Source organism: Papaver somniferum, chromosome 9 (genome assembly GCF_003573695.1).
Source record: "Papaver somniferum cultivar HN1 chromosome 9, ASM357369v1, whole genome shotgun sequence".
NCBI lineage: Eukaryota > Viridiplantae > Streptophyta > Magnoliopsida > Ranunculales > Papaveraceae > Papaver > Papaver somniferum.
The window spans coordinates 17,162,353-17,223,300 of NC_039366.1; the positions used below are offsets into that span (position 1 = coordinate 17,162,353).

Genomic DNA, 60,948 nt, shown 5'->3' on the forward strand with positions numbered 1-60,948 from the left:
TATTGATTGATCCTTGGACATTGGTCTTTGGTAAAGACTCGCAGATTTCTATTTCCTTGAGTAAAGATCAAATCGAGAGATTGAGATAATAACTCCTTGAGATACTTTTTATCTGGATTGAGTCTGACTGTCTAGTTGATTCTTTAGCAAAGTATTTCGGAGTTGGTCCATACAAATTTTTAATCGAAATATTGGGTGGTGTTGTTAGGCCCCCGCTTTTTCAATTGGTATCAGAGCAGGCAAACACGTTAAAGACCTTATAAGTCTGTGTTTGTAGCGATCTGATTATGGACGAGTGTATCTCTAATAACGCACCTGTCCAGAAATTGCCAGATGATTCTGAAAGCTCGAATTCACCTGAGAAAACTGTCACATCTAAATCAATATCTAAACATTCCCTGGATGTAAAAACTGTTGATTGGGAAACACTCCTAGAAGAATAGTTGGATGAACTTTCTGATGAAGGTGATTCAGATATTGATAGAGATGTTGATGAGGAAGTCTCAGAGTATGTTAAGTTTTTAGATTCGTGGAAAACGACGAATATTATAACTTCTCATGTCATACCTCTTCTGACTCCTCTCTTTCGAGAAAACAAGAAATTGAAAAGGATTTACGGAGGTCTTTATGGTCCGAATCACTCTTGTGAATCGATCCTCAAAGATACCGAGGAAAACCTGAGTAGAAAATCACTTGAATGTGATCGTGTTTATCAAAAATACTTCTTGTTAGAAGAGACACTTGCAGAAATTGAAACTAGGATTAACTCCCAGCAAGCAAGTTTTGATGACAGAGAAAGCGCTTATCTCGCTCGAGAAAAGCGCCTTGAGGCTGATTTAGCTGCTTCTCTTGATAAAATCAATATGTTGGAAGATGACTTGAAAAAGTTCAATACTAGTTATAGCAAATTAACCACTATGCTAGGAGCAAGTAAAAATCATCGTGATACACGAGGATTGGGCTATAATAGATTCTCCAAGTACTAGCAAAGAGGTAAAATTTGTCAAGGCTAGTGATTCTTCTCAACAAAAGGTTTCCACTGATGGCAAAAGTGAAATAACTTCACCGACAGTTAAGGTTCAAAAGAGCAAAGTTTACCAACCTCCAAAGTTAGCACATAGAGATCGAGGTAAGAACATTCCTTATGTTTGCCACTATTGCAGAAATAAAGGTCACCTGGAAAGGAGATGTCATTTCCGTATAAGGAATGAGAAACTTCATGATGTTCTTGTTTGGGCATCACAAGAAGTTGTGAAACCAAGATCATACGTTAAGAATGATCCTCTTAACGTTACAGGTTGTAATTGTCCAACCTTTAGGCAAAGGAATTAGTGCTATGACAGACCTAGATTTGCCTATAAACGTCGTACGAATCTTTTTCACAATCGTAATGGTTATCAAAAGGATAACTTCGTAAATACGAAGAAAAGATCCTATGCTCCCAATTGGAGAAAGACTAACTTGCAAAAGAATAGTCAATCCAATTCTCTTCCAAGAATTCTAGAAGAGAGTGATGGGAAGAAGGTTCCGACTGTTCCTAAACGCACTCAGAAGTGGATACCGAAGAAAGACAATGATGTTTTGAGTGTGAAAAGGAATGATCTTTCAGAAAACTCCATGACTATGGAAAAGGCAGTATCCATGAGGTTGAAACTTAACAAGTTTTTTAGAAAAATGGATTTGGATGTGAAAGGTTCTAAAAGTGATATCTTTCATGATAATCCAAAGGTCACTTGTGGTGAGCAAGACTTTGTTCACCCCAACGCAACTTGATTGTGTTGGAAGTGCATCCTCACCAAGGAATGCCCTGCTTTGTATACGGTGAGGGAAGCACAAGAATTGGGGCACACAAATTATGTTCGGTAAGGCGGTAGAATTCGATTAGATTCATATAAAAAGGTATGTCTATAAACTTGAGAAATATTTGTACTTTTATTTTCTTAGAATACTTATAATAATCTTGCTTATCGTTCATTTCTACCTAACTTGATCTGTGTTTAAGGTTCTTATATGTGTAGGTTTGAAAATAATAGTTCGGGATGTTTGGACTTCATGGTAGACATATCAAGTATGCATAATATCTTTAAAAATCAAAATAAAGGGGTTTAAGTCCGCAAACCCAGTTTTCAAACTGCTCAAAGTCTTGAAAATTCGTTTGCGAACCCGTATGCATACTTGCCTGTAGACGTCGATATTCGGTAAACTTGTTTTGGCTGTAACTTCTTCGTCCGAACTCGGATCGACCTCATTATTTTTGAAATCTCTTCCTCTTTGAATTCTCTTCAAAATGGAGATGAGAAACCTTGAATTTGTATGAGTTAAGATTGGTATTTGTCTTGTCTCTTGTTTTAGAGTGTTTTGCTCCGTTTCGTCACTTGTTCCACTTCTCTTGGAATTGGGAACTTGAATTCTTGGAGTACTACTCTTATAAGATAATTTGTAGCTTTTACAAGAATGTTGTTGGTGAATCACAAAGAAGGGAGTTCAAGAATGGGCAGTAGTACGCATTATTACGGAATTATTGAATGTTCACAATCATTTTATGTGAACTATGGTGCATGGTCGTTAATGACATTGTATGATCTTCTTTGTTAATAAAACCTTTTTATACGTCTTTGGTAGCTATTATTGGTATAAATCCGGGCGAAAAAGATTGATTCTACCCTCTAAGGACAAATCATCTTATATGTGCATTACGAGTTTGTCTTGATGCCTAGGAAACTTCTTATGAGAATTTATTCTTGTTTTTGAGAAGGATTACTAGAGTTTGGAATAGCTCTTATTGCGATTACGCATAGCTATGTCCAATATTTTCATCTTCATGTTTTAGATTTATTGGATTTAAATTCTAAAAATATTTGGAGGATGATGTTATTGCAGTATTGTTCTTTACAATTTTGTGATATTGCAATATTTTTATGGGATATGTATTGTTTGTGTCCGTGAACTTGAATGTCTCATGTACGGTCAAAAGTAAAGTCGGTCATGATTTAATATTCGTATTGATGAAAGGACGAATAGACTTTTGACAATTACAAAAAGTTATGCCTATGCAGTCATGTATTTGATGGAAAATAGGATAAAATCTTTTGTTTGACAAGGATAAAGTCTATTATATCGTTATGATGGAAAATAGAATAGATCCTTGTATATTATCCACGATATTGATCTTCATTGATACATCTTGCTATGTTTTACCGTGAAGGATCCATTGTGTATCTTATGTTGAGCACGATACAACTAAGTCGATTTTTCTTATTGGGTTTGTTGGTTGTTCCATAAGATACTATATGTTGAGCATTAGGAACTAAATTAATCAACCAGTTTGGTTATTTAGTTTGTATTCCATAAGTTTTCTTTCTTATGTCGAGTACATGTACGGTTAAGGTCGTCATATTCCATGATGAACTTAGTCGGGGTTCCATAAGTTCTCTTATGTTGAGCCCAAAAATAATTAAATTGATTACTTCGGTGATTAGTTTGATTGTTAGTATTCCAATTAGATTAATTATGAGTTCTCTTGTAATTAATATAGTTGAGTTTTCATATATTCCACAAATTCTTGTGTTGAGTATATGAACGGCTATACTAATCATGTTCTATTGGTTAATGTAGTCGTATATTCCGTAAGGTTTTCCTTATGTTGAGTATGTGAACGATTAAGTTAGTCATCTCCGTATGATTATCTTAGTCAAAGCTCCGTAAGTTTACTTATGTTGAGCACTTTCAATTAAATTGATCACTTTTGTGGTTTGACTTAGTTGCGTATTCCAATTGAATTAATCATGAGTTTACTTGTGATTAATTTGGTTGAGTTTTGGATATAGAAAATTAGTTCTATGGTTTTTGGTGTCCAAATTAAAAATTCCTTATTTTCGTTCGAAGTTAAGGTCGCTCTTGTTGTTCTTTCGGGAATGACATCAAATGTCGGAGAGTTCTTTTGAACTTGTGATTAATGGTAATATCTTGTGGGGTGTGCGACTGTGGAATTTTATAGGGGTTATCTTGTATCTTAAAACTCCTTGATGAATGCATTTAGCTTTGGCTTTATGATTGCATCTAAATTAAGTTGGTATGTATTTTTCTTTTAGGCTATGAAATGTCTCTTATGGAAATTCATTATGATCCCGTTGTTGTACCTTTGCCAATTTTATTGACAAAAAGGGGGAGAAATATTGTAGTTCACACTACAAATACATATGGTTATCGGATCATTGTGTAAGGGGGAGTGGTTTCCATGATCGAGATGGAGTATTGACGAAGGGGGAGTGATACATATCACCATAGTATTATTGTTAAAGTCGTGATACAATTGGACGTTGATGCTACATAATAATACTATGACACTGTATAATGATGATCGAGAATCTCGATTTCTCTCATTGTTATAGCTACGGATCTTCAACAACGGTGGTGCTAAACTTACAACCTTTGGGATCGTTGGAGTACTTGGAAGGACGAAGATTTCAAAGAACGTTGAAGATTAGACTATGGAATAGGAGCCACTAAAGTTTATCTTTTTTTGTATTCCATATGTATTAATAGTTTTGTCACTAAAATTGACAAAGGGGGAGATTGTTAGATCATAGCTCGGTCAACCTCGCATGCGTTGCTATCTCAAGAATGTTTGTCAATGTTAGTGATCAAAACTATGAGTCTTGATTTCTAGCCTACATAGCTAAGTCTCGGACTAGGATAGAAAAGTTTAGTTGAGATCAAGGACTTCATGGAGATTCATCATACAACGACGAAGATCTATAAAAGGAACCGTGGAACTTCATCAACAAAAGGTATGTGGAGACTTGAACTTATCTATCACTCAAAAGTCTATCTATTTTATATCCTACTTCTTATGAGACAAAAGTCGTATGCTATATAGGCTAGATCATACACACTTGACATTTCGAGCTGAGCATTCATTGTTTATCTTTTATCTCGAAATCGTGTGTTGGTAAAGCGTTTCGCTTTGATCAAGTTTATCTTCACCTAGTGACGAAAGTCATGAAAAGTTTTAATCACTTTGAGAATTGCTCTGACGTGAATCGGTCTGTGAATAACGGATACATAGCGTCCTCTGAGAATGTCTCAATGATTGAAATGAGAGTTTAGATTACATAACCATGTAGTCCTTGAACCGAAGTTTTCGAACTTTGTTGATCAAGAGAAATCGGGACGATTGTGGAATTGGCTTGCCAAGTATGTGAAACCAGTCCGCAGACTCAGTCCGCAAACAGGCGGAAGTTCTCGACCGAGAATATCTGCTGGATTTTCCAACACTCGTTTGTGTGCTAAGTCCGCGAACCCAGTCCGCGAACTGGCGGAAGTTCTCTTTCCGAGAATTTATGCTGAGTTTGGAAAACTCAACCGATTAACTTAAGTCCGCGAACTTGTTTGTGAACTTAAGAGGTTATGATCTAAACATGTGCTCTGAACGTGAAACATTAAATTACTAAGGAATGTTTTATGCAAACAGTGGCTATAATGTTCATGAGCCGATTAAATCGAATCGAATCATCTTTGTTTCAATTGTGTCTTGTGTAGTTACATAAGATCTCATAGAAATTGAACAACTCTTTAACTAGTTCATTTGAGTCAATTGAACTAGTTATGGTGAAGAGGAACAAGGTTAATATGAAATGCTCATATGGTTAACCTTTTGGGTTACTATGTTGAACCAACATACACGTACACGTTTGGGCATGGTTTTCACGAACCTAGTAAACGTATACCCAAGTGTGTGTGACAAGCTAAGTTTTCGATCTAACGGTTGAGAAATATTGCTTTGTAACTAAGGCAAAACCCTGATTTGAAGCCTATATAAAGGAGACATCTAGCATTGGGAAAAACTAATCCCCACACGTCTGTGTGATACTAGTGCACTCGCTAGAGTCGATTGTCCTTTAACCTTTGGTTTTATTCTCTAAAACCAGGTTAACGACTTAAAGACTTCATTGGGATTGTGAAGCCAGACCGATACTACTTTTATCGTAGTTGGGTGATCTGATCTTGCATCTTCTATCATACGAGTACAATCGATTGATTGGCTTGAGATCGTGAGAGTTCTTCGATAGGCAAGATAAATAAGTCACAAACATCTTCGTCTCACTGTTTGTGATTCCTCGACAAACCTCCTGTGTAGTCAGGAAGGATTGTAGAGAGGTGATTGATTAATCTACGCTGTTCTTCGGGAATATAAGACCGGATTATCAATTGGTTCCTTTTCACCTTGATTTTATATCTTATGACGGAACAAAACCTAGGGTTTATCTATGGGAGACAAATTTATCCTTCGATAGACTTTTCTGTGTGAGACAGATCTGTTTATTATCAAGTCTGTGATTTTGGGTTACAACAACTCTTGGTTGTGGGTGAGATCAGTTAAGGGAATCAAGTGTGTAGTATCCTGCTGGGATCAGAGGCGTAGGAGTACAACTGTACCTTGGATCGGTGGGAGACTGATTGGGGTTCAACTATAGTCCAGTCCGAAGTTATCTTGTAGTAGGCTAGTGTTTGTAGCGGCTTAATACAGTGTGTATTAAATCTGGACTAGGTCCCGGGGTTTTTCTGCATCTGCGGTTTCCTCATTAACAAATTTTCTGGTGTTTGTGTTATTTCTTTTCCGCATTATATTTTATATAATTTAAATAATACAGGTTGTGCGTTCGTGATCATCAATTGGAAATCCAACCTTTGGTTGTTGATTGATATTGATTGGTCTTTGGTACCGTCCAAGTTATCTCTCTTTGATAAAGACTCGCAGATTTATATTTGTTTGAGTAAAGATCAAATCGAGAGATTAAGATAATAACTCATTGAGATACTTTTTATCTAGATTGAGTCTGACTGTCTAGTTGATTCTCTAGCAAAGTATTTCAGAGTTAGTCCATACAAATTGTTAATCGAAATATTGGGTGGTGTTGTTAGACCCCCGCTTTTTCAACAACCACACCCAATATTCGCTTAGCAATCTGTATGGACAAACTCCAATATACTTTCCAGAAAGTCAACTAGACAGTCAGACTCAATCTAGACAAAAAGTATATCAAAGAGTTTATATCTCAATCTCCTGATTTGATATATACTCAACCAAATAGAAATCTGCGATTCTTTATCAAATACTATAGACATAACTTGGATGGTAGCAAAGACCAATATCCAAGTGTCAATCAATTTAAATCAACAACCAAAAGGTCGGATATTCTAATTTATTGAACAACGCACAACCTGTGATATTTAAATTATATAACAAAATATAATGCGGAAAAGAAATAACAAAGACCCCAAAATTTTGTTAAACGAGGAAACCGCAAATGCAGAAAAACCTCGGGCCCTAGTTCAGATTGAACACACACTGTATTAAGCCGCTACAGACACTAGCCTACTCCAAATTAACTTCGGTATGGACTGTGGTTGAACCCCAATCAATCTCACACTGATCCAAGGTACAGTTATGCTCATACGTATCTAATCCCAGCAGGATACTACGTACTTGATTCCCTTAGCTGATCTCACCCACAACTAAGAGTTGCTACGACCCAAAGTCGAAGACTTTAATAAGAAAATCTGTATCACACAGAAAAATCTACGGTAATAGATAAATCCGTCTCCCACGAATATACCTACGAGTTTTGTTCTGTCTTTTGTTAAATCAAGGTGAACAGAAACCAATTGATAAACCGGACTTATATTCTCGAAGAACAGCCTAGTATTATCAATCACCTCACAATAATCTTAATCGACGCAACGAAAAAGATATTGTGGAATTACAAACGATGAGACGAAGTGTTTGTGATTACTTTTATATCTATCCTATCGGAGATATCAATCTCAAGTCAATTATTATAATTTTACTCGTACGATAGAAACAACAAGATCAGATCACACAACTACGAGAAAGTAGTATCGGTCTGGATTCACAATCCTAATGAAGTCTTTAAGTCATTAACCTGGTTTAGAAGAAGAAACCAAAGGTTAAAGGAGAATTAACTCTGGATTAGCACAACTAGTATCACACAGAAGGTGTGGAGATTAGGTTTCCCAGTTGCTAGAGTTCTCCCTTATATAGTCTTTCAAATCAGGGTTTGCAATCAATGTTATCTTGGTAACAAAGCACTTAGTATTCACCATTAGATGAAAACCTGATTTAGATTTGAGTTAATATCTTTCAACCGTTAGATCGAAAACTAGCTTGTTACACACAAATGAAATGCACGTTTCTAGGCTTGTGTAACCGTACCCAAACTTTTACATTTGTTGGCTCAACAATGGTCAACCAAATGGTTAGCCATATGATCACTTTCATATAAACCATATTCTTCTTCACCATAACTAGTTCAAGTGACTCAAATGAACTAGTTAGAGAGTTGTTCAATTGCAAGGAAATCTTATGTAACTACACAAGACACAATCAAAGCAAAAACGATTTGATTCACTCGAATCAGTTCATGAACTATATAGCCACAGTTTGTATTTAACATTCCTTAGTTAATATGAATAAGTTCACAAACATCGTTTTTAGATATAACCTACTCAAGTTCGCGGACTTAAGTTCCCGGACGGAGTTCACAAACTCCAGCAGAATTTCTCGGGACGAGAACTTCCGCCAGTTCGCGGACTTGGCTCACGCCACCATGCCGGTTCTCTTGATCAACAAAGTTCGCAAACTGCGGTTCAAGGAATAAGGACTTATACATATATGTATTTCCACAACAATGCTTATATCCTCCAATGGTTATCTAATCTACACTCTCATTTCAATCATTGAAACATTCTTAGAGGACGTTGATATTCTATAGTTGTTATTCACAAACTATTTTTCGTCAAAGTAAGGAATTTTCAAAGTAATTGAAACTTGTAATGACTTTCTTCACTAGGTAAATATGAACTTGGTTAAAGCGAAAGCTTACCAACAAATATTTCGAGAAATAAATAGGCGAAATAAACTCGGCTCGAAATATCAAATGTGTATAATCTAAGTCTATATAGCAAAATGACTTTTGTCTCAAGATAGGAGTTAAATAGACTTTTGAGTGATAGATAAGTTGAAGTCTCCACATACCTTTTAGTCAATGAAGATCCACCGGTTCCTTGAGTACTCCTTCGTCTTGTTTGATGATTTCCATGGAGTTCTTGAGCTCAACTACACTTTCTATCCTAGTCCGAGACCTTAGCTATAGTATACTAGAAATCAAGACTTATAGTTTTGATCACTAACATTGACAAACATGCTTGAGATAGCAATGCATGCGAGTTCGAACGACCAATGCTCTAAAAATCTCCCCCTTTGTCAATTTTAGTGACAAAACTATCAATACATATGGAATACAAAAAATTAATAAATTAACTTTTGTAGCTCCTATTCCACATGCATAATCTTCAACAATACTCGAAATCTTCGCCACTTCCAAGTAATCCAATGATCCCAAAGGTTGTAAGTTCAACATCATCGTTTTTGAAAATTCGTAGCTATAACAACGAGAAAAAAAGAGTTCTCAATCATTGTTATACAGTGTCATAGTATCATTACACATCGTCAAAGTTCATTTGTATCACAACTTCAACAACAATACTGTGGTTATATGTATCACTCCCCCTTAGTCAATACTCCATCTCACATGGAAACCACTCCCCCTTACATAATAATCCGAAAACCATATGTATTTGTAGTGTGAACTACATATTAATTCTCCCCCTTTTTTTCAATAAAATTGGCAAAGGTACAAGAACGGTATCCTAATGAAATTTCCGAAAGAGACATTTCTTGACCAAAAGAAAGCAAAAATATATCATCTTATTTAGATGCAATCATAAAGCCGAAGCTAAATGCATTCATCAAGGAGTTTGTTAAGATACAAGATAACCCCTATAATATTCCACAGCCGCACTCCCCACAAAAAATTGGCAATTAAGCACAAGTTCAATTAAGAACCCTCCCCCATAAAATGTCATTCCCGAAAGAACAACAAGAGCGACCTTAATTTCGAAAGAAAAGAAGGATTTCTTTGGACATAACAAATCACATACAAGTATGAATTTGAATCCAAAAAAATCAATTAAACTAACCACAAGAGAACCCATGATTAATTTAATCGACGAATGCTCAAACATAAGTGAACTTATGGAGACTCCAAAATATACGATTAGATTAATCACAAGAGAACCCATAATTAATCTAATTGAAATACTCAACCAAACTAATCACAAAAGTAATCAATTTAATTGGTCGTGCTCGACATAAGAAAACTTACGGAGCAACAACTAAATAACCAAACAAGATAATTAATTTAGTTGAATATGCTCGACATAAAGTACCTCACGGAACAACAACAAATCTAATCATAAGAATAATCAACTTGGTCGTTTTAGTGCTCAACATTAGACACTTTAAGGAGCCTCACAGTAATATATAAAATATGGATTAGGGAAGATCAATATTGCAGAATACACACGGATTCACTCTATTTTCCATCACTATTTGCATAACGACATTCAATAGACATAATCCTTGCAAACAAAATATTTTAACCTATCTTCCATCAATAATTCACATAATAGGCTTAACTTTTGTATTTGCCAAAAGTCTATTCATTCTTTTATCAATACATGCATATCGACATACGAATGACTTTACTTTTGACAAGGTACGGGACAATCATAGTTCACGGACGTAAACACACATATCCTATAAAAATATTGTAATATATAAAACCATAAAGATTAATACTGCAAAAATCATCTTCCAAACAATTTAGAATTGAAACCAATAAATCTAAAACATGAAGATGAAAACGTTGGACATAGCTATGTGTAATCACAATAATGGCTATTCCAAACTCTAGTTACTCTTATAACAAAACAAGAAAAAAGAAGATTTACTAGGCAAAAATAAACAAGCTAAATAAAAACCAGACTCCTATGCCAAAGTCGGACACGAACTAAAGTCAAACAGACAGTTCAGGATCCTCATGAGTCTTGAGTTCTTCGAGCTTGTGAATGACAGAGTCCTCTGCAACTTTGGAGAGAATATCCTTATTGGGAAGTTCTTTAACCCGGGTTTTCATGAGAACAAGGTCAGAATTAAACTTTTTCAACTCAGTTCTTACCACATCAAGACACTTCATTGTATCAACAAGTTGTTGTTTTGCATCCTCAAAGTTCTTTAGGAAGTCAAGAACTACATCAGATGAAATCTTTCAACCTCCTCAATATCCGAATAGGAATCAAGAGATTGAGGAAAATATCCTTCGTCTTCAACAAAGGTTCCCTTCTCTTTATCGAATTTGAAATATACCGCATTATCAACGAAGCTTTTAGGTAAATCCCATGAGAAGGAAGAAGAAGCCATCGATAATATAAAGCCTAGAGTGAGAAGTTCAAATCAAATAGGATAGGTATATAAACAAGATTCGAGAGACTTAGGGTTTATAAGATTGGTTTGTGAGAGAATTCAAAACCGTACCCGTAAGAGGATGGTTCACAAATCCTGCATGGAAAAAATCCACGCTTTTATACTTCAAAAGAAAGTTTGAAATCAAAGAATAAAAAGGAAGGATTTACAGAAAAAATACTCATGTAAAAGTGTTTGACTAATTATCCATCTAAGAACGATAATAAATTAGCTAGTTAATCAGATACATTTTGCCAAGAGTATACCTATTCAATTCTCACACAACTAGGATTTTTTCCGGTGAGATATCAACCTTGTGATTAATTTACACAAGTATGATCCTTTAGCTCATTAAATGAACATTGTTTTTGTTTATCCTTCTTTCTTCGATGAGCGTTCATCCTAGAGAAGTAAGACACAACTTGTTTAGCATATCCGTCAGAAGGATTTCTCCGAGGACTAAATCTAGGACCTCTTGCTACTGGTTCAAGAGGATCAGAATAGATAGGAATCCATTTTCTAGACTTAGATTCACCAGAAAAAGTATTATAAGCACAGGGAAAGCTTTTATCAGCAGCACAAGAATTTATACCACTAGAATGCAGTTGAACCCTGTGATGATTTCTAGGAAAGAGATCATATTTATAAGGTTTCTGGTTTTCTGTGGGCATGCGATTCACTGCAGTAGATGACCGACTATTAGTTTCATTGACAGTGGAAAGAATCAAATTATGAAGTTTAGAAATTTGTTTCCTCCTGGCAAAACAATGGATATCATAGTGATTCCTTTTTCCACAGAATGTACAGGTTCGTGGAGGAGAAGCAATAAACGACACCTGTTTTAACTTCATAGCCATATGAGAAGATTGGACGTCGTGTAAACCTTTCTTGTCACAACCTTCTTCTGGAAGATCCTTCATGTACTGCAATCCATGAGAATTAGTTTGTATAGAAGAATTTCTCCTTAAGACAGAGTTTTCCTTTTCCAAGGATCTGCACTGTTCATTGGCAAGAGTACGGGATGCTTCTAGTTTCTATTTTTCGACATGAAGCCTGTTAAGCTCTGATGAATGCGTCTCGATCATACGTTTCTCTCTAATTGAGTCTTCCTTAACAACATCCTCAAGAACACTAATCTTTTCACGCTATAAAGTAGTTTCTTGGAGAAGTTTTTCAATATTCTTAGAGAATGACTCAATGATGTTATAAAGTTCATGTTCTCGATCAAGAGACTTTTCAAATTCATCAAGAAGCTGATCATGATCCTGAAAATCAATAATCTCAGCAGAGTTTTTTGAGATTCTTGTGAGCTTCATTTCAGCTTTTGTCGTAGTTCCCACATCAGAGAGAGAATTGTTGACACAAGATGGAACAATATTCTTACCTCGGGATTCAGAAGAATCAGCTAAGGAGTAATCCTTTGAGGTATTCCCAAGACATTTGGCATAGTTAAAAGCTTTAGAAGACATCTTGGTATGCGTATATGTCAGAGATTCTGTCCTCATACTCAGATTGCCACAAACACAGACTTGTAAGGTCTTTTAAACGTGTTTGCCTGCTATTATACCAATTGAAAAAGCGGGGGTACAACAACCACACTCAATATTTCGCTTAGCAATCTGTATAGAAAAACTCCAATATACTTTCTAGAGAATCAACTAGACAGTCAGACTCAATCTAGAAAAAAAGTATATCAATGAGTTTATATCTCAATCTCTCGATTTGATATATACTCAAGAAAATAAAAATTTGCGAGTCTTTATCAAATACTAGAGAGATAACTTGGATGGTACCAAAGACCAATATCCAAGTGTCAATCAATTTAAATCCAGAACCAATAGGTCGGATATTCTAATTGATTGAACAACGCACAACCTGTGATATTTCAATTATATAACAAAATATAATGCGAAAAAAAATAACACAGACACCAGAATTTTGTTAACGAGGAAATCACAAATGCAGAAAAACCCCGGGACCTAGTCCAGATTGAACACACAATGTATCAAGCCGCTACAGACACTAGCCTACTCCAAATTAACTTCGGTCTGGATTTTAGTTGAACCCCAATAAATCTCACACTGATCCAAGGTACAGTTATTCTCCTACGTATCTGATCCCAGCAGGATACTACGTACTTGATTCCCTTAGCTGATCTCACCAACAACTAAGAGTTACTACGACCCAAAGTCGAAGACTTTAATAAACAAATTTGTATCACACAGAAAAGTATACGGTAATAGATAAATCCGTCTCACACGAATATACCTACGAGTTTTGTCCCGTCTTTTGATAAATCAAGGTGAACAGAAACCAATTGATAAACCGGACTTGTATTCTCGAAGAACAGCTTAGTATTATCAATCACCTCACAATAATCTTAATCGACGCAGCGAAAAAGATATTGTGGAATTACAAACGATGAGACGAAGTGTTTGTGATTACTTTTATATCTTTCCTATCGGAGATATCAATCTCAAGCCAATTATTACAATTGTACTCGTACGATAGAAACAACAAGATCACATCACATAACTACGAGAAAGTAGTATCGGTCTGGATTCACAATCCCAATGAAGTCTTTAAGTCGTTAACCTGGTTTAGAAGAAGAAACCAAAGGTTAAAGGAGAATCGACTCTAGCTTAGCACAACTAGTATCACACAGAAGGTGTAGGGATTAGGTTTCCCAGTTGCTAGAGTTCTCCCTTATATAGTCTTTCAAATCAAGGTTTGCAATCAATGTTAGCTTGTTAACAAAGCATTCAATATTCATCGTTAGATGAAAACCTGATTTAGATTCAAACTAATATCTTTCAACCGTTAGATAGAAAACTAGCTTGTTGCACACAAATGAAATGCACGTTTCTAGGCTTGTGTAACCGTACCCAAACTTGTACATTTGTTGGTTTAACAATAGTCAATCAAATGGTTAGCCATATGATCACTTTCATATCAACCATATTCTTCTTCACCATAACTAGTTCAAGTGACTCAAATGAACTAGTTAGAGAGTTGTTCAATTTAAGAAAATATTATGTAACCACACAAGACACAATTGAAGCAAAAACAATTTGATACACTCGAATCGGTTCATGAACTATATAGCCACGGTTTTCATTTAGAATTCCTTAGTTAATATGAATAAGTTCACAAACATCGTTTTTAGATATAACCTACTCAAGTTTTCGTACTGGGTTCGCGGAATGGGTTCGCAGACTTAAGTTCCCGGAAGGATTTCACAAACTCCAGCAGAATTTCTCGGGACGAGAACTTCCGCCAGTTCGCGGACTTGGCTCACGCCACCATGCCGGTTCTCTTGATCAACAAAGTTCGCAAACTGCGGTTCAAGGAATAAGGACTTATACATATATGTGTTTCCACAACAATGCTTATATCCTCCAATGGTTATATAATCTACACTCTCATTTCAATCATTGAAACATTCTTAGAGGACGTTGATATTCTATAGTTATTATTCACAAACTATTTTTCGTCAAAGTAAGCAATTTTCAAAGTGATTGAAACTTGTCATGACTTTCGTCACTAGGTAAAGATGAACTTGGTTAAGGCGAAAGCTTACCAACACATATTTCGAGAAATAGATAGGCGAGATAAACTCGGCCCGAAATAGCAAATGTGTATAATCTAAGCCTATATGGGAAAACGACTTTTGTCTCAAGATAGGAGATAAATAGACTTTTGAGTAATAGATAAGTTCAAGTCTCCACATTCCTTTTAGTCGATGAAGATCCACCGGTTCCTTGAGTAGTCCTTCGTCTTGTATGATGATTTCCATGGAGTTCTTGAGCTCAACTACACTTTCTATCCTAGTCCGAGACCTTAGCTATAATAGACTAGAAATCAAGACTTATAGTTTTGATCACTAACATTGACAAACATGCTTGAGATAGCAACGCATGCGAGTTCGACCGAGCAATGCTCTAACACTTGGAAAGCTCATGTCAAAGAATAAAATAAATATGAAGATAATACGTGCTGGTGTGAACTCTCTCTGGAGGCAATACAGAGGAAAGAATATCAGAGTCATGGGGACTAACTTGATGTTAGTAAAACTTAACAGTGAAGAGGAACAAGATGAGATCATTCAGAATGGTCCTTGGATCGTTGGAGGTGCACTTTTTGTAGTCCTGAAATACTACTCGAATATCCGTATCAATAACTATGTTTTCAAAACTCAAGTGTTTACGATTGAGTTCAAGTATCTAAAGCTTGAACATATGAATTAATGTTGTTATTATTTATGAAGCGTTGGCGTACATGGGAAGGAAGATATCCACAAAACCTGATAACTGCAGGCCCAAATATGGAAGCATTGTCGCTGCTAGAATAGAAATTGATCTGAAGAAGCCGTTCTACCGTGGAAGCTTGTGGAAAACTATCTCAGGAGAAGAAACATGGGTTCGCTATCACTGGTGTCTCCAACCTAACATTATTTGCGATAAGTGGTGGGTTATCGATCATGTGGACAACACATGCATGCAAACGAACTATTTCCTACATCTTGATTGTCTGTCCAGTGCAGAGTATGAAGCATATATGCAAGAAGAGGCTGAAGAGTATGAAAGTCGTGATGATGAAAGAATCATGGATAACTCATTTGCTGAAGAGATGGCAACAGCGGCTGAAGCTGATGAGGCTAGACAAAGTAAGAGGATGAGGAACTCTCCTCTCAACCAGCCACCTTCCATGAACCCACATAACTTACATTTTCAGCCGCCTAATACCTTGGGAAATGCAAGTTCTACTACTATGGACCACAACTTTGTTGAGTCTATGGATGCTGATATTTCAAATGCAGCGACATTGAACCCTATAAATGAAAGTCACGGCGTATCTGCTCAGGTAAACAAAAATAAATTTTACACTGCTTTTTTCGACTTTAGTTTTCAGCTCATCAATTTCTCTTCTCATCTATATTTAATTTCTTTTCTAAACATTATTGTTAAGGCTGATAGTGTTTTTAGCACCATGAAAATCATCTCTTGGAACTGCAATAGTTATGGGGCCAAAGAAACTAGGAACTATTAGCAGACTTAAATAATATGTTGAACCCGGACATTATCTTTCTCCAGGAAACAAAAGTTAACTCTGACAAAATCTTGAATTACATTAGGCCTCTGAGTTTTCAAAACAATTGTTTTGTTCCTTCTGTGGGTAGATCAAGAGGGATATGTCTTCTTTGGAAAGACGGATTTGAATTTGATATCATCTACAAGGATAAAAACATGTTTCATTGCCTTGTTTGTAATGACCTATCTAAGCCAAAATGGCTGTTATCGTGTGTCTACGGGTCTCCATACCCACAGGAGAAAACTGTTCAATGGAATTTTATAGAAACGGTTTGTGAAACTTACAACATCACAACTCCCTGGGTTATGATAGGTGACCTGAGTATCACTTTACATGAAGAGAAAAGGATAAACAGTGCTGCCTCCTGCTCTAGGATATCCCCTATAGAACAAATTATTCAAGATATAGGTCTGATGGACTTAGATTTCCATGGAAATCCTTATACGTGAACGAGCAACAAGCATGGAACTGGAAGAATTAAATCTAGGCTTGATAGAGCTATAATAAATACTGATTGGCTCATAAACTTCCCAAATGCTTTTTTTAAACATCTCCCTTTCCTAGGATCTGACCATTGCCCTATCTTCCTAGACATGTCACCTAATGATAAACATAACACCAAAAATTTGAATTTTTTTGAATGTTGGTTGCGTGATAATTCATGTAAATCTCAAATAACTAATGCTTGGGCCAAGCAATTTAGAGGATCTGCAGGGTTCTTTTTAGATCAGAAACTTGGAGAAACTAGAAGAAGTCTATCTCTTTGGAACATAATTACGTTTGGAAACATCAAACAACAACTCAGTAATCTTCAACAACAACTTGTGACACTGCAACAGCCAGGCACGACAACAGACAACACTGAGGAAATTATAAAAGTAGAGAAAGCCATAAATGAATGGCACACCAGAGAGGAGGAATTCTACAAACAAAAAGCAAGAGATACAATGTTTGCTGAGGCAGATCAAAACACAAAGCATTTCCATGCTCAGGAAAACAAGAGGAGAGCGAGAAATAAAATTGAATCTTTGAAGAGGCCAAATGGAACATGGTGTAATGGAAGGAACGATCTTGAAAATCTTCTCACACATTACTTCGACAGCATTATGAGTACCTCTAATCCAGTTACTGATAAAAAAATTCTAGATATTCTTCCCACATGCATTACTGATGAGGATAACTCTTTTCTTGTTAAAGTACCTGATGTAGCAGAAATTGAAGCAGCTATGAAGAGTATGCAGCCTTGGAAAGCGCCTGGACCAGACGGCTTCCCACCAGGATTTTTCCAAACACAGTGGGATGTAGTAAAAACTGATGTGGTGAACATGGTGCAAAGTTTTTTCATCTCTAGGAGATTGCTCAGGAAAATGAACAAGATCAACATTTGTTTAATACCAAAGACCCAACTTCCTCATATTCCAGGAGAATACATACCTATCGCATTATGCAACTCAACATATAAGCTCATTACCAAAATCATGGCGAACACGCTAAACACATATCTGGGGAAAATCATCTCTCCCATGCAAGCTGCATACGTACCAGGATGACAAATTGGTGACAACATTCTTCTAGCTCAAGAACTCATCCACTGCACGGAGAGGAAAAAAAAAAGGTTTCATGGCTCTAAAATTGGACATGAGCAAAGATTTTGATCGTGTCGCGTCGAATGGAGTTTCCTAAATACTGTTATGTTGAAGCTTGGATTTAGCAGCAAATGGTGTCAATTGGTTCATGAGTATATCAGTACCACTTAAATACAGATTCTCCTCAATGGCTCACCATGTAAGTAATTAAAACCAACCAGAGGCATACGTCAGGGTGATCCACTGTCGCCTTATTTATTTCTTCTCACAATGAAGTACTTACAAGATCGTTGGCCGAAGCAGAAAACTCAAGGAAGCTGCAAGGTATAAAAATTTCTCGTAATGCACCACAGTGACATACTTACTCTTCGCAGACGACAGCTTATTATTTGCTAAGGAAGATATTCAAAATGTTAATACACTACTGGAGGTCATAAACAAATTCAGTGAAGTTTCAGGGAAGCAAGTCAATTTCCAAAAATCTGCGGTGTTCTTCTCCAGGCATATTCATCCGCGACATCAAAGTCTTCTGTTGAGAAGGTTAAAAATGAAGAAGATGGCGTCAGAAGAGAAGTATTTTGGAATTCCCCTTTTCCTAATTAGAATAAAACCAACTCTTTCTTAGGGCTATTGGACAAGATGAGAAGCAGCCTATCAAGATGGAATGGAAAGTTCATAAACCAAGTGGGAAGATCAATCATGGTCAAATATGTTTTAAACATGATGCTATCACACCATATGAGCATCTTCAAAGTGCTTGAAGCAACAATAAAAGAAATGGATAAAGTTCAACGATCTTTCTGGTGGGGAAAGGAGGAAGGAAAAGGTTTATATTTCATCTCATGGCCTGTAGTAAGCAAAGACAAAGCTCAAGGTGGCATGGGTTTTCGTGACTTGTCTTCCTTCAACAAAGGTCTCCTAGCACGAACAGCATGGGGACTATGCAACGAACAACAACAACTCTGGTCTTCAACCATGAAACAATGCTACTTGCCAAACACTAATGTTATGCATGCAAAAAAGAAACGTAACTCTTCCTGGGCTTGGCAGAGTGTGCACAATATGATGGGTTTTATACGTGAATTCAGTTGCTGGGTCATTGGAGATGGAGGTACAGTTCGCATTTGGGAGGATATTTGGCTGCCGAGAAGAAACATATCACCAATCCCAATCGTTCCTACAACAGAGGCGTACAACTTCAAGTATGTATCAGAATTAATAGATCAAAACACCAAATCCTGGAAAACTCAGCTGGTTCGACACCTTTCAGTCAAGATGATGCATAAATTATTCTAAACATTCGAATCCCTTGGACCAAGAAAGACAAGCTTATATGGACTTTAACAAGGGACGAAAATTTCTTAGTCAAATCGGCATACAGAAAGCTAATGGAGATTAAACAAAATGGTGCAATCAACTATGATGCAAACGAAGCCAAATTCTGGAGGAAACTATGGAGTTTAAATACATTACCCAAAGTTAAACATTTCGTGTGGAAATGTATAACTATCATCATTCCTTCCAGTGAGATAATGGCCAGAGTTCAACATTACAGTGGTGCTATCTGCAAAATATACAACCAGACATTGGAGACAACAAGCCATATCCTTATGGAATATAACTTTACAAAAGCTGTTTGGTTCACAGTCCCAGGGGCTCTTCACAGTATTCAAAGACACGATCATGATGTTGCAGCATGGATAAAAAGCTGGTTCACAAACGACATGAATGATCTTGTTGAGGACTGGACAGTTCGAATGGCTAATACAGCCTGGGAAATATGGAAGGCTCGCTGCAACTTTACTGTAGTTGCAGGAAATCCTACACTACACCCCTCACAAGATTTCATTAACATTCAACTCATTTTAGATTAATTTATGAGAAGAGGAAAGATGTAGGATCAGAACCTCGCAGCAATAATGTCTCAGCGAAATTATCAACAACACAACACAACAGCGTCGCAGAACAATTTCAGAAATGACATAATAAACGACGTCAGCTAAAATCATGAAAAAAATGTGATGGTCCTGCGAAAATTAGAGAGTTTACGAGAATAACATTTGTAAGGATGCGAGAATGTCGCAAGACATATCCGAAAATAAAGGACAGATTAACTGTCATCCACTATGTAATTCCCTATAAATAGCAGCTCAGTTGTAAAGGAAAGGGATAGATCTTTTTCTGAGTAAGAAGCAAGTAAATAGGAGAGAGAAAATCTAGAGCAGTGGTTATTCTTGATTCCTTTATCTTTTCTTGTAAGATTGTTCAAAGATTGATCAATAAAATTAAGATTATTAATCTAAAATGAGTTGAATGTTAATGAAATCTTGTGAGGGGTGTGTATGATTTCCTGCAACTACATTTACCTTCCAAGACATAAGACCAAACCCAGTAGGAGTGATTAAATGTGCACATGCTCTAAATTTGGGGACATGAAAAGCCATAGGTTTGAGACTAAAGAAAGTATCTAAAGTACAGCAAAGCAAAGACCACACAACCCATTGGAAACTGCCTAATGCCCATTTTATATCTATTTGCTGTGATGCATCTTATAAAAAACTTCTTAATACTCATCATACAGGTCTTGGTCTAATTGTTCGCAATTTCGCAGGATCCTTTGAATAGGGGAGATGCGCCTATGCAGATAAATAGGTGAACGCAGAGCAGGCGGAATGTGGTGGTCTACTTCAGGCTATGATTTGGGCTCAAGAGGAAGGACTGCAACATGTATGTTTCGAACTTGATGCACAAGTCGTAGTTGAAGCTGTCAATGGTGATCATCATAAAGTCGCATGGGAGAACCAATCTTTGGTTTTAGACATCAAACTTATGCTTAGCAGTAATTAATTATGGATCTGCAACTTTATCAATAGGAAATGTAATAAAGCAACCGAAAAAATGGCTAGACACGCTAGAATGTTTAAACAATCATGTACTTGGTTTTTGAATCCCCCTAACTTCATAGCCAATGTGTTATAGGAGGATAACTTATCTGTACCTCTCCATGTTTAAGCAATAAAACCTTCTTTTAGCATCAAAAACAAAAAACAAAGGATACATAATACTTGATGTAGTCATATTTTGGTTTATGCATCAATTAATTTTCCGTTACAACTAATAAAACGATGCAATCCCTCCGTTTAGGCACAATTCTCTACAATTGATACTTTCGTTTTATGCACAATTCTCGAAAATTGAATGCATAGCCATTATGCAAACCACTTCAAAGGATGCATAACACATTATGCAGACATATTTTGGTTTATGCATCGACTAATTTTCCGTTTCAGGAAAAGTGATACTTTCACATTCCGTTTTAGAAAAATTGACTTCATTCCGTTTCAGGAAAAGTGATACTTCCATTTTTTTTTTCAATTTGACCTATTTTTAGGCAAAACTAAAATTGTGAAAGTATCTCTTTTTCTGAAATGGAGGTAGTATATGCTTAAATATATCATTCCAAAAATTAACACGGAAGGTAGAGTTAGTTTGCCTCCCTTGTGACACAATCTCAGCCCCACCATCCGCTTCGGCTCCCTTGGCTAGGTTACCCATAAGGCTCGCTGGTAGGCTAACACAGCAACACATACAATTAATGTAGTAGTATGTTGTTGGATCTTAACTTGTTAGGCTTCCAACTAGTTAATGTAATACTCTTTACCTAATAATAATAAAAGCCTATTCCAAAAAATAAAAAATAAAAATGCATAACGAATTGTGGAGCCACCAGAAAAGATGCATAACAGTTTATATAGTCGTACTTTGGTTCATGCATCCACTAATTTGGTTATACAACCACTAAACCAATGTGTATGCCACAAAAATAACATTCCGACGAAAAAAGGATGTATGACGTGCTATACAATCAGGGGTGTTTCGGTTTTCTTCAGTCGACCCTCCCCACCGTGGCAACGATGTTTTAGTATCTAGTACTAGAAGCTAAAATGAAAGGAAATTGATTTTTTAAATTTTAATATATTATATTTTTAATATATATATATATCTTTTTTTAGAAACCCATCATTAAAATAGCATATATCTGAGGCCCAAAATACAAAATGTATGGTTAAGATTAATAGTTTTAGATTTTTCCTATTTTTTAGTTTTCTATATATTTTAATCAAAGTCCTCATCGACAATAGAAGAAGACTTCAAGAAACTAGTTGGGAGCCTAGAAACAAGTTGGGTTCCAACACCTTTCTGGATAACAACCCCTAATCTATGAAAAAGAAATTACATCTCCTTGCATTAATATCAAATCTAGACAAATGATTGTGCAATCTCTTCATAAAATCGACTGCGGCATCGCCGAGTTCACCGAAAGTGGAGAATGCCAAAGCACCAAACCCATACCCTTGACCAACACACTTGTCAAGATATTTCTTATTTTTCCGTGTAATAACATTGCTTAAGGCTAAGCCTGGATGGAACGAATGAACTCCACCTCCAGTGAAAGGTGAGACTCCAGTAACATTTAAACCCATGTCATGTACATTGTCCCAATTAAAAACCATAATATCAGCAGGACGCAAAACAGTACCATCATTAGACACGAGACCAAGGAAACCTCTTTCCTGGTTGGGATCCCCGCATGAAAACACATATCAAAAATAGTGTCACGAACAAATCATGCCGAAATTTGAGACCTACCTCGTGAGCACAATGTAGGGAATGATCTCCAAAGCAATCCATATCACGGTTACAAAAAGCACATTGACTCCCAGCAGCAAAAAGAGGAATGCCGAGACGATAGCAGAGGACATCACTGAATTGTTGCGCACCAACCCTCTGGTTAAGACTTTCGATAGGAAGAGCTTTAAGAAAGTCCTGAGAATGTCTAGACTTACAGCACTTCCAAAGAGCACTATCACGCTGGGACATTGAAAATTTCTCCGGCATGCCTTTCATCATAACCTCAAAATACTTGACCGCCAAATTTTTCATGGGAAGGGGGGCAGTCAAATCCAGGTTAGTGTCAGGACACGCATTAGAGAACAAATCAATGGATTTTTGTAAACCGATGTCATTAGTACAAAACAAAGCTAGGATAAGTTTTCCTTTGTTAGTGGTGGTCAGGATTTGTCCAGACAAAGATAAATCAAGGGTTGTGGTTTGTCATACCACCCCTTACATCTCACACGTGTGGCGTTAATTCCAATATTATGAATGAAAAATGAAAACTCAAGTCAAGATATGGATTTTCAAAAATTATAACGGGGAGGTTCGAACTCATGACCTATTGTGTCATAAGAGTGGCCTCTAACAAGTTTTCCACCTTGATTGGAATTAATAGAAAAGATAATTCAACGGTGGTGGTTTGTTCAACTTAAATATCATAATAGATTTATTAATTAGTGTTTCACTAATTGCACATAATAAATAATCTATTCATTATAAAGTGTTTTATTAATTAGTGTTTCACTAATTGCTCATAATAAATGATTAATCATTTTTAATTTTAAATGTTTTCTTAATTAATTATAATATTTATTTCTATTATAAGTAATTTTGATAAATAATATGAATAGACATTTTTGGCGACAATGAGTAGTAGAAGAGGTGGAGGCCGAAATATTAGTGGTGGTTAAGGGCGGAGCCAAGCACAATTATATTTATTTTTGTTCTTTTATCGTAAAATGGGATACAAAGTCCATTTTTCACATGTATCCAACTTGCCAAGAATTTTTTCTCCCTCTTTCCTCAAAATCCTGGCTCCGCCCCTGGTTTGTGGTGGAAGAAGTAGTGACGGTGAGTGCTGGTGAGTAGTGATGGACAATATTAATTTTATGTCGTCGTTACAACATCGATAGCATCGTAGTGTGGAAGATGTGGTTGGTTTATTTTTAACACTTTTGATAAATGAAGGTACCAATATATTTTAGGGATAATATCATACAAGATAATATTTTCATGATCGTCGTTGGATCACCCAAATGGTACCCCTGTTATCTTTGGTACTATATCGTATAAATCAAGATTTTTTTAATGTTAAAATAAAATTGATTGCAATACAAAAAATAATATATACACGAAAAAAACAATGAAACTAATAAATTGACGACATTTTGTTCAATCTAAACCTCATACATGGCATTTGTGATTGAGAATTAAAATTGTGTCCAATAACCTACATGGGGTGGCGACAGTGATGGTGGCAGTGGTGGAGTGAAAAATTGACATTGGGGAGGCCTACTTTTTTTTAAAAAGAAACATGTAAACTTTGGTGGACTAAACCATAAATATATATGGACAAAGTACTATTTATAAAATAAACTAAAAAATTTATGTAGTTATTAAAAATTTAAGGGGTTAGAGCCAGGTTAGTCAACCCTTGGCTCTGCCACTAGGTGGTGGTGGATAAAAAAAATGGATTCATATGGTTTTATGGTGGTGGCGGGTATTGGTGAACAAAAACATATTATGCTAATTTTGTAACGCCACAAAATATGTAACATTATATTATAAAATATAAAACGTGGTTGATCATTCTAATGTTAAAATAAACTCGATAAAACACATGTTCATTTTAAAAAATTGGTGCAATCAATTGCCATTTTATGTAATAACTAAACGAACGACACGAATCAAGATCAGAACATATGAAATTATTTATTATCGATTTGTCTATGTAAAGAGTGGTCAGGATTTGTCCTTGGCAAAGATAAATTTACCGCTGGGGTTTGTTCAACTTAACCATTTTTAAATGTTTTATTAATTAGTGTCTCATTCATTGTTCATAATGATTAATTAAATTTCTATTATAAGTGTCCCTTTAATAATCTAACATAAATGCATAATTTTATTAATAAATAATTTTACTAAAAACTATATTAATTCTAATGGTGCTAGTGGAAGTAGGGTTAGTATAAACAGTGGCCAGTGTTTTTGAATGGTGGGGGCGATAACATTACTATTGGTGGAAGAAATAGTGGCGGTGGATGGTTTTTATGGTGGTGGGTGTTGGTAATAGTAGTGGATAATAATAGTTTTTGCTTTTTGGTGAGTTTTATTGACCAAGTAAAAAAAGATCTTTACAAAACATGCAACATTGTATTGTGAAAGATGTAATTGGTTGTTTTTAGCACGATTGATAAGGACAAAAACCAAATATTTCGAGGATGATACCGGATCGTATAAGACAATATGATCATGACTGTTGGATCACCGAAATGGTATCCGTATTATATAAAGGCAATTGGTGTACCCGCGTAAGAGAACACTATCGCTCTCTCAAGTACTATTACATTCTTTTCTCTGAAAGACCATCAATGTCGAGTTGTTTCGCGACAACTACCTACAAAGACAACAACTTTCACTCAATTCCCGATATAAAACCTTATTGACCGGGAAAATGTATTTTCATTTTTAAATATTTGTTTGAAAATTATGTTTGTTCATCAAAATCATCATCAAAAACTTTAAATCATAAATCTAAATTTCTCCTCCGATGTTTATAGAATATTTTTTATATTTTACATTCTCAAATCATGCGATCTCTTGATTACAAATCAACAATATCAAATTACGGATCAATATATATAGGTTTCATTCACTGGGTTTGAAGGTATAGTAGATACAGATGGGTAGATCACACAAAGCAGAACATGAATGAGAATACTTCAATAATTTGGTCAAGAAATAAGGTCAAAAATTTAAGATTAACTTTCTATAAGACTAATTAGATCGGCTGCGATAGGAGCCGACTAAAATATGGATTAATAATAATTTCCACGTAAGACAATTGCAAAACATAGTTTGGCTAACTCTGTCTATGTAAAGAGTGGTCAAGATTTGTCCTTTCTCAATTGCTATGTTATGTGAGAAGAATGTGATATCTAAGATTGAGGTACAATTCAAATCTATTAGATTCATACCATTTACAACTGGACGCCTTGAAAAAAATTGACGTGTCCTTATTATTATTACAGGTAAGGGATATATTGACCACACTTGCGCAAATAGCTCACTTCGCAAATGATTGGTGTTGCATGTACAGTCTAGAATGCAACGATGAATTTGAGGGAAAAAGGCACCAGAAGCAGTGTCTGGAGTATTTTGGATATAATAACTTAGACCCGATGTAATACTTATTTTCTTTTTTCTTTTTTATTAGTTTTTCTACAATCTATTTATTTAAGAAAAATGAACATTGCAAATACATAACATCAACAAAAATTAGACAGATTGTGTTTGACAATAATGGCTACTGATTGTCCGGAAACGGCAAAAGAAAGGAATTGTTGTAAAATAATTGTTGGGATATACAACGTATTACTTGATACAAATGAAAGAGGTATAACTATTTTGATTCTGAAATCACATAAAGTTCACAGTTGAAGATGGCATCAAGTTTAAATTTAGTAACAAACATAATATGGCTAACTAAAAATGTTAAAAACAAACAGGATATATAAACTTAGAAAACCGTGGGACTTGAAGAGGCCAATTTTGAAAACTACAATCTTAGAGAGCAACGATCCACAATAATATAATTTTTTTTTTATAAATATTCAACATAGAAGATGTCAACTTTTGGTGAAGGATCTATTGACAACCTACTGATTTGAAATAGGATCAGGGAGTACAATATGTGTTCAAGGTTCTTTATGAGGTAATGTGTCGCCAGATTGTATTCCAAGTGAAGGTAGGAACAAATGGAAGTGACAAAATGTCCAAGACTTTTAAAGTTACCAAAGCCTTCGTTAAGACGAACTGCTGGGCACAATACTTTGTTGAAGATTTAATGGCAGAGGTTCGCATATATGCAATCCCTTCGAAAAGGTAATGGGTACACATTTTAAACATTGTCATCTAATGGGTGTTGAAAAATTACAGGAAAATCATGTCACATTGGAGAGTTCGTATCATCCGTTCAATGCAAAAAAATACTATTCTATGCCTATTTGGAGGATCGACAACATGACCATGATAGATGAGTCAGCTGGAGCGAAATAGGAGCATGGGGAGACTTTTATGGACGATATTTATTAGTTGATTTCACTGAGATGAGCGTTGTTGACGACATATTTCAAAAAAATATTTAAACTTCCATGTTCATGTAGAGCATTATCTCATTATAAGCAATGAACCTAAATAAAAAGGTGTCTGGAAGATTATATTTCTTTCGTTTGAGCAAATCTCTGACGGTAAAATATTAAAGGAAAAAAACAAGAAAAAAAGAGAGGAAAATCCCAACTATTTTTATGACAAAGCCATATTAAATCATAAGGAGTTGATAAGTATTCGGGACACCAATTATACGATATATTAAAAATGAACCAACATCATGGCCCGTGCCGTTACGGAGTTATTTAATATGGATTTAATATGGGTGCACAATAACAGGAAAATCATGTCACATTGGATAGTTTGTATCATTCGTTCGATGCAAAAAAATACTATTCTCTGCCTATTTGGAGGATCGACAACATGACCATGATAGATGAGTCAGCTGGAGCGAAATAGGAGCATGTGGAGACTTTTATGGACGATATTGGTTAGTTGATTTCACTGAGATGAGCGCTACTGAAGACATATTTCCAAAAAATATTTAAACTTTCATGTTCATGTAGAGCATTATCTCATTATAAGCAATGAACATAAATAAAAAAGTGTCTGAAAGTTAAGATTATATTTCTTTCGTTTGAGCAAATCTCCGGTGGTAAAATATTAAAAGAAAAAACAAAGAAAAAAAGAGAGGAAAATCCCAACTATTTTTATGACAAACACATATTAAATCATAAGGAGTTGATAAATATTCGGGACACAAATTATACGATATATTAAAAATGAACCAACATCATGGCCCGTGCCGTTACGGCACGGGTTAAGGGCTAGTTAATAAATAGTTAACAATTAGTAAATATCGACCAATAAGATCAATTTGTTTTGTACACATTCATTACAAGAGTGTGCTCAAAATTGGACTCGTTAAATACTATTTATATTAAGTTAGAGTTGGTGGATACATTGAATATAGTATAATATTAGTGTTTCTACAATTTCCAATATTTCATTATCGGAGCTGCTATTCCACACACTTATTGCAGCACTACTCAGCACTCAACCACATCCAGACCCTAGATTTGGGGATTTTGGTAAAAAGGTGGGTCACAGCTTAACAATCTTAACCAATAATACTGGGATACATGGATTTGAGCTGTAAGTAGTGCTGTGATCAAATTATCCAATAATACTGGGACACATGGATTTGAGCACTGAATAGCATTTCCGTTTCATTATCTAAAAATTTCTATCAAATTAATCAATAGTTGCATATCCCAAGTATTTTGTGTCAAACCAATATGAATAAGATTCAAAATTAGAAGGAAAAAAATTTAGAATATATTACCAATATATTTATTGCTAGTATAAGTTTGTTTTACTGTATTTTGTTCGTTTTCTTTGTCGTCTCATTACGCTTTTTGTATTCCTTCAAAATTCTTCCCACGTCAATTAATTAGGGAGTTATAAAGGGGTATTTTATTAGGTGGAGTAAAGAATTTTGAACGATTCCACAATACCACTCACTCTTTAAGAGAAAATGAACATGCAACTACTACTTAAAGAGATACAAACCAAGAAAGAAAGAGCGAGAGATCGAAGAAGATAAACGGATTAGAGCTTTTTGTACTTATCCGAACTAAGCTCTTGAACCAGGTAAAATCTAAAGCTTCTTTCTCTTTGCAACCAGCTCTCAGCAGTTCAGCTACATGAAGAACACATCTTAAAAGTTGTAATCAGGCTTTGATTTTCTCTACTGCACATGTTTGTTTGTGGTTTCATATTCGGTAGCTGTTTTGTTGTATATCCTCTTCAAGTTTCTATGGGTGATGTTTTGTTTTTGAATCGGATAAATGCTTTTGCATTTCCTTCGTTGGATATAATTTTTTTTTTCTTTTTTCTTTTTTTTTGCCCAAGCTGGTAATATCTCTTTATTAGAGTTTATACACGGTTTGGTGGCGGCAGTGTTGTAATAATTCTGATTTATGTTGTTGTTTTGGTGATTATCATCTGTTGTACGTGCATCTCTTATCCCTGTTTTACGATTTATGTTGATGTTGGTGATTATCTTTGCTGGATGAATGTCCAGCTTGGTTTTTCTTAGCAAGATGCGGTTGAATGCTTCTGACAGTTTTGATAATCTCATATTGCTGCATAGTTTTCTTTGAAGCGATTTTTAATTTGATGATAAGCTTGTCAAGAACATATGGCGCTCGTCTGGCTATATGCCTAATTTTTATATATGTTTTTTCCCCTATTCCTTTGCTTTTTTGACTTCTGTTTTGGATGTGAATGTGATCATCTTTTAATCAATTTTTGTTAGTTTCTGTAATGATTTGGATTTGAATTCTAACAAAATTCAGCCAAAAAAAGAAGTGTTTGGGTGTTTTATCTTTCTTAAAATGTTTGGTTACATTTGATTTTCTGGTGTTTTAACTTTTAAGTTATCTCATAAGACATGTCTTTTAGTTTTCAGAGATGAGATCTAATGAGCCACAGCAGGGAGCTGAACCCACTGAGTTGCCACCACCTCCACCAGTTCCGGCTGATGTGATACCACCACGAGTTGATATTGGTGGGAGTTCTGGAACGGTTGAGAAGACTTCACAGCCTAGACGTCCTATGGCCAGGAAGGACTTTGGACATAAGGGACAGCTGATAACGCTGCAAACCAATCATTTTGAAGTCCGTGTTGCAGATCTGGAGGACTATTTTTACCACTACTTTGTATGCATTCACATGTTCTTTATGCTAATAATTCCGTTGAGATTTATAGAAAAAATGCATTTACTTATTCTTCTTTTCTTTCTCTACGGATCAGGTTAACTTGTTTTATGAAGATGGTCAACCAGTAGATGAAAAAGGAATAGGTAGGAAAGTGATGGATCGATTGAAAGAGACTTATGATAGAGAGTTGTCTTCGGAAAAATTTCGCTTATGATCGGGAAAAGAGTTTATTTACTATTGGTCCACTCCCAATGAAGAAACCTGAGTTCAAAGTTGTGATTGAAGAGGCCTCATCAAACAGGTAAATTCCCTTATGCAGTGATGGACTGTTGTAGAATTATTTTCTGACTTCATTCTATTGTACGATATCATTAATTTAGGACTGCTGTGGGGGGGAGCTCTAGTGGCGGTGGTAGTCCAAATGAAACAGGTAGAAAGAGGATGAAGCGTCCATGCAATACAAAGACTTTCAAGGTAGAAATAAGTTTTGCTGCCAAGATCCCAATGCAGGCCATTGCAAATGCATTACGGGGTCAAGAAACTGAGAACTCACAGGAAGCTCTCAGGGTTCTGGATATAGTTTTACGGCAGCATGCAGCAAAACAGTAAGTGAAATTTTTATCTTTATCTGACAGGGTTTGCTCCTGCTATACAAGTGTCTTTCTCTGATGTTTCGGTTTAACTGTAGGTGTTGTCTACTTGTTCGTCAGTCATTCTTCCAAACGATCCACAGAGATTTTTTGAATTGGGTGGTGGAGTCCTTGGGTGCAGAGGGTTTCATTCTAGTTTTAGGACCACTCAGGGGGGATTATCTCTGAATATTGGTAAGCTTTTCGTACTACCTACTAGGTGCTGCAAATTTGTTTCTTCGTTTGCATTCATGTTTTAACTATTTTGAATATACTGCAGATGTGTCTGCTACCATTATAATACGTCCAGGATCTGTGCTTGACTTTTTACTTGCAAACCAAAATGTTAGGCACCCGAATAATATAAACTGGGAAAAGGTAATAAGAGTGATTTTACTTCAAACATTGACGTATCTTTTGTTGCTATAAGTTTTCTCACTGAAAGATTTGAATGCTGACAGGCTAAGCGAACGCTTAAAAATCTAAGGATCAAGGTTCGTCCCTCAAATTTAGAGTATAGGATCACTGGACTGAGTGAGTTTCCTTGTGGCCAGCAAATGTAAGCTTTCATTATTCTTATTGTACTTTTTTTTTTTGGGAATAGTAGAATGCTAATATTAGTTCGACAGACACCACTGTAGGAGTTAACTATCGCACACGATAATAATTACGCGAAGTGAAGAATACAACCTGAGCTAAGAGCATTGCACATAGCAAAGTTGAGATGACGCACCAGATAATGTCAGCAAAGTTAAGAATTATGCGAAGAAGTATGCTATGCGAAGATGAGTGATGGTATATGAGTGAATATGTCACATAGTGATCCCGAAAGTAATGGGATTCTTAGCTGTCATCAATTATGTAAAATCCTATATAAAGGAGAGAGTCATTGTTTCTGGGAGAATTCTAGGACAAGTCTTGGAAAAGAAATAGGAAGAGAGAGAAAGTGAGCTTAGGTTTCAAGTAGAATTGTTGTAATACTTGAATCATTCTTGTAAACATTCCCTATCTTCAATTAATAAAATAAGAATTCATAATGATCACCTAGAGATTGAATCAGTTATAGTGGAGTGTAGTTGTAAGATTTCTTACAACTACATTTTTGGCGCTAGAAATCAGCTCTTGATATTAATTCCTGTTAATAGATCTGAAATTCATAAGGGATCCATGAAGACAACAAGAGTCAAACTAATTCAAGATATACAGTGTAATAACATACCTAAAGTATCAATTTCTGAGGCAGATTTTCAAGCGACGATAACCGGGAGAATTCATAAAAGAAATTACGAAGGGAAAAAGGTGGAAACGGTAGAGAAAGAATTACCATTACAAGATTGGGAAAAGGTGAAGATTTCCTTTGCGGCAGATGAAATTCCAGAGGAAAACTTACAGCGAGCAGATCCATTGGTAATTACGGTCACAGTCGAGCGAGAAAACATTATTCCAAACCAGAGGACATTTGAAGGATGGGTGATTGATAAGACATTGATAGATACAGGAAGTGCAGTTGATATATTATTTTATCGCACATTCAAAGCAATGGGATATAAAGATGCAGAAATGACACCTACATCCTATAATGTTCATGGATTCAATAGAGCAGTTACAAAGCCAAAGGGAGAAATGGTGACGCCAATATTACTGGGAGAGGTTGAAACAAAGGTAACACTGTGTGTGATTGACATTGAGTCACCATACAACATGTTGTTGGGAAGACCATGGGTACATGGATTAAAGGCGGTAGCGTCAACGTTACATCAATGCATCAGGTTTCCAATTTCAAGCGGTATATGTGAAATCAGAGGAGACATTAAGGATGCGAATACTTGTAATCAAATAGATGTGCGAAATTATGAAGGACGAGCCAAAAAACGAAATGATCGATGGAGAAAAGCCAAAGAACAAAGGAAAGAGGAGGAATTTCGAATATACATGATAAGAGCGAAAGAAGTAAAAGGAATACCAGGCGAATAACCAGCGGAGGAAGGTGGACAAAGTAAAGAAATTAAGGAACTAACACCTATGGGAGAACCAAAAGCGAATTTTACCGCAACAGAACCAACAAAAGAAATAAATATAGGAACTGAAGAAGAACTGAAAATATTAAGAATTGGAACTAAAGTGGATAAAGAAGAAGAGGAAAAACCAATAAGCATTCTGCGAGAATATAATGATATTTTCGCATGGAGTATGGAAGAAATGCCTGGAATAGATCCGTATGCCGCATGTCATAAGTTAGACATTAAGAAAAATGTAAAGCCGTTCAAGCAAAGGATAAGGAAAATTGCAACTGATTATCATCCTAAAATAGAAGCAGAACTACAAAAGATGTTAGATGCAGGAATTATAAGGGAGGCAAAATATCCAGAATGGATATCAAATATGGTGGTGGTACCTAAAAAGAACAAAGGAATTAGGATTTGCATAAATTTTACAGATTTAAATAAAGTGTTCCCTAAAGACAACTTCCCTTTACCCGATATACCTCAAATGGTGGAATCAACATCAGGGAATGATATAGTCAAAATGTTAGATGGGTATAAAGGCTATAATCAAATTCCTTTGGCAGAAGAAGATCAAGAACACACCGCTTTCTTCGCACCAGGAGGTTTATATTGTTACACGAAAATGCCGTTTGGGTTGAAGAATGCCGGTGCGACTTATCAAAGAATGGTGCAGAAAGTATTCGAAAAATGGATACATAAAACATTGGAAGTCTATGTAGATGATATGCTAATTAAAAGAAAATAGGCGAAAGATCATGTTGATGATTTGCGAGCAATATTTGAACAGATGCGAACATCCAATATTAAAGTAAATCCAGAAAAATTTATAATTGGTGTATCATCAGGAAAATTCTTAGGCTATATTATATCCAAGGAGGGAATACAAGTTGATCCAGAGAAGGTACATGCGATTAGAGATATGCCACCACCTGCGACAGTCAAAGATGTTCAAAAGTTAAATGGATTGATAGCATCATTGGGAAGATTCATTGCAAGATCTTCGGACAAATGCAAACACTTTTTCAATATATTAAAGAAGGGAACCAAATTTTAATGGACAATGGAGTGCGACAAAGCATGCAAAAGGCGAAGCAGAGAGAAGAAATGTTATTGTATCTAGCATCAACATCTTATGCATTAAGTGCAGTACTGTTACGATCAGAGGAAGGTGTAGAAAAACCGATATATTACATAAGAAAAACATATAACTCCGCAGAGAAAAATTATTCAAAAATCGAAAAGCTGATTCTCGCGCTGGTATATGCATCATTCAAGCTTCGCATCTATTTTCAAGCTCACAAAATTAAAGTATTAACAAGAGTACCAACTGAAATGCAATGAAGAATTCGAAGAGGTCAGGAAGAATAGAGAGGTGGAATGCACAATTAGGAAATTATGAGATTGGCTATGAAATCTTATCTTCACCAAAATCTCAAGTTATCGCAGAGTTTCTTGCAGAATTTCCAATAGAAGAAGATGAATATGTAGAAGAAATGATGGAGGTGGATGAAGAACATGGAAATCCTAATGATTTATTAACTGAGCGAAATCCAAACAGATGGGAGATTTTGGTGGATGGATCCTCCAATGGAGAAGGAAATGGGATTGGTATTGTATTCATTTCACCAACGGGAGCGAGAATGGCTTATTCATTCAGATTGGACTTCGCATCCACAAATAATGAAACTGAATATGAAGCAGTCGTTCACGCACTAAGATTATAAATTGAAATGAAGATTGAGGACGTGCGAATAACTAGTGATTCTCAGCTGGTAATTCGTCAGATAGAAGGCACATATAGTACTAATGAACCATTTTTGCAAATGTATAGGCGATTGGTTATGGATTTAGCAATGCAAATTCCAAAAATAAGTTGGAGACATATAGGGAGAAAAGATAATAGACTCGCAGATGCATTGGCGTTCATACCATCAATGTTAGTAGATCCGGTCGCAAGGGATATAAAAATACAAACACTATTTATTACCATATATAGAAAAGGGTGAAGAAGTGCAAACAGATACACAAGCAGAAAATGTGAGCGACGAGAAAGATTGGAGAACTAAGATACACTCATATTTAGAGAAAGGGGAATTGCCGAAGAAAAGATTAGAAGCACACAAATTAAAAAGTCGTGCGAACAAATTATGAATTAACGGATGGTGATCTTTATAGAAGGTCATTCCTTGGACCTTCGCTCAGATGTCTTACACGAAAGGAAGGAATCGAAATTCTAAAGGCATTACACGATGGCGATGCTGGCAGCCATAGTGGAGGAAGATCACTCGGATACAGAGAAAAAATATAGGGATATTATTGGCCATATATGCATGAACATGCAAAACAAGTTTCCAAGAGATGCAAATAATGTCAACATCATGGAAAGAAGATACATGCACCTAAGGCTATGCTTAATACATCAAAAAATGTGTGTCCCTTTGGGAAATGGGGAATAGGTATTGTTAGACCATTTATACCAGGAACGGGACAAAAAAGGTTCCCAATTGTCGCAACAGATTATTTCACTAAATGGGCAGAAGTAAAAGCAGTTCAACATATACGCGATAAATACATCTTCACATTCATTTTTGAAAATATTATATGCCGATTTGGCATTCCTGCACAATTGGTGTCTGATAATGGAAAGTAGTTTGAAGGCGAAAATATAACAATGCTACTCAATGCGTTCAAAATTCAAAGTGGCAAATCTACCCCTTTGTATCCTTAGAGTAATGGACAAGTAGAAGCTACAAACAAAACAATCGCAGACAACCTGAAGAAAAAGTTAGAAGGGCACAACAAAGGATGGTGCGAACAAGTACCTAATGTTGTATGGGCTTACAGAACTACAAGAAGAGAAGCAACCGGAATGTCGCCCTTCTGTCTGACATATGGAGTAGAGGCAGTGCTACCAACAGAAGTGATCATCCCTACCACAAAGAGAGAAGCTTGGGAAAAGAATTTAAGTGCGGACTTGATTTTAACAAAGTTGGATGATTTGGAGGAAGTAAGAGAAGTCGCTTTACAGCACATGGAAAATTATCAAAAAAGACTAGCTCGAGAATATAACAAGCGGTTCAAAATAAGAGAATTCCAACCAGGCGAATTAGTGCTATGCGAAATTCCAGTATATCAAAAAGGAAAATATGGAAAATTGGAGAAAAGATGGGATGGACCTTATATAATAAAAAGAATAGTTGGAGAGGGAGCCTATGAATTAATGGATCCTAAAGGACGAAATACAGGTCGTAAATTAGCTCGCCCTTGGAATAGGCAGTTCTTGAAAAACTATTATCCATAGTCACTTGCGAATCAATTCACATGGATAAAAATTTAATATTTCGAATAATTGTAATGCGAATATTTCGCTTGAAAATTAAGAAATTCTATAAACGAAAAGTAAGACCTTGATAAAGGCTACATAAAATGATATTTATTATCAGATTGGCTAGGAATCCGAATATGGCGTGCACCCTAGTTCGCTCATATGCAAGAGGAAATATAGTAAAACCTATCGCACGTCACAATCTGAAAGACCTAGAAGGCATGACTCAAGGGAAGGCTACACCGACCCCAGAACTTGAGTTGTGGAGATTTGGGGTGATAATTAAACGATAATTCCCATCCGGGAGAGATACCTTAAAATGTCAGTCTAAGATAAAAATCTTAGATTGTGAGCCTAAGGTGAGAAAGGCTCTCCCAAGGAGTCCAGAAACTCGATCATGGCGCCGAGGTACACGGTTGAGTCAAGAGTTCCCGGGACGTATGGAGCGTACCTTGCCACTCTTGACAAGTCCTTACTATGATGCACTCGGTCCGAAGATACCCCACATAGGGTGCGATCTTGCTGCCATAAACCCTATAGGTAGTGTATGCGAGATTGCGAAATCAACTGGTTGTTGAAAAACCGGATGAGAAGAGCCATAATCTTAACCCGATAGAGGTAATCTTCCTTGAAGGGGCAATCAGAGGGGAAGATAAGGACGGCACCCTCCATTAGGGAGCTGAATTGTGCAAAAGACGTAAATATCATAAGGCTTTTACTAGGGCTGGCAACGGATAACCGATATCCGATAACCTTTTCTGAAATCCGACATCCTATAGGATTTTATCCTACATATCGGATATCGGAATCGGATATTTTATCGGATATTTTCTCTTAACGATAACGATATTGGAATAGGCCTTTCCGTTAGGTTAATATCCGATATCCGATAGTCTAGGGGTGTACTTGTAATTTCCTACCCCTAGATATATGCTGCCGACAGGGAGAACCTAATCTAATCTTCTGATCTTTGACTTCTCTATTCCGCTATTCGATTCGACTCTAGACTCTAGAGGAGGAGCGTTTTTCACCATCATCAGAGAAGAAGTGTGATTCGAGAAGTTGAGAAGGAAGTGACTCTCATCATAGAAGAAGTGTGATGATCAGTCATCATCAGAGACTCTCACAGAAGTAAATCATTAATGTTTAATTTTGATGTTCAAAGTTAGGTTTCATTTTTCCCCCAAATCGACTGCATATTTTGATGTTTAATTTTGATGTTCTTCTAATCTAATCGAAACCCTAAGCCCTAAGGAAGTTATGAATGTTTCTATGTTTTTAATTTTTGAGATTCTGAAAAACAATTTTTTCCAGATAAAATTAGGGTTACTAAAAAATTATCAAGTTTGTATAGGAAATTGGTTTCTGAATTCACTAAATCTGGTTTATATGAGAAAAAGGGTCATGGGGTTGCAGTTGGTTTCTTGTTGTTTTTAAGAAATGAATTATGATGATTTCTGTTACCGCTTCTCTCACCAAAGAATCTTCTCATCTGTGATGTTGGCTGTGTGTTTGATCTTCTAAGTTCAGTGTGGTTTCTCTTAGAAATTCTTTAAGACAAACTGTTCATGAAAAGATGAAGATTACACTTTCTAAATGGGATGTTATTTTTCTATGGTGATTTGATTTGTGATTACTATTGGTGGAAGGAACATCAGAACATTACTAGCAATTAGAAATTAAGGTTTCTTTATCTTTCATTTCTCAAATAGTTGATTCCACTGTTCTTGAGGTTTTTTAATTTGAAATGTTGAAGTGAAGTCTAACTTTTGATGTCAATCACTGTTTATGAAAAAAGAAAAAATGGAAATTATCTATTTTTGGTTACTTGATTGATTGATTAGAAGGGGGCTTTAAAATGTGGAATAAATATTGGTTTCTTCAATACTAAATTCATTCTTTTTTTCTTGCTTTTGAGATTAGGTTTTGAGTTTCAACTGCAAATTTCAGGTCTTCTTGGAGTTCACTCATTCTTTAAGTTGGTTGTTGCTGCTACTGCTGCTGTACATTCAAGGTTTGTCACTGTACATGACTTGCTTTACTACTTAACTGATTAGATTTATGATTTCTTTGTATTTTGACATATGAGAAAATACTTGTTTAAGCTCATACACAGTTTACTTCTTAATCCTCACAGTCATATCCATTTTCATACTTTTTGTTCTCGTGCACATTCTCTGACATTTGTAGTTTAATATTATATGGCAAATGAGGAACAATATATCAACTGACCTGTTGAAACACTCATCATCCTTTGATGGGTAGGCTTTCATTTATAAGTGATTATCAACTGGTAACATATCAACTGACCTGTTACAGTTCTAATATTGTTGAAACATTCAAACAGCTACTGGTAACATATCAACTGACCTGAAATTAAAAAAAATAATGTTGTACAGGGTTGGTTCCAGAACTGTAACATTAGATGAGATACCATATTAGAACTTTAACATATTAATATTAGATGAGCTACCATATTAAAACTGTAACATTAGATGAGCTACAATATTGCACTTGTTCCAGAACTGTAATATTAGAACTGTAACATGTAAAAGCATATTAGATCTCATACGCTAGTAGATGAGCTAATATAGTGTCCAAGTATTGAGCTACCCTAACCAGGTTTTTGTGATTGTGAATGCAGATATGGAAGTCGTCGACTGAAGTTGATGCAAAATGAAACCAGCAAAGAAGATCTAGCCTGTTTGAGTGTAGTTTTTTGTTTGTAGTTACAGACTCTGTTGTTTGTTTTTTCATGTGTGATGTGACTGAGGTGTTTGTGTGGTTTGTATTTCTTACACCTGAACAAAAAAGGCTGTCAAAAAACTTGAAGAACAACCTAAATTTTCAGCATTTCTGCATTTGCTTCTGTGACAGGCGTTATCGGATTTTAACGGATAAATATTCGTTATCCGATAGATTAACGTTAACGATATCGGTTTGTATTTTTGATATCCGCCGGATGTGAACGGATATCGGATATCCAATAATTCTTAACCTTAACCTTATCGGATTGTCCAATATCCGGCGGATATTTATCCGTTGACAGCCCTAGCTTTTACTCATGGGAGTATTAAGACTTGTGATATTTATGCAACAAGCCTGAAGAGGATATAATACAAGCGAAAAAGATAAGACAAGATCAATGGGTCGATGTACTAAAATACAAAGACTTCCTGCGATTTCGTCGCACAAAAATGAGGCAAGATAAGACCTTTACATAGGAAGGCAAAATAAGACCTCCTAAGTAAATTAAACAAATCACTGATAAATTCGCATAATTGTTTCTTACAAGGAACATAATAAGAGGCAAGTATGGGAATTAAAACAACAATGTATTATCTTCCTTACAACAAACAAATATGCGAAGGTTCAAAATATGTTGAAATAAAGAAAGGAAATCAAAAATGCTTAACAGTAGCATTTTATTCAAAATACTTTTCAGACTTTAGCACTGGATCTAAGATTTTCAATCTCAGTACCGGCTTCATTAGCAGATTTCTCTTCTTCTTGCTGAATTTCTTCATCATCTTGATCTTTTTCATCATCGCTTAAAAAGTCAAAATCACTATCTGGCTCAGGATATTCTTCATCCGCACTCACATTGCATACGGGGAGTTTTACTGCTGGAAGAGAGTTGCTTGAGAGAATTTCATCAATAAAATATTGGTCACTAGAGTGGCCTTTGAGAATAGCTTCTCTTTCGAGATTTCTAGCATTTATCTCTAGAAGATTCTTCTGAAATGCAAATCTTCTTCGTGCTCTGTTTTGAGACGCTGAGAGAGAGAGAGCTCAAGGTTCCCACGAGATAATTCTATATTTGCATATTCTTTGCGAACCTTGGATAATTCAGAATTCAATTGAGCAACAGCAGACTGGTGCGATTTTTCAGAATCTACAAAGAATAATAAACAACCATAAATAGAAATAAATAATTAATATTGTGCGAATTAATTGCTATGAAATCATAATAAGGCAGTCAACTCTAGATGACTACCTTGGAATAATTTACAAAAGGCAGGCGTATTGTCCTTCATACTTTCCATAGCTTTATCAAATTCATCACCAACTGAACCACTGAGGCGAGATCAAATTTTCTTTTCTTCAGAAGAAAGAGATTTGTTCTTTTTCTTAAGAACATCGCAAGAATTCTTGAATTGACTGTATTGTTCTTGAAGTTGATTTTTCTTCACAGAAAGATTTATGTTATTCTGAATTAGTTTCTCATTTCAGGAGCTTAAATCTTTAAGCGAAGTCTCGTACTGTTCCTTCAGTACGCGAAGAGTTCGTGCTTGGTTTTCATTTATTTCATGAAGAATTGAATACTGATGTGAAAACATTGCTTCTTTCTTCGAAAAAGATAGTTTCTCCCTAGAAAGAGTATGGTTTTCTTCTGATAAAGTTTGATGAAGCAAGTCAGCATCGCGTGAAAATTTAGAAAAATAAGATACTTGATCACTAAAAAACTCAATTTTCTGAGTGAGTTGGTTATTTTCATGGGAAAGATTGTTAATCTAATCAAGCGAATATGAATATTGATTATCTAATTGGTTTAGTTGAGACTGCAACTTCACGTTATTCGCTTGAGTATCTTCAGCGAGGAATTGAAAATCGTATCTCTCATTCGTTCGCTTCCGGTTTAAATCTTAACAAATACATAAAGAAATTTACGAAAATGAACATATGCGAATGAATACATAATATGATAAGTGACTCAAATATAATAATAAATACCTCTAAGTTTTTGATTTTCGCTGTGAAGAGTTTCAGCATCAAAATTTGAAATTTGGAGTTCTCCTCTCAGCTTTTGTACTTCCTTTTCCAAAGAAACATTTTTCTGCGAAAGTTCCAACTGAGAACAGCTAGATTCAAAATGCTTTTCAGCAAGCATCAAGCGACGATGAGAATCCTAAAAGGCAAAGGATGAAGTTAGTATAACTTGGAAGTATTATAAAAGAAGATAAAAGTTAAGGTGTGAAAATTACCAGAACGTCTAGAGCAACATGGAAACTCTGGTCAATTTGGGAAAGGACCTCATCCCTTGAAGCTTTATCAATGGTAAATTCACATAAAAGCTTTCTTAGGGCGGAACAGGAGCGAAGCTTGCAAGGGTCATCAGTTAAAGATTGGGCAAAGTTGATGACGTCAGATAGAGTTTGAGCGGCAAGTTTTACACTATCCAAATCTTTCTTGTTCAAAGGAAAGGAATTTAATAAGGAAAGAGAAGGAGGAGGAGTAATGGATGAAGGAAAAACTTGATTTGAATGCAATGGAATCGCAGGGGAAATAGTAGGTGTGCTTTTGTTTCCTTGATTAAGAGAAAACTCCTTATTCACAGGAGATTCTTTAAAAAGTTCGTCATAAGTAACATAAGCATTCTCATCCATAAGAGGATTTGTTGGTGAAGGAGTAGAAGGAACATTCTTCTCAGAAACCTGGGGAGATATATGGGTGACAGAAACATCTTTTTCAAGAGTTTGACTTATTATCGGAGTGATAGGAGGACTAGTATGCGAAGGCTGAACTGTGGATACAGGAACAACATCTGTAGCCCTAAAATATAGAATATAAAGATTTGAAGAAAGTGGTATGGGTTTGCGAGACTTTTTAACTTTCTGCTTCTTACCATCAACCATCTAAGCGTCGGAAGCCTGCGAAAATAAAGTAGATAAGTAATAGAGACAACAATATTGTTTTAAGATAATTGGGTATTCCTTACTTCTTTATTGTGCGAAGCCTTCCTCTTGTGAGATTCCTTATTTTGAGATTCATTATCAATGCTCGGTTTCTTCTTATGCGATTCCTTATTTTCACTTGAAGAAGACTTGGGTTTATGCATGATTCGAAGAGCGCTAATGGAAGAGCTTTTCCTGCGAAAGTATGGGAATTAGTTCATAAAAAAAAAATTAAATGGTTAAAATCAATAGTCATCATGAAAAAAGGAAACAAACTTTGATTCAGAGTTCATGGTGGAAGAACAATAGCAGAAGAAATCAGTGACAGCAACGGAAATGGGTAATAATAGATGAAGATGAATAGAAACAAGAGAGAGAAGATAAATGATGAAGAAGGAAGAGATTATTGTGAAAAAAAACCCTTAAATAGATGAAAAGAAGTAACCGCTTGAAGACGGTTCAAGCCGGTAAAAGGGAAGAAAATCGACACGTGTAGAGAGGAACTTGAAACCCGGATAACTGTCGACAAAGTATAATGGAAAAAGATAAGCATGTGCGAATTACAAGAGGAGAATTTCTCATATCGCTCACTCTGAAGAATAAGCAATATGAGAAGAGGCAAATGTAGGAGTTAAATATCGCACACGATAATAATTACGCGAAGTGAAGAATACAACCTGAGCGAAGAGCATCGCACATAGCAAAGTTGAGATGACACACCAGATGATGTCAGCAAAGTCACGAGTAAAGTGTGAAGAATTATGCGAAGAAGTATGCTATCCGAAGATGAGCGATTGTATATGAACGAATATCTCGCATAGTGATCCCGAAAATAATGAGATTCTTAGCTGTCATCCATTATGTAAAATCCTATATAAAGGAGAGAGTCATTGTTTCTGGGAGAATTCTAGGACAACTCTTGGAAAAGAAATCGGAAGAGAGAGAAAGTGAGCTTAGATTTCAAGTAGAATTGTTGTAATACTTGAATCATTCTTGTAAACATTCCCAATCTTCAATTAATAAAACAAGAATTCATAATGATCACTTAGAGATTGAATCAGTTATAGTGGTGTGTAGTTGTAAGATTTCTTACAACTACAACCACCTGATGTTAACTAATAAAGGCGCTCTTACAATTTAGAACTTATATTTCTTGCCTCTATGCCTTCTAATATATTGCAGGTTTACTATGAAGCCAAAGGGTGCACATATGTGGATGCTCAACCTGTAGAAGTCAAGGTGTATGATTATTTCGTTACGAAGTAGGAATATCAAGTTAGATCAATCTGCCAATTACCCATGCATCAACGTGGGTAAACCGAAAAGGCCGACATATTTTCCAATTGAGGTAAAAGGATGATACCCATTGTAAACTAGTGCATTGCATGTACTGTTTTTCCGTGTCTTCTGCATAATGAAAAAAAAGGTGTGGTACATGCTATAGCTTGTGGTTGTTGTCCTCTGTAGCTCTGTGAGTTGGTATCTTTGCAACGATACATAAAGGCACTGTCCACTCTCCAAAGATCTTCACTTGTAGAAAAATCAAGGCAAAACCCCCAGCAGCGTATGGATGATCTGAGAAATGTAAGCGTTCGTAATTTAATTTTGTTTTAAATTGCACACAGCCAAAGCTTTTCTTTATATGTTCCTATTAAATGTCGCTTTGTTGCAGGTATTGCAAAATAGCAATTACGTTAACGAACCAATGTTAAGATCTAGTGGCGTTACAATTAGCAGTGAGTTTACTCAAATTCAAGGACGTGTTCTTTCCGCTCCTGAGGTATTATTCATCGTTCGGAGTTGTACTTTTGTGTTTTCTTTCTTCTTTGTTCACTTTTAGAATTCACTTGAAATCTTAAAATGCAAGATTTTGCTAATTTGGCTTAATATGCTGCGTTGTTGCTTCAGTTGAAGTTGGGAAATGGTGAAAATTTTCGTCCACATAATGGGAAATGGAATTTACTGAGAAAGGTGTTGTATGGTTTTGATACTGATGTTTTGGCAAGTTCGTACGTATAATCGTATAATTTTACCTGACAAGTTGCACATTCTTTTTTTCAGAGACTAGTGGAACCAACCACGATTCCTAATAAAGAAAAAGAAAAAAAAAGATCAGCAAGTTGGCTGGGCTGTTTAGAAAGTTTTTCTTAGAATCCCATAGACGACCTCAAAAATATGTTTCATTTTTTTCACCAAAAATGTTAATGACTATGAGGAATATGTAGCAAGTAATGATTTTTGGTGAAGAAGATATTAACATTTTTGATGGATTTGTAGGGTGACTAATTAAAATGTATTAGGGAATTTTGGAAATTTTATTTTTGATTGTTCTTCTATTTTAAGAAACATCTCACTTTTGTGTTGATGTCATTCTTGCATTTAGAAAATTTAATGATTACTGACCACATCAGTATATTATATATATGATCCTTCCCACAACCAATCTCGAGCATATGAAAATCAAGGAACCACAGGGAATTCGAACAAAAGTAATCCGAAATCACTACAATTCCGTTGGTGAATGATCCCTCATTTTCACTTGGTAGATTCTCAACATGGGCCTTCTTTAGGTTAAACTATCTTGAATTGTCTTCCAAATATGCAGGCATCAAGAAAGACGATATGGAGGAACAAAAGCAGTTTCAAGAACAAAATTACATCTTTGCTTATCTCAACAAGAGGGTAATTGGAAGCATCTTACTACTGGGTATGTCGATTCATCAATCTTACATATAGTGCGAAATATATATCCCATGAAAAAAATGAAACATATTTTTGAGGTCGTCTATGGGAATGTCGCACATTCTTGTTTGGAAAGTTGTTTTCGTTTGCAAAACAAGGTCCGATCATATTGTCTAGGAACTGACAGTGCCTCATTTCTTAATAAAAAGGAAAACGGACTCCAGCAAAGGAAAATAGTCCCTTGTGTTTGTTGTTCGTCTTCTCTTAATGCGCTAAACATTTAGCTCACACTGACTCCAAAATACTTGAACAAAAACTCAAAATCAATCCATAACAGGTTTTTTCGTGATCTATAAGTATTCACGCAAGATTTATCTAGAAAGAATAAATTGTTGATTGTCGTCTTTAATATTCTGAGACTTGCTCTCAACATCAGTCTAGGAGCAATGACAATATGATCATCAGACTTGTGCTTTCTCTGCCTTCCAAACTCTTTCAACAGCCTGCTCAGTTCTCCTAGCAGCAATGACAATTATGTTGATGCTTCAGGAGGTGCATGGAGCACTGACTGATTAATTCTCAAAACCACTCATTAGCTATTCTCAGGGTATGGAGGAGCTAAGAAAAATCAAAACATCTTTTCAACTATCAAAACAGTTCAACAGAGAAAAACAAGGTTCTGTATAAGACTCCAAGTACATGAGAAAAGACCAGGCAAAAAAATGTAAGACATTACTGCTCCTCTCATTCCCAACCTGCAGCTGGAGGCATAACTATGGCATCAACAGCATGTATTGATGGGGCCACTTGACTCCCAAGCTGCATTTACTCCAACCATAGGAACACCTGCATCAGTCCAATCCGCACCAGTTTTGAGGATTAATCCCCATTGGGCATCCCCACCACATTGATCATTAGAGATCACACCAGCAATACCGTACTCAGTAACACCAAAATCGACCACTGGAGCACCACCCTCATCTGCTTCCCAATCCTTGGCTCTCTGTAGAAAAATAGATCCACCATTACACTTCTAAGGTTTTATTCAACAACAGCTACAAGAGCTTATTGAGCAAAGGCCATTCTGTGGTTGCCAGACAGTAGACTGTTAATGGAATAAAATATCAGAATGGAGCATACAATACAAGGAACCAATATATGCTTCTTTTCTCTCAATCGAGGCATACCCTTCCAGGACTGCCCAAAGAATACACCCTTTAGTTTCGCAATCGAAATTCATGTATCCTACAAAGAAGTCATACATAAACATGGCAATAATAAAGATTCAAATAACTACCCCATGACATATATTCCTCATGCTGTGCGTACATAAGAGGTGACACAGTTTTTATTTCGGAATGCATAAACTAAAAGGTACCATGTACCCTGTAAATATATAGATAATCAACGTACCGTTACTGCTCATTCATCTCCCAAATCCTTCAGTTCTGAAGCAGCTGTTGGTAATTCAACTGACCTTGGAATATCTTCATGAGTTCAGGAACTTGTTGCTCATACTTTATTACAAAATTATCCAAAAAATACTTGTCTGCTTTTTTTGTGAATGTGCTTATAGCAATTTTTTCCTTGATTAGACCTCTGGAGACTAAAATGCTAATGACAGAACACCTTGGGATAATCCTCCCCTTCAGACTATAATTAAATACTACCGGGGTTTCAGCAATAATTGATGAATCATAACCCATTTCATTCACAAGGAAATTCATAATCGCCATAATCTTCTTCTCAGAAGTCACCATACAACCGGGATTTTTCCTAAATGCAGATTGAATTTGATCCTCAGACCAACCCCATCTCTTGTAAACATCCATCTTATTTCTCCAATTGACTTCACTAATTTGTGTAAATACAACTACAGCTTTAAGAAATGTGGTTTGTAAATGATGGAAACCCATACCTTTAACCTTTTCTACAATCTCTTTAAAACTATCCGCCTCTCCAGTAAATGCTCTTGGGTTGTGGATTAGATAGTTAGGAATATTAGTTTGAGGGACACCTTGATTTCTCAAAAGCTCTATGTTGACCATCACTTTTTGAACTTGACTTTCCCTGAGAATCCAAGAATTTCTTGGAATCATTTTAATGACGCTTTCATCATACTGAACAAGGCTCCTAAGTTTATCAAAGGAAGGAATTATTTTTTTATTTAAGCTTTCCATCAGTAATCCAGGGACAGTTGAGATGAAATTGGCAAGCTCAATTTCATAAAGCCCTTTTGATCTGAAGAAATCAAGTTTGGGTTTAAGGGTTTTATCTGGTTTTGACAAGAGGATGGATGGATGCTTAGTGATTAATTTAGAAATGTGGGATTCAGTAAATCCGTAAGTCTTAAGTAGGGTTAAGACTGAATCTGGTTTGGTTGTGGTTTTGAATTTGATTTTTTTAGAAGCAATAATTGCTTCAGTTTGTGATAATCCACATGAACTAATCAGATAAGAAACCACATGTGAAGAATCAGACTCAAAATCGCTAGAAGTAACATTGCTATTACCATTATTACTAGTAGTATAGAAGGAATTAAAGATGGAAGTAACCCTAGATTTTGAAATTACAAAAACATTTTGATTTTGTTGTGTAAAGAGAAAATACTTAGCTGCTAATAATGTTGAAGAAGAAGATTCTCCATTGATGATGCCGGTCGTCCTTCTCAGAATCCCCCCTGATTTACACAACAAAGATCGAAACATTGCAACCCCAAAAACCACCAGAAGAAGGAAGATTGGTTGAGTACTTGTCAAAAAGGCTCCGGAGTTACGGAGCAGATATTTCAACCCCACGGTCTAACAATAGACCAATAGGATATTGTGGAGTGCTTCACAACCAAATTAGGGGGGCTATTTCCATATTTAGTAGTCTATGAAGCAATCACAATGAGAGAGATTGGTTTATGGCGCGTATGGATACCAGTAGTAGAAATGCTTCTGCTTCTCAAGAAATAGAAGTCAGAAGCCAGGATATTTTGCTTCATAAAAAGTCGATTTTTTATCTTCTAGAAATCGTTCTGAAATTTGACACCTAAACTAGTTTCTTGCTTTTTGACTTCTAGAAGTCAAAAGGCTAGTGTCATGCACCTCTTTTATCTAGTCTACTTCTCTTTAGCTTAGTACTTTGGTACCCTTATATTTTGCTTGTTTTCCTAAATCCCCATTCACATGTTGTACGTGATGGGTAGCTGTTGTTTAGCCAGCTTTATATTTGTTGGTTTGTGGCTGTAGGGAGGTTAACGAATTATTGAATCTGAGAAACCTTTTCCTCCACTTATTTTCGTCTCTCTCCTTGCTTGTTTCTCTTCTGATTTCTCTCTTATCTCCTTCTTCTTCAACCTTCATCTTCATCTCTTCTCTGCTTAATTTCTCTTCTTCCTTTGATATTCTTTCTTATCTCTTAAATTCTCCTCGTCTGTCTACTATCTTACTCATACTGATCTGACCTTGTAGTGAGTTCACTACAATTGGTATCAGAGCAGTCGGTTCTCTGACTGCTTCCATGGATAACAAAGCTGCGATAGATGAATTAAATCTGAAGATCGACAAACTATATAAAGCTTAGAAAGAATACAACCAGAAACAAGAAGAGCTAGCTCTTAAACATGCAGATGTACTCAAAAAGGTGGATTATAACTATGAACAACCATCACTTAGACTTTTACAATCCATCAAAGAACTACTCTGTAAGAGTAGAGAAGAAGGTAGAGAAGAACAAAGACAAATTCCAGTGGATCATATTCCAATACCATCACAAGGAGTCTTAGGAGAAAGTCTAGGCTTAAGTCATACAACAAGAAATGGTGAGTTTCATGATTCAACTAAAAACACAAATAATACACATACACGTTTCCATGAGCAACAATTTCATCAGTCAAAACCTAAGGTAAAGTTTCCTAAGTTTGATGGTACTAATCCTAGATCTTGGATTTGAAAATGTAAAAAGTATTTCCTCATACAATCAGTAGAAGAAGAGAAAAAAGTTCATTTAGCATCCCTATATCTAGAAGGTTGAGCTGATGTATGGTATCATGACTATCAAGAAGGCAAACCTACTACTGTTAACAACCGATTTCAAGAATCAGGGCATGATGATATTGTAGGAGAATTCAATAAACTTTCTCAGGCGGGAACTGTGTTAGATTATCAAGAATCTTTTGAAGAACTCAAAGCTCTTATGTTAGCAAAGAATCGCCACTTGACTGAAGAATGCTTCACATACAGTTTCATAAGTGGATTGAAGGAAGAATTACGTATGCATGTGTTGATGTTTTCTCTCAAGAGCCTAGCCAATGTTATTTATCTATCTCCAATGCAAGAAGCTCTACTAGATCTGAATGCAAAGAAGAGTAAGAGCTCCAACAGACCTTTACCCATTTATACTTCAAATTACAATACCCACAAGAATATCAGCTCCCCCATAACTAGCCCAAGACTACCAAAAACTTTTTCAGCTAGCTCATCCAGCTCTCACACCTCAAAGCCTCCCATTAAAAGACTGTCTTATGCAGATATGAAAGCTAGAAGAGATAAGGGGCTTTGCTACAACTGTGATGAAGTATTTTCAACTGGCCACAAGTGTGTTGAACAACAAGTTTTTATGTTAGCTGCTGAAGAAGATGATACTCACAATTCAGTATAAGGCTCTCCATCTGACACTGTTGCATCACCAGAATCTGAAGAAGATGTAGAAATATCAGTTCATGCATTGTCAGGAAATGTCACACAAAACACCATTAAAATTGTAGGGGTGCATAAGAAGAGGAAATTATCTATACTCATTGACAGTGGAAGCACTCATAGCTTCCTCCAAAAATTTCCAGTTTGCTTGATACTTACCCAAAAAAATTTAAAGAACCAACCACCTTACCACCTCCAAGAGCTCATGATCATCATATTCCACTCAAACCATTAGCATCACCTCCTAACCAAAGACCATATATAGTTCCTTATGTTCAAAAAGAAGTTGTAGAGAACCTGGTTAAGGAAATGCTTGCTGCAGGAGTCATTCAGCCAAGTCACAGTCCCTTTTCATCTCTAATAATTCTAGTCAAGAAAAAAGATGGAAGCTGGAGGTTTTGTGTAGATTATAGAAAGTTAAATGATATTACTGTCAAAGACAAATATCCAATTCCCATTATAGAGGAACTGTTGGATGAACTGAAGGGAGCTAAGGTGTTTAGTAAAATTGATCTCAGGGCAGGGTATCATCAAATCAAGGTGTATCCAGCTGATGTGCATAAAACTGCTTTTAGGACACATCAAGGACACTATGAGTTCTTGGTAATGCCATTTGGCTTAACCAACGCTCCTGCTTGTTTCCAAGCCCTCATGAATGATGTCTTCAAAACTTATCTCAGGAAATTCATTCTTATATTTTTTGATGACATTCTCATTTATAGCCCTGACATGGAAACCCATCTACAACATCTGAATACCACATTGTCACTCTTACAAGAGAATTCCCTCTTTGCTAAACTTAGCAAGTGCTCTTTGGACAATCATAAGTGGAGTATTTAGGGCATATTATTAATGAACATGGGATGGCAGTTGATCCTTCAAAAGTAGAGAGTATGCTCAAATGGCCAACACCAAGCAACATCAAAGAGTTAAGGGGATTTCTGGGGTTGACATGGTATTATAGGAAATTTGTGCAGCATTATGGGTTAATCAGTAAACCACTTACTGAACTACTCAAGAAGAACAATTTTAAATGGAACTCAGCAGCTGAGTCATCTTTTGAACAACTCAAGCTAGCCATGTCAACTACTCCAGTCTTAGCTTTGCCTGATTTTTCACAACCTTTTGAAGTGGAAACAGATGCTTCTGATGGTGGTGTGGGTGCAGTTCTCATGCAATACAGGCAACCCATAGCATATTTCAGTAAAGGCATGGGCATCAGATTTCTAACTTATTCCACATATGAGAAGGAGCTAATGGCCATTTTTATGGCAGTCACCAAATGGAGGTCATACTTATTAGGTAACCATTTCAAGATTTATACTGATCATCAAAGCATTAAATTTTTTATGGAGCAAAGATTACATTCATCGTTACAACAGAAATGGTTATCAAAATTATTGGGATACGACTATGAGCTAGTGTACAAGAAGGGGGATGAGAATAGAGCTGATGATGCTCTTTCTAGAATATCTCACCAACCAACTGCCAGCTGCAATGCTATATCTGAGGTGCAACCAAGTTGGATTAAAGATGTCATTTCCAGTCATGAGCAAGATGAACATTCTCAAGACATTATACAAAAACTTCTCATTTCAGCTAATAGTGTTCCACCTTACTCTTACTCACAAGGTGTACTCAGGTATAAAGGAAGGATATATGTTGGTAAAAATGGAACTCTAAGACATCAAATTATATCTGAGATTCATTCCTCCTCTATTGGTGGGCACTCTGGAACTCAGGATAGCTATCAGAGAGCTAAGTCTTTCTTTTATTGGCCACATATGGAGAAAGAGATTTTTCAATTTGTAGCAGAGTGTGAAGTGTGTCAACAACATAAGGGAGTAAACACCTTACCAGGAGGGCTTCTACAGCCTCTACCAGTACCAAATAAAGCTTGGTAACATATCAGTATGGACTTCATTACTGGACTTCCTAAGTCGGAAGGTAGGGAAGTCCTTATGGTTATAGTTGATAGATTTACTAAATACTGCCATTTTATAGCTATGAGTCATCCATATACTTCTCAATCTGTCTATAAGATGTTTCTTGATAACATTTATAAGTTGCATGGGCTTCATCAGACAATAATTTCTGACAGAGATAGTGTTTTTCTGAGTAATTTTTGGAAAGAGTTATTCAAGAAGCTGGGAACATCTTTACATCTCAGTACAGCCTATCATCCACAGACAGACGGCCAAACTGAGAGAGTGAATGCATGTCTAGAAACCTATCTGAGGTGTATGATAAGCTATAGACCAACCAAATGGGTCAGTTGGTTATCATTAGTAGAATGGTGGTTTAACTCCACTTATCACTCTAGCCTACATCTTACTCCATTTCAGGCTCTTTATGGCTATTCACCACCACAGTTTGGAGTGATTACTTACCCCCCAACTATCAATGCCAAGGTTGATGATTACTTACAGCAGAGACAAGCTACGAATATCTTACTTAAATTCACATTGGAGGAGGCTCAGCACAGAATGAAGCAACAAGCTGACAAAAATAAAATTGAAAGATCATTTCAGGTGGGAGATTGGGTCTACCTCAGGCTACAACCCTACATGCAAACTTCAGTTCAACTAAGGGGAAATCTCAAATTAGCAGCTAAGTTTTTTGGTCCTTATCAGTTCATAGCCAAGGTGGGAGAAGTGGCTTATAAGTTACAGCTACCAACTACTTCAAAGATCCACCATGTTTTCCATGTTTCACAGCTTAAGCTTAAGGTGGGACAGAGTGTGACACTTCAGACTACTCTTCCAACTTTAGATAGTGAAGGCTGCATGAAGATAGCTCCTTTACACATTCTTGTCTCCAAATTTATTAAAAAGAACAAGCAGACTATTGATCAAGTGCTGGTACATTGGACTCATTCCACCGCAGATGAAGCCACCTGGAAGGATAAAGAAACTATTTTGAGGAACTTTCCTAAGGAGATCCTTGAGGACAAGGATCATTTGGAGCAGTAGGCAGTTTTCATGCACCTCTTTTATCTAGTCTACTTCTCTTTATCTTAGTACTATGGGTGCCCTTATATTTTGCTTGTTTGCCTAAATCCCCATTCACATGTTGTACGTGATGGGTAGCTGTTGTTTATCCAGCTTTTTATTTGTTGGTTTGTGTCTGTAGGGAGGTTAACGAATTATTGAACCTGAGAAACCTTTTCCTCCACTTATTTTCGTCTCTCTCCTTGCTTGTTTCTCTTCTGATTTCTCTCTTATATCCTTCTTCTTCAACCTTCATCTTCATCTCTTCTCTGCTTAATTTCTCTTCTTCCTTTGATATTCTTTGTTATCTCTTATATTCTCCTCTTCTGGCTACTATCTTACTCATACTTATCTGACCTTGTAGTGAGTTCACTACAGCTAGTTCTGGATGTATATCCAAACGCACTATTAGTTTGCTCTACTTCTTGTTTGGAAAGTTGTTTCCGTTTCCAAAACAAGGACGTATCATATTACATGTAAGTATTGTGTGATACCTCTAGGAACTGGCACTGCTTCATTTTTTAGACGTACATTTTTTTTCTCACTAGGAAAAATCTTTAGCTATAGAGGAAAAAAGACTCAAAGAAGAAATAGGCCCTTGATTTTATTCGTTGTATGCCTTTTCGCTAACTTTCTCTTAGGCTTATTCATATGTACATGTCAAACAACTAATTTTGCCACTTTAACACTCACTATGGGTATGCTAAAGTGGCAAACATATATGCCTATATGTCAAATATAACATAGAGGCATACATGACAGACTTTCTAGCGGGTGATAGAGTTTCCATCATTCGATGGTCAAATCATCGCTAGGTGGTATTCCAGTGCCGACGATAGTCACTATGTATCTCGCTAATCATCGCTCGTCAGTTCCTCATCAAGCGACTACAATTTCGCCCCCTCTATAAATACCGAAGTTGAAACTCATTTCAACTCACACCAGAAATTCTAAATCTCTTTAGAATTTCTTAATCTCTAATTCTTTTCATCACTCTTCCAATTCTTCAAAGAGCATAACTGATAATATGATCATGTTTTAGTTCATAGTGTTGATACATGAAAAAATATCCCTTAACGGGCATGGGGTGCCCCTAAGAATGAAGATGAGTTTGGCATAAGGTATGGGTATGGGGACTTGGGGACTGAACCCAAGCCCAAATGGAAAATACCCATGAAGAAGGAAGGGCAGATAAGGAATTAATAAAGAAGAATGAGGTTATATTAAGGAATGACATTAAGAGTAATTAAGAGAGGTTATGACATGTGTCATGATGTAGTAAATAGACGGGCTTTTAGGAAAGCCTATATAAGAAAGGACAAGGTACGATATAAAGACAACTCTCTCTCTTACTATTCTTGGTATTGTGAGATCATTTGGTGTGGCTAGGACGGGTAGGTTTACACTTCACCAAAATTCAAGGTCTACAATGGCCAGGGCAATGCAAGGGAACATCTCAATCGATTCTTATCCACTATGAATGATCGTGCAACTGATGGGAAACTATCTCTGAGAGAGTTCCCAAAGTCGCTAACTGATACAACATTTACTTGGTACGATAACCTAAAGTTAGAAAGCATTAGTTCGTGGTCGACCATGTCCACGCTCTTCCTCAGAAAATTCTATTCAGCAAAAAGGAAAGTCACAACTATAGACTTGAGCAAATGTAATCAGCACCCAGGCAAGGAGATAGGAAAGTACATTGCCAGGTTTCATCTTCTCACCTTGGGTTGCCACGAAGATGTTAGGGAGGAAGCGCTAGTGGAAATTTGTGTACGAGGAATGACTTCATCCTTTAAGAAGAGATTGGTCAACTTCCGCTTTCCCACATTCGTAGATCTGGAAGAAGCAGCCGTAAGAATCGTCGACTGCATCGAGGAACCAAATTTGGATTACATGTGGTGGAACTCAGTTAACACCGTATCAACCGTGCCTAGAAATACTCGTGCAAATAATGGTCGAGAGGGCTGGAGTACGCAGGCACTTCCACCACCCTTGCCCTGCAGCAAAGAACAAATTGTGGGATTATTGGAACAATGGATAGCGAACAAGGAGACTCAATTGCCCCCAACAAAGATGGTCCCCAGCGCCATTGACACAAATGATGTCAGGTATTGCCATTTCCACCGCAGGATACAACATCCTATGATCGACTGCTTCAACCTTCGGAGGATGTTCTAGAAAAAATTGGAAATAGGAGAAATTGAGATGACCAATCCAGAAGGCGGCAAAGCGATCCAACACCAATTCATGATGCTCTCCCATGATCCAAGCAGAGGTGTCTAGAAGCCGTGGGATGACGACGAGGAAGAACTGTGTGAAGTCGGGATGGAGAACCCAGCATTTGCAAACACAGACAGCGTGGCTAGCCACTTCGCTAAAACGATATTAGCTCAACAGTTCTTCTTCTCGCTTGGCTTCAGCGAAGATCAGATCAAGGAAGCATCAAAGGCTATAACGGCTATAGCAGCGGGAAGGCCCCGTGGTCTCCTCTTCAATGAGGCGATCGTGTTCAGAAATGAAGATTTATGTTATCTAGGGGAACACCTTAGACCTTTATACCTCACGGCATACATCAACAGGCAACCTCTGAAGAGAGCTTTCATCGACGGAGGCGCGTCCCTGAATTTAATCTCAAATATACACACTAGACGTCCTAGGCGTGCAACCGTCTGCGATCAGAATGCTAGTTACAACGGTAAAAGGGTTTGGAGGCTATGCTCATACAACCATTGGAATCGTCAACCTAGTCATGAAGGTCGGTTCCATACGTGGGCCTACGCCGTTTTATGTATTGGAATATGATACTACATTCCATGTGTTACTAGGGCGAGGCTGGATGCTTAATCATAACGTGGTCGCGTCAACATACCACCAACGCGTGTAGACTAACATAGGAGGTAAGCAATACCGAATCCCTGCCACAAGTAACCCCTTTGACCCAGAAGAAGCATACATGGCGGACGCAATTTTCTATGACGAGCCGAAAGAAGAAGACTAAGTGCCATAGGTGCAACTCATCCCGTTACCAAAATGGGGAGAGGAAGAAAAATTGGATCCGGTCAAGTCTGTGTTTAGTCCATCCAGGCTGGTATTTCCAACAGAAAGGAAAAGGAAGCAAGAGGAGCAACCCAGTTTTCAGCGCTTCTCCAAGCCAGATGGAGGACATGTGTACAGCTTATAGCAATTAACCGAGGGAGATTCCGCAAATGTGCAAGATCATGAAGATGTACCAATGAGCGAGGCGGAGGCTCATGATGAGAGCGCAGAACAAAGTTTGTCTGAGCTTCCTTATAGCACAATTGATGATGAGGAGTTACGAAACCAGTTGATAGACACTACCGCCAAGGTCGCCGAAGAACGAACACCAGGGGATCTCACTATGGACGGGATGGAAGAAGTAGATATAGGGGCGCAAGAAGATAGCGCCTTATCATGATAATCAAGAGTTCAGATAAAGAGGAAAGGAAATCCTTGATCGCTCTACTCAAGGATTACAAGGACGTCTTCGCCTACGGTTATGACGAGATGCCGGGTCTAGACAGCGATCTTGTGGTACACAATCTTGGGGTATCGCCTGAATTCAAGCCCCTAAAACAGAAAATCAGGGAGTTCCCTAGGGCTACCGCTCTCGCGATAAAGGGAGAATCGGAACGACTGCTTAAGGCCAAATTCATCAAGCCTAGCTATCCAGCACCCTGATTGGCTAGCTAACATTGTGCCCGTAACAAAGAAAAATGGGAAAGTCAGATGTTGTGTAGATTATAGAGACCTAAACCGAGCATGCCCGAAGAACGATTTTCCGCTACCAAACATCGATATGACGCTAGACGCAACAGGAGGGAAAGGGAGGTATTCCTTTATGGACGGATTCAGCGGATACAACCAAATAAAGATGGACCCCTCGGACGCGGAAAAGACCGCCTTCCAAACTCCGTATGGCAACTTCTATTATGTAGTAATACCATTTGGCCTAAAAAATGCGGGCGCCACGTATCAACGCGCCATGACGTCCATATTCCACGACTTGCTGCATCAAACGGAATAAGTGTATGTCGATGACATCGTGGTTAAAACACAAGAGGCCGAGGACCATATCTCTCACCTTAAGACGGATTTCAAGAGATGCAGAAAGTTCAAACTCAAAATGAACCCCCTCAAGTGTTCCTTTGGGGTAACATCAGGAAAATTCCTAGGCTTCGTAGTGACTAATGAGGGAATCTGAGTGGATCTAAGCAAAGTTGAGGATCTCACGACGATGGCGCCACCATCAAGCAAAAAGGAGCTGCAAGCTTTCATAGGACGAATATCGTACATACAACGCTTCGTGCCCGGTTTAGCTAACGCAGCTAATGACTGCATTCCTTCCCCTACTAAAGAAAGACATACCCTTTGTGTGGGGGGAAACACAGTGCGATGCGTTCGAGAAACTAAAACAATGCCTCATCATCCCCAGAATCCTTAGGCCCCCGATACGAGGAGTCCCTATCTACCTCTACACAACATTTACCAGTTCGGAAATAGGCGCAGTCCTCGCACAAGACATGGGAGGTAACGAGCTATCACCTATCTATTATGTTAGCCGGGATCTGCGAGATGCAGAATTGAGATACCCGCGCGTGGAACACCTAGATTTCATATACGCGATGCAGAAGTTACAACCTTATCTTTTAACGCACGAAACCATCTTAATGGAGGCGGCGAACCCCATAGCCTACTTAGCTTCGAAGCCTGTCCTAACGGGGAGAACTGCCCGGTGGCTGCTACAACTGTCGGAGTTCGAGATCAAATATCAACGCCCAAAGGCGGTACGAGGACAAGCAATAGCCGATCTCATAGTTATATTTCCTGGAGAAAGAGATTATGAGGTACACGAATATATACCCGAAGAAGTGGCAGCCGCAGACATTGAAAATCCATGGACCATGTTCTTTGACGAGTCGTCATATGTTAATGTCGGAGAATCCGGAGTAGTATTCGAAGCACCACAAGGGGAGCTGCTCTCGTATTTGTTTAAATTGGACTTTCCAGTAGTAACAACGTCGCGGAATACGAAGCATTGATTTTGGGACTCCGAATGGAAAAGGACCTCAACCTGGGGAACGTAGAAGTCAAGGGCGATTCGAGGCTCGTGACGAACCAAGTAAATGGAGACTTTCATGTCAAAGAACCACACTTAGCGCCCTATCGGGAGGAGGCCCAAAGATTGATGAACCAAACGGGGTCGATTATGGACCATACCAGTAGGGGTGGAAATAAGCACGCGGATGATCTGGAAACCCTGGCAAGAAAAGTACAATTGAATGGCGAGGAAGAGGGCACTGTCACGATACGAAGAAAATAGCTACCCAGCACTTGGAAAGAGGACCTGTCTTTCGAGGAAGCAGATGACTGAAGGCGGGTATATATTGAAGACCTGAACCGAATGAACGAAGGACGAGTGATACCCACCCAAGCGTTGAAGCAATTCGTAATGATCCAAGTAGCCTTGTACTATAGGGCAGTTGGAGGATCCCTTGCGAGGTGTGTTAATAAGAGAGAAGCTGAGAAGCTGCTCCAGGAGCTGCACGCGGAAACATGTGGGCAAACCGGCATTGTTCACCTCTACAGGAAACTTCAAATGGTGGGTGTGTATTGGCCGAGCATGTCAGCTCAAGCGACAACACTCCAAGACAGTTGCGCCGATTGTCAAGCTCCACCACAACCTGCGGAAGTCTGCACTATTGAGGAAGAAGATTGGAGACAACCCTACATTGATTTCATCCAACACAGGAGATTACCTAGTGACAGGAAGGCGGCTCTAAAAATCCAAAAGAAGGTAACGCCTTTCTTCATACACGAGGGCGTCCTTTATCGCAGAAGCTATGGTAACGTCGCGCTGCGGTGTTTGTCAGATCAGGAGGTGGTAGAGGTAATGACCCGATCCCACGATGTTGAACATCAGGGGATGCGAAAATTGTTCCTACAACTTTATGAAGGAGGTTTTTACTGGCCAACCATGGAAAGTGATACCGCGGAACATGTCCGAAAATGCTTAAACTGCCAGACACATGGAAATCGGATCCAAGCGCCTCACACTCTACTACGCAGCATAGTGACGCCTTGGCCGTTCCATAGATGGGGACTTGATCTCATAGGACCGATTAACCCGATGTCTTCAAAACTCCATAAATACATGATAACATCCACGGAGTACGCGTCCAAATGGGTTGAAGCAATACCACTTAAAGATTACGCAGGAGCTACAGTAGCCGCGTTCATTAAGGAGCACATCATTTACAGGTTGGCACAACTATGATAATCAGAGCAGACAACGCAAAATCATTCGTGAATAAGGATGTGATTGACTTGCTTCGCCAATACAACACAAGACTCCACAAGTCAACTCCCTACTACCCCAAAGGGAATGGGCAGGCGGAAGCGACGAATAAGACGCTCATCCGGATCCTTAGTAGAACAGTGCACGATCATCATAGAGAATGGCACGAATAGTTACCACTGACGCTTTGGGCATACAGGATTTCGAAGCGCAGTTCCACGGGAGCATCACCTTATTCGCTAGTCTACCGAGAAGAGGCGATACTACCTGCAGAGATATGGATCCCATCTGCAAGAGTGGAAATGGCTATCCATACCACACCTGATGAAATAAGCCGCTTCGCCCATTTAGACACAATACAGGAAAGGAGAGGACGAGCGGAAAGATTCGCGGAAGCCTACAGGAAGCGCGCAGCTAATTACTATAACCAGAGCGTAAAGGAAAGGACATTAAAGGTGGATGAGTTGGTCTTAAAAATCGCCCCACACGTACAAAGAAATGCCAGCGCCGAAAAGTTTGCTGCGAATTGGGAAGGCTCGTTCATGATAAGGAAAGTGGAAGAAAGCGGATACTATAATCTTAGGCGTATGAACAGAACCAAAGTCAAAACGCCTATTAACGGCTAGTGGTTGAAAATTTTTTATGCATGAGTCGCACCATGTAAACATATGCCCTGAGCAATAAAAGTAAGTTATTGAAAATGGCGTATCCACAAAAGGTCTCAGGGAAGCCGAAGGCACCTGATTGACTGACAAATTCACAAAAGGTCTCAGGAAAGCCAAAGGCGCCTGATTGACTGACAAATATACAAAAGGTCTCAGGAAAGCCAAAGGCGCCTAATCGACTGACAGATTCACAAAAGGTCTCAGGAAAGCCAAAGGCGCCTGATTGACTGACAAATGTACTAATGGTCTCAGGAAAGCCAAAGGCACCTGATTGACTAACAAATCTACAAAAGGTCTCAGGAAATCAAAGGCGCCTGATTGACTCACAAATTCACAAAAGGTCTCAGGAAAGACAAAGGCGTATGATTGACTGACAAATCTACAAAAGGTCCCAGGAAAGCTAAAGGCGCCTGATTGACTGACAAATTCACAAAAGGTCTCGGGAAAGCCAAAGGCGCCTGATCGACTGACGAATTCACAAAAGGTCTCAGGAAAGCCAAAGGCGCCTGATCGACTGACAAATCTACAAAAGGTCTCAGGAAAGCCAAAGACACCTGATTGATTGACAAATCTATTAAAGGTCTCGGGAAAGCCAAAGGCGCCCGATTGACTTTCCACAACCCTTCCGAAATAAAAAGAGGGGTAGTAGGCATGGTTTACCCAGGGCTCTCTGAATTTCAAAGGACTTTGACACAAAAGCCTTTATTTCACGAATCTCCTTTCTTACTTCCTTCAACTCATCAAGAATATCAGAAAACTTCTGAGAGTTAGAAGGCACAGCCCTGGGATTTCTTGTATTTCTTATTTTTCTTTTCAGGGACTTAGAAACGGGAGATCTTTTTTTCCTTGATTGAAGATTTAACAATCATGTTGACATCCTTTTCATCTGACATGGTGATTTGAGAACAGTTAGAAACAACTGGATTTGTGTGATTGAATCACCTAACTCAACAAGCAAACTTATATAGGATGTCAAAAAGGAAAAAAGGAATGTAGGGTTCGAAACCTATTGACAGGTTCGTATACGCCCAACTCTAAAACCCTATAAAAAGTATAATTGTCGATAATAACCCTTTATTTTATTTGATAGACAGAAAATAACAAATCTAAGAAAAGAAGGAAAAACTTTACTGAAGCCTGAATCAGCACTCAATCTTGTCTCTTTTCAATCAGGCACATGAGACAAGATTTTCCCAACAACACAATCAAGTTGTGTTGCGATGAACAACGATTTGTCCATCTTTTTCCTCAAGGGAGGAATCTTCAGACTTCCGTCTATCAAAAAGATTCGACCATACTTTATTTTCAAATGGTCTTACTCTATCCCTAGAAACCAACTTCTTAGACGAAGATAAGATCCTACATACCTCGGCGGTCTTCTGAGCAAGTTTCATCTTCCTTACTAATCGATCTGCTCTTCGTTGAAGTTTGCTGGCGTGCCTTATTTGGTGCTTGTACTTGTAACACCTTGATAGTTCGTGTCCCTTCATCGAAAAAAACGAGAACGTCAAACTTGGATAGTATTCAGGCATCTGAGATGTGCAAGCAGCTAGACATACAGTAGATCCTGAAACATTACTGACAGGGTTTCCAGTTAGAGAATCTTCCAGCTTGATTGGGTTTCCTTCTTCTCCGAACCCATTGAGTTGATATATGTATTTCTACAAGTATCAAAATCGATGTTTTCACCAAGGAGCCCTACACTTGATTTCCTATCTTCATCGGAATCATAGGTTTCAGACATTTCATCAAGTGTTACAGCTAGACCTTTGTTCCCAGTGTATTTTCTACGATTTGGGCATTCGTTAGAAAAATGGCTAAAACCCTTACACTTAAAGCACTAAGGTATGTCCTCGTCATCAGCCTCGTCAGCATCCCTGTTTTTAGGAGGTATGCGACCGTGAGGTTTGTCTGATGACCTGGGTTTGTCACTTGAAAACCGTTTACTTCTCTTTAACAGAAGATCCATAAACTGTCTTGTGATCATGGAGACCGACTTGTCAAGGTCTTCATCTGAAAAATCATTCTCAGACTGATCATCCTCAAAGACATGAACACTTTTATCTATGGAAAGTAATTTAGTGCTCTCATGTGCTTTAAAGGCAACATCCTTACCGACTTTGGATGTATGCTCATGGTCAAAGATCTTTAGCTTCCCAACCAAGGTGTTTCTGGAAAT

General features: G+C 37.2%; 3 protein-coding genes and 1 pseudogene across 6 annotated transcripts; 3 read left to right on the forward strand and 1 right to left on the reverse strand.

The window, feature by feature from the left end:
- Positions 1-18,840: 18,840 nt before the first annotated feature.
- Positions 18,841-20,910, forward strand: LOC113311480. The gene is made up of 3 exons (XM_026560313.1): positions 18,841-19,265; positions 19,589-19,868; positions 20,716-20,910. Exons 1-3 carry the CDS (start codon positions 18,841-18,843, stop codon positions 20,908-20,910), a joined length of 900 nt encoding a protein of 299 aa, XP_026416098.1.
- Positions 20,911-29,544: 8,634 nt separating this feature from the next.
- On the forward strand, positions 29,545-44,686 carry LOC113311481 (annotated as a pseudogene).
- On the reverse strand, positions 44,447-46,883 carry LOC113307797. Of its 4 annotated transcripts, none has more exons than XR_003339323.1 (3): positions 45,524-46,883; positions 45,298-45,355; positions 44,447-45,113 (listed from the first exon to the last, which is right to left on the reverse strand). XR_003339323.1 is itself a non-coding variant. In XM_026556248.1 (2 exons), exon 1 carries the CDS (start codon positions 46,816-46,818, stop codon positions 45,553-45,555), a length of 1,266 nt encoding a protein of 421 aa, XP_026412033.1. In that variant the 5' UTR covers positions 46,819-46,880; the 3' UTR covers positions 44,447-45,113; positions 45,524-45,552. The 4 variants fall into 4 exon arrangements, 2 of the variants coding, with proteins under 2 accessions (XP_026412033.1, XP_026412034.1); XR_003339322.1 differs by having other exon boundaries at positions 45,251-45,355; XM_026556248.1 differs by lacking the exon at positions 45,298-45,355 and having other exon boundaries at positions 45,524-46,880.
- A 135-nt stretch (positions 46,884-47,018) lies between these two features.
- On the forward strand, positions 47,019-49,635 carry LOC113311482. Its single transcript, XM_026560315.1, has 4 exons — positions 47,019-47,072; positions 47,741-47,918; positions 48,162-48,751; positions 48,919-49,635. Exons 1-4 carry the CDS (start codon positions 47,019-47,021, stop codon positions 49,633-49,635), a joined length of 1,539 nt encoding a protein of 512 aa, XP_026416100.1.
- The last annotated feature ends 11,313 nt before the right edge of the window (positions 49,636-60,948 follow it).

Coding starts and splice junctions, on each gene's coding strand:
- LOC113311480 (XM_026560313.1), top strand. CDS start 18,841: ATGGATAAAGTTCAACGATCTTTCTGGTGGGGAAAGGAGGAAGGAAAA. Junction 19,266..19,588: donor ACAGAGGCGTACAACTTCAA/GTATGTATCAGA, acceptor CATTCCTTCCAG/TGAGATAATGGCCAGAGTTC. Junction 19,869..20,715: donor AGGCTCGCTGCAACTTTACT/GTAGTTGCAGGA, acceptor GCAGATAAATAG/GTGAACGCAGAGCAGGCGGA.
- LOC113307797 (XM_026556248.1), bottom strand. CDS start 46,818: ATGTTTCGATCTTTGTTGTGTAAATCAGGGGGGATTCTGAGAAGGACG.
- LOC113311482 (XM_026560315.1), top strand. CDS start 47,019: ATGGCGCGTATGGATACCAGTAGTAGAAATGCTTCTGCTTCTCAAGAA. Junction 47,919..48,161: donor AAGTCATACAACAAGAAATG/GTGAGTTTCATG, acceptor ACTATCAAGAAG/GCAAACCTACTACTGTTAAC. Junction 48,752..48,918: donor AAGATGATACTCACAATTCA/GTATAAGGCTCT, acceptor AAGCACTCATAG/CTTCCTCCAAAAATTTCCAG.